Raw genomic sequence first — 72,089 nt, 5'->3', positions numbered from 1 at the left:
GTTTGTTCAGTAACAGTGTTAAATAGCTCTATATTGTGATAGTAATCATTGCTATAGAGTGTTTGTTCAGTAACAGTGTTAAATAGCTCTATATTGTGATAGTAATCATTGCTATAGAGTGTTTGTTCAGTAACAGTGTTAAATAGCTCTATATTGTGATAGTAATCATTGCTATAGGGAATGGGCGTAGGGAGGAGCCTAAGTCCCTGGAGCCCAGAAGCCCCTAGTTCCGGTGGCCATCTTGGGTGGGCTCCATAACAACCGCTGTATCGACAACATTGACAGTTACTCACGCGTGTCCTGTCCTGTGTCTGACTCCTGAACGCATACACTGCAACGGATTTATTGGTAAAGGACAGAAGATGGACTGCGCAGTGATAGAGAGATACCATACAGAGAGATGCTGAACGTGGAAACAAAGGCACGCTACCTGGAAAAAAGTCATTACATCTGTGACTGTGCCCTTGATCAGATGTAATGACAGTGCCCAGTCATCTTGAGTACTGAGTATTTATATATTTATACTATTAATAAAGCAAAGTATTATTATGAATTTTATATTGCTCATTGATCATTGAGAAAGTGCACAACGGACCTGTTGCGATTAGTGTTGCCATATTTTGCGAGAGAAATAAGCAACCAGGTCTATGAAAACAAGCCCAAAAGAAGTGGCTTAGTGACATCGGCTACTTGAAAATAGCCTATGTACAAGCTCACGTGAGCTTGTACATAGGCTATAAAAAAAAACCTCTTACAATAAAATAAAGAAAATTTGGAATATTTTTAAAAATATTCTAACACAAATGTTCCCTGGCCACCGGCTTCGAATGCTATCAATGCATTGAATGGGAGATTATCACGTTTTATCAGACCATTGAATGGGCGAGTAGGTGACGAGTAGGCGATACACGGACCTACCCGCGATTTGTCAGACCATTCATTGGCCGTAATCAGGAGCTACTGACCTACTTTGGAGGCGGAGCAGTCCCCACAACAATATTTAGGATTCTGTGCCTATCGGTACATAACTCCAACGGCGCTGTGTAGGCTCAGGCGAGCGTCGCACCGCTCAGGACGGCAACTCGGTCGCTTTAGCTCCCTCGGTGGTCCTTTGCGGGGCTCCAGCTCGCCTGAGACTGCGCGCCTCCGTCATGGTCCGAAACCAAAACCAAAACCAAAACCGAAACGGAACTATTTAAGTCATCTCCGTTGGTAGGTCAGTATGTCTTGATAACACCCAATGAATGGTCTGATAAATCGCGGGTAGGTAAGTAGGTCGCCTACTTCGCCCATTCAATGGTGTAATAAAAGGTGATAATGTCCCATTCAATGCATTGATAGCATCCGAATCAGGTGCCCTGGCACAAAACATTTTCATGAAAAGATTTGAGAACCACTGGTTTAAATTTATTTTTATTTTTAAAGCCTAAATAAGCAAGTACCTAAATAAGCCTAAATAAGCAAGTACACTTTATAAATAAGCCACACAAAAAACGCAAACCGCAACTACCAATTTTACAAGCAACTTTACAGAAAAAGAAGCCCAAAGTCGCTTATAATAAGCCGACATGGCAACGCTGATGCTCGCCTCGCCTCGCCTCCAACAGATGTTTATATTTTAGATTGTGTGCTGTCATGCTCGTTTGAACTTATATGTGTTTGGGAATGTTGTTGAAGGTTATGTTATTTTGTCAGCTGACACCCAAGCCATACTACATTTATTTGATATCTCCGACGTCTGAACACTTGCTGACAGACAGACAAGAGTCCCTGGCTGTTTACTCAGCCACCGTGACCGTGAGCCACCCACGTTAGACAACGTTTCTCAGACTGGACACATAGAGAAACACAATTTAGCTGTTAGCTCAATCTCATTGTATTTAAGATACCCAAGCCAAGCCATACAACGTTTCTTTGATATCTCCGACATCTGATCTCCATAGTGCAACAATCATAGGACTAGTACAGTGTTGTGGCAGCGCGTCAATTTACCCACCGAAAATGGCGGCTAAAGTGGGCCGGGTTACCACTGTGAAGTCACGGTGCCGTCACTACGCCCGGTCCCTATAGAGTGTTTGTTCAGTAACAGTGTTAAATAGCTCTATATTGTGATAGTAATCATTGCTATAGAGTGTTTGTTCATCAGTAACAGTGTTAAATAGCTCTATATTGTGATAGTAATCATTACTATAGAGTGTTGTTCAGTAACAGTGTTAAATAGCTCTATATTGTGATAGTAATCATGGCTATAGAGTGTTTGTTCAGTAACGGGTCTCCTCGTCTTTCCAGCTCTTTAGCAAACAGAAAAGACATTTTCAGTGGGGATATCAATTTCATCCAATCAAGAGAACTCAGGATATAGCCTAAACAATTGAAACTGGAATTCATGAAAAGAAAAGAAAAAAAAACAAGAACATAAAAAACAGACATATTTGAACTGGAACACTAATACATTTTAAACAGGTACATTATCTATGGGGTTCTCTCCCCTGATTGGAAGAAATTGATGTCCCCCCTGAACCTAATATTCTAGGTTTAGTAAAGAGAGCCCGGTTACTGAACATCAGAACATGGAGCTTACTTTAACCATAAAATATCACTTTCAGCACCTTTAAAATGTACACTTTCAGGAGGTCAACAGGTGACGATCAGCTCTTACCCCGCAGACCACAGTGAGTATTGTTATTATTATTATTATTATTATTATTATTATTATTAATAATAATATTAATATTTGTATTAATAATGTCATCACAATGTCTTACCTTGCAGACAGCAAGCAGAGACACACACAGAAGCAGAAGGGTGAAAACTCTGATCTTCTCCATGCTGATGTAGAAAGGCTGCTGGATGAATCCTCCAAGTCTCACTGGTGTAGAGATCTGCTGTTTGTCAGCGTTGATGAAGAGCTCCTCAGTGCTTTGTGTAAAACCAGCTCAGTGTCTCCTCTCTTATACAGCATTTCATCACACAGCGTCATTATCATACATCAACTTACATTTTAATATTACTGACTTTTTTCTGAACACTTGTATTGTCTGCATAAAGACACGTCCATTGTTCTCCTCCCTGCCCTGATGTAGCCAGTGGTTCTCAATTTTTGTTATGTCATGGACCCCCAAAATTATATGTATTTCGCCACGGACCCCCACCTGAAGATCTGTTGTGCCAGAGACCCCCAAAAGCAAAGATTTGTGTTCAAAATGTTCGCCTTTAAAAATAGATTTAAAGATTTGCACATATTTTCAAGATTTTTAAAGAGGTGGTGCCATAGTTTTGCACTTTTTCTGTTTTTCATGTGTCTATGAGGTTGATAGAACTTCATTAAGGCCCCTGGTGGTGTTTTTATAGTGTTTTATGTCTTCTCTGACTATTTTGAGTTTCTACCTGGAGGCTGAAACCTTGAGGGTCAAACGTGCCAATAGAAAAACAGCGCTTTAGTGACATAGTAAATACATACCCTCCCCCCCATTATCATAACACAACAGGTGTGGGCATGAGGAGGAGGAGGGACTAGGACAGGTGGGTGGTGCTAAGGTGGTGGAGGAGGTGCTAAGGTGAGAACCAGGTATACTTAATGAACTGGAGGCATGTCCACATAAAAACATAATTTTAACAATTTCTGTACACTTTTTTGAAAAAAATCTTCCTCATAGTATAACCATATATCTGATGGTCATGTTTTAGGGGGGGGGGGGAATCACTGAAAGTCACGGCAACCCGTCTTTAAAAAATAGCAGATCTACAAGCTACAAGTATTTCATTGTCTGTTCTGTTCTTCTGGTGTATTTGACTGAAAAAAAAAACAACTCAATGTTGACTTGACTTGAGCAGCAACAGAGGGACTAACCTGTACATTAAACTGGTATCAAACAGCAGTTATTTCTTATCAGTTCAGTCAAACAGGGACTTCATTTACATTTACAATGGAGTCCATTGTGTCACAGTGAAGCTACAGATCATTACAGCTCTTCTACATTCAGTGGGGGAGGGGTCCCCGGGAGGACAGTGGGGTGGGGGGGTCCCCAGATGACAGTGAAGTGACAATTCAAAGCATAGCCGCGGGAAGACCTTTTAGGTTGCGGCTGCAAATTTTTTTCGCTGATTCAAAGACCTTTTTAATACCCCAAAAAAATATAGAAGAAGGAAGAAGAAAAACTAACTGGTCAAACATTGGCCAAATTGTCAAATGTCTCTGTCGTTAGAAGGTTTTATCTAAAACAAACAGTGAGCCTATCTGAACACGTGTATCGTCTGCATAAAGACACGTCCATTGTTCTCCTCCCTGCCCTGATGTAGCCCAGTGGTTCCCAAACTTTTTCATGTCAAGGACCCCCAAAATGATATGTATTTGGCTGCAGACCCCCATCTGAAAATCTGCTGTTTCAGGGATCCCCAGAAGCAAAGATTTATAATAAAAAATGTTCGCCTTTAAAAAAAAAGACCCCTGGGGGTCCCTGGACCCCACTTTGAGAACCAAAAGGAGAGAAACGGTGGAGAGGAGAGGAGAGGAGAGGAGAGAGAGGAGAGGAGCATGTTGGCTGTGACACAACACTTAACCACTTAAACGCTACATACTTCATTGGCGGGGGTCCCCCGGGTCTCTATATAACAATAATTATACGCCCCTTACTTGATCTTACTACAGCGTCGCACAAAAGCACCAAAAGTAGCAGATCTACAAGCTCGAGTAAAAGTACAAAAGTATTGGTATAAAAAAAGTACCAAAAGTAAAAGTACTAAATATTTTTAAAAAGCAGATCTACAAGCTCAAAACGCGTCGCATCGCAACGCGTTGTGAGCTTGTAGATTGTAGTATTGTAGTATAAAATAGGGCTAAAGTGTTTAATGTATGTTTTATAAATAATGTGATATATTTATATCAGCAAAGTAACTAGTAACTAAAGTTTTCAAATAATTGTAGTGGAGTAAAAGTACAATATTTGCCTTTGAGATGTAATTCATCTAGAAGAATGAAGAAGTATTTCATTAACTATTCTGTTCATGTGTATTTGACACAAGAAAAAACCTTACTTGAGCAGCAACAGTCCTGTACAGTACATTAAACTGGTATCAAACAGCAGTTATTTCTTATCAGTTCAGTCAAACAGCTGGCCATCATTTACATGTCAAATGAAGTCCATTGTGTCACAATGAAGCTACAGATCATTACAGCTCTTCTATCTAGCAAGATATCATATTATATGACCAGTCTTCTAGTATATATCATATTATATAACCAGTCCAGCAGCGCACTGTTGGATGAGACATCACACACAGCCTCTGTATTCTACACACACCCAGCGTGATCTAGAGAGTGACGACACTAGCATGTAGACTCCCAAGTGATTACGGGGGGTGGACGTAATCACTTCCATAGAGTGGAGGGCATGGGTCTTCAACAGGGGGTCCGGGACGCCAAGGGGGTCCTCAGAGTTACTACCGGGGGGCTGCCAAATCTTTGTGTGATAGGAACTTTTTTTTTTTTACATTAACCACAGTTAATGTTGTTGATGATGTTGGGGGGTCCCTGCTTCATATATCTCTCTCAGCTAAGGTGTCCCTCATCTTGTCTTACTACTATAATCACTCCACTTGCCTCCAAACTTGCCACAGACTATTGATCAGAGCTCTGGCTATTATTTAGGCTTCTCTTACCCCACCTTGATCACTGATCAGACTCTCGGCTTGACTGATTCCCTGATACGCCAATCAGACCCTCAGCCTGACTTGGCAGGGCTTCGCATGACGTTTATGCCAGACTTCGCATGACATTTGTGCAGAGAAGGCTTCCCTGATAGGCCAATCAGACCCTCAGCTTGACTTATTGATTAGCAGGGCCTTGCATAACGTTTATGCCGGACGTCCCATGACGTGTGTGCAGAGCTATTGTACAGTTAATATAAAACTACATTTCTTACTACATTTTAGCCTCAGCACCAAAAAAAGGGGCAGGAGAGGAGAGGAGGAGAGGAGAGAAACTCAAACTACTGTAGATAGGGGGGGGGGGGGGCAGTTATCAGTCCAGTCAAACAGGGACAGTGTGTGACAGAGAGTGACAGCTGGACTTCATTTGCATTTACATTGAAGTCCATTGTGTCACAGTGAAGCTACAGATCATTACAGCTCTTCTACATTATGACTTACAGCGATCTAAAACTAAGGGAAACGTTGACTATGTACAGACTCAGTGGACACAGTCTTGCGGTGGAGAAAGGCCGCCACAGGCAGATTTGGCTCCCAAGAGAAGACAGACTGTGACCCACTGCACACAACATGAGGTAGAAACTGAGCTACACTTCCTAACCATCTTACCAAGACATCAGAGACACAGATTACAATCACCCAAGGAGAGTTTGAAAACATGACTAATGACAAAAAGAACTCCCATATCATTGTGTGTATCACTGCACTGTTTACACCTAATGACCTCTGTATTCACATTTAGTTATATTTACTTTGTTTTGTTCCACTTTTGCTTTGTCAATGTAAACATACGTTTTCTCATGATAATAAAGCCCCTTTTAGGTTGAATTCATGCATATACACACACACACACACACACACACACACACACACACACACACACACACACACACACACACACACACACACACACACACACACACACACACACACACACACACACACACACACACACACACACACACACACACACACACAGGCTCCGCTCCGGCACTCACACACACACAGGCTCCGGCACTCACCCAGGGGGAGACGGTCGGGGATCAAAACGAGAACCGTCAGAATCCTCCTGAACCAGTGCCGCACCTTATCACATGGTTCTCAACCTTGTTAGGCCGCGAGAACTGGGGACCCCTAAAATAACCATATTTGAACTGGGGCAACCCCCAAAATAATCATATTTGAACTGGGGACCCCCCCACTTTGACAAGCACTTGGAATTGTAGGAGTTGAGGCATTCAATTTTCGGTTCCACAGATACATATTGTGAAAATAGCAGATCTACAAGCTCACAACGCCTCGCTAAAAGCTAGACTTTGTGAGCTTGTAGATCTGCTATGTTAAATTGTTTTGCCTCTTTCTTATATCATTTGACAATTTGGCAAATTGGCCAGTTTTTATAGTATAGTATAGTTTGTTGATTACTTTTGATGCAGTAACAGTCTTTTTCTTTTCTTTCTTTTTGCGGTATTAAAAAAGGTCTTAAAAGTCCTTAAATTGTCACTTCACTGTCATCTGGGGACTGACCCCCCCACCAATTCACGTCACGTGGGGACCCCCCCCCCCCCCCCCCCCCACTGCCTTATCAGACAACAGTTATGTCTTATGTGTGTTCAGTCAAACAGGGACAGCGTGTGACAGAGAGCTGGAGAGCATCATTTGCATGTCAAATGAAGTCTGTCGTGTTACAATGAAGCTACCGATCATTACAGCTCTTCTAGTAGTAGATATCCTATCGTCTCTGTTAGAGTTATTTTGACCCATATGTTTCCAATCAGTTTTGGTCAAAGCTTTGTGATTTAATGTCAAATAGTGTGTTAACTGTCCTGATTAACTGTATCTCTGTATGATGACCTGTATCTGTATGACCGGGATATGTAATTATTTGTCACTAATCCCCGGTGTCAGCTGTCATCCAATCACAGATAAAACCAGGCACATGTCCTACCATATCGAAGGAATACTTGTTTATGGAACCAAGAATTGTACACAAGGACACCATAAGATGAACAACAACTTGTTATTGAGACAGCCAGACGCCTGTCCATCCTACGACTCCATTCTACGTCTGAGGGTCTTAAAGCCAATCAAAAGGATGCACCTATGTCTGATGTCATTGAAGTCCAACTGTGTATAAATACCATTGTATGTTATTACAATATCAGTGTGATTATTATTCTGGTCTGTAACTTGTACTGTCTTCGTGTACACACTCGGGCAATACAGATCTTGGACTTACATCCGTCTTTGTCTGAGTCTCATTTCTTTGGTGTCGGCTGGTCAACACTTGGGGTCTTAGAACGAAAACCATCTCTTCATCTTTCGTGGGCTCGTGCCCTATTCATAGGGTTCAAATTCAACTCTATTAATGGTCCTTCGATAAACGGTTAAACATCCACCCGAAATTATATATATTTTTATATAATTTTCTCTCGACCGGTGCGTTTAGAATCAGCTTACAAATCTTATTTATTTTTGAATTCCTTCTGGGTGACGACTCAGCGTGAATTTAGAAACAGTTTTTTTCTCCTTCCCATTTTTTGACCCCTGCATCTTCCTTGTTCCGGGCCAGTCGACACTGAGAGGGCTCTGGTTGCTCATCTTCGCGCGGTGAGACTCCCTTATCAGCTGCCCCGGACTCCGGCAATTTGGGTATGTGAAAGTTCTGTATTGCTCACACGGAAGCCTATAGTATAGTACTTGTTATATCTTGTTTTGTCTTGTAGTTTATGTGTGCTGTGCCTCACAGTTGTCTCGTTGTCAGAATGTACTGATATTTGACCTAAGATTAACCCCTGGCACCCCTTTACACACTGTCCGTCCGTCCGTCCGTCCGTCCGTCCGTGTATACAGTTGTATTTCTATGTTAGTACCACCCATCGGCCAGAGTCCGCGAGTACAAAACATTAATAGGCAGCTGCATACTGGAACACAATTTCCAACCCATACGGCATCGCCAGGTTGCCTTCCTTGTAATTCAGAAGCTTCTGCATCGGTCGTTGTGAATATTCCCAGTTGTTCATATATATATATATATATATATAGTTGTGCTATGTTTCGCCCTGCATGATTATGTATGTGTGTATATGGATTTATGGTGTGTACCTCTGAAATGCCACGTTAACACGTCATTTGGTTTTCGGTACATGTATAAATCATTATGACTGAGCAGCTGGATATTCTCGGCGAGTCTGTTTGAAGTTTGTGTTTCACTTACTTTGTCAGTACATTTTTTTTGTTTGTTTGTCTTGTACATTTTGTTTTAGTTTGTTTGTCTTGAATTATGAGTTACATCCATGCCATTACGATTGTTCTGTGCATATAAAAGCTGTATCTCTCTTTCTCTCTCCCTCTCCTTACCCCCCCCCCCCCAACCCTCCAAACGGCGGGTCCTTATCAGCTCGACCTTGTAGTAGACTGTGCAGCTAGCAAACTTATCTTTCACATTCCTAAAGTCAGCAGGGAACACACATAGGTCTAGGATTAGGGTTTCCCTCATTTTTGAACAGGTTAACTGTTGGCTCGCTCTGCTGTCCAAACAGTGCCATTATAATTGAGTTTCATTTCCACCCCCACCTATCCTCTCTGCTGCACTTCTACTATCTTTGGGTACCAGGGTTGGTTTACACATTCTGTCGAATTGTGTCAAACACGGAGAGACAGTATAGTATTTTACATTTTATTTTTAATTTTTATTTTATTTATATTCTTATTTTCCCTTTACCATCATGGGGAATCGCCCGTCCCCGGCTAAAGAGCCCCTAATGGGGAATTCTGCACACACTCCGAAGTACAAAAGCCTTTGTAAACGGACAGAGACAACAACTAAGACCTTTGAAACCAATCTCATAGCAGCCTTGACTTCAGACATGACCGATCCAGACATGAAAGTCATAGTCACCAAATGCCCGACCGTCGCTCCATTTCTGCCGATATGGAGAGCTGAGTTTGAATATGATGATTCTTTGCAATCTCAGGATTTGAATAAACTATCCATAGCCTTACACGACCATGTCGCCATGGTCTCTCAGCGCAAGGGCCCTAAGGCAGCACAAAAGGAGATAACCCGACTGGGAATATTTTCTTTAAAACAGTTTAGGCGTACTGCCTCAGACAGGGAGGAAGCAATCAGTAGGCAAAAGAAGCAGCTGGCTTTTTATTCATCGACCTCCTCAGGGGGGTCGAAAAATCCTCCCCTGTCTCCCACTCACACTGTTACAGGATCACGGGACAAATTTCCCCACTGTGACGACGTACCGCCACCATGCTCTGGACGGCCTCCATCTACACAGCCTCGCACCCAGGGTGGTAGACCACGCACTGCCGCAAGCATTCAAACATCAGCATCCATTGATATAAGTGATATAAGTGATGAGGAGGTCGAGGTGACTCACGAACCTGATAATTCTTTTTCTCCATCCCCACAGAATAGAGACCTGCCTGGACCTGCTGTCGGTGTGCCACCAGGACGTTCTACGCCCCAACCCGACGTGGCAGAATCAGAACAGGGCCCCAGTACGAAACCAAAATCTTTACCGCTACGTCGGGACCTATTACCCAGGGAGGTTAAAAAGGTGACTGCAAAAACACACCATACATCAGTCCCCACAGCACAACATGTAGTAGATCAGACACAGACACTGATTGCTCCCTTGGTAGCCTACCCACAGGGGGATGGCCAGTTGGCTTATGGGTACAGGAAATGGTACCCAGAAGACATTAAAAACACTGCAGAAACATTACCAGATATCCAAGCCGATCCATCCGGCTGGAAAGCCGCCCTCAGAGCAGAGATAATAGAACTTCGCCTTAACACCAGGGAAGCCAGGGACCTTATTTTAAGGTGTTGCCCGAAAACCATGACGCACCAAATTACAGAAGGGGCCAATCTCTTTGCTCCAAGTGGCGGTCCATTCCAATGTTTCCGCACTGAGCCACCCACAGAGGATGGAGGGAGGCCCACCTCAGTAAGACAGGAACACCACATTACAGCTATAGACATAATGATAACAAACGCATTAGCTCTCATGCGTGCTAATATTGACTTATCAATTCTTACCACCATCAAACAGAATGAGGGAGAACCAGTCGCTGAATTCGTATACAAATTCCAAACTCAGTTTGATCGCCACTCAGGCTTAACCCGGGCCCAGCCAGGCTACCAGAAATTGTTTAACCACCTCTTAATGGAGGCTCTGCGCCCCCACTTAAAACAGGCCATCACTATGAATGATCCATTATGGAAAACCAAAACCACAGAGGAAATCACTACTCTAGCCCAGTATTACAGCAGTTGCATAGCCGAACCGAAGCCTAGGGCTAAACTACAGGCAGTGATTACGGAGGAGGGACACATCACCCTAAAAACACCACAGAATCACCAAAACCACTACGGGGGATCCGGGGCAAACCGACAGCAGAACCAACCAGGACCAGGGAACCAAGGTAATATATCACACCAACAGAACACACCGCAAAAACGAGACTACTCTCGGATTACCTGCTGGTCGTGCGGAAAACTAGGACATACTACCACTAGATGTACCACTTATAACCCAGATCTTCCCTTTAAACCCCAAGGTTGGGATCTGAGAAGGCAGGGACGCCCGTCACAGGCTCCTAACAAAGTATCCAACGCGCCTAACGCATGACTAGCAGTGAGCCCAGGTATCTCACCCATGCCCGACAACCTGGCTGTATTAGATGAAGTTGACTCCGATCTAGAGGACCTTGATTTTCCTCCTCCTCCTACTCCTCTTCCCACCACTAGGGGGGACTTGATTGATTTCCACGCACCAGCTACCTCAGAAGTGTTTGACATTGAGTCTATCTTACATAACCATGCAGATTACACTCGCAGACCCCTAATTAATCTCTGGGTTAATAATGTCCAAACTACCTTCCTCTGTGACTCAGGTGCGTGCAGATCTGTTTTGAACTCTACAGCCGGGACGTTTCCCATGTCTCAGAGCACCATGGACATCAAAACGGCCTCCGGTCTGGCTGAAACTAAGTACCTCACACAGCCGCTTGTATTGTATGACTCTGAGACCACACTAAAAACCTCTCTCCAGTTTATAGTACACCCCTCTTGTCCATGTAACCTTTTGGGGCGTGATGGTCTAACTGCTCTTGCTATTGATTTGGTGTGTTCCCCAGGTGGCATGACTCCTTTTCGGAGGTCCACTAACGGCGCACCTGGTGTCCTGGTGATGGACAGTGACGGGGTCATGTCCAAACATTACTACTCTCTGGACCTGCAGAGTTCGCGGCCCCCGTTCACCCCTGGAGAGTTGGTAAAAACCCTTGACCAGTATCTCCCTCGTGAAGGTAGGAGGATTTATCACTCTCCTTCTGACCTGCATGTCACTCTGTGGTACCTTTACCATGACAATGTCGGGAACTTCACATACGAGGAAGATCTATTCCACTCATTGTCAACATCACAGACTGTCGCACTGTTGCACCTGTACTGGTCACCACATTGGAACGCCGCATTCGCTACTGTGCGACTGACGGCCACCCAGAAACGGTTCCACCTCATGGACCAGGTCCCACACATATCTATTGCTAGGGCGCCCCACTCCAAATGGCAGGACATCGGCGAGCTAGCTACTCGCGCTGTCAAAACCGGTAGGTTCACACCACACCCCACCAATCATGGAGTGGAGCAGGACCCGGGACTGCAGATGTATCGCATCCCTTTGACCGGCTGGTCGGGGGTGCCAACCCTAGTGCAGAGACACCTAGACAGCTGATCCACTCAGGCTCAGTCCCCAGAGGCAGACCTCATCCTAACTATTGAGCCAGACACCAGTACTTATCCCGAGCTATTGTCATTGCCCTCTTCACTATGGTCTCACGGCCCCGCGGATGTAGGCCTCATGACGGACATACTTCCTGTCCAAATACAGCCCATGCCCAACTTGTTATCATATCCAGTAGTCAGACAGTACAGAATGAAGCCAGAGGCCGAGCTTGGCATTAGGCCTGTTATCGAAGAGTTGCTGCAGTCTGGGGTTATTACTCCCTGTCCTGAGGCCTTTTGCAATAGCCCTGTTTTACCTGTTAGGAAAGCCTCGGGCGCCTATCGCCTGACCCTTGACCTTAGAAGAGTGAATATCTCTGTACAAAGGCGTGCTGTTTGTGTACCAGACCCCTCTACCTTGCTTAATGATCTTAAGCCGGCTGCCAATACATTTTCTGTGCTCGACTTAGCTAATGCCTTCTGGTCTGTACCCCTGCACCCCGATTCTCGGGGTTGGTTTGGGTTCACACATGCCGGTCACAAATATGCCTTTGATCGTGTTCCCCAGGGATTTTCATGATCTCCGACCATTTTTTCACAAGCCATTACATCATGCCTTCAGAAATTTTCTCCACCTTGTAGATCTCAAATTTTGGCTTATGTCGATGATATTTTAGTAGCATCAGATAGCATAGGCAGTTGTAAAACTGACACTCTGGCCCTGTTATGTCATCTTGCAGAGACTGGTAACAGAGTCAATGGGAAAAAATTACAGCTGTGGCAGCCCAGTGTTATCTATTTGGGACACACTATCTCTGCTGAAGGAAGGTCACTGAATACAGACAGGCAGGCTGCTATCCTCCAAACGCCTAAGCCCATCACTAAAAGACATTTAATGTCATTCTTAGGCTTAGCTAATTTCTGTAGGCAGTTTATCCCTCACTATGCCCTTAAGACTAGCCACTTGCTGAAGCTCATCTATGGCAGCCCTATGTCTCCACTAGACACACTCAATTGGACCCCTGAGGCAGAGCTCCAATTCACTGATCTAAAAACCGACCTAGCCTCCACTCCCTGTCTAGCACTCCCTGACTATAGCAAGGTGTTCATCCAAACTGTCGACTGCCGTGTGTGTGATAATGCAACATATATGTCATCTGTTGTCTTACAGAAATTGGGTTCTTCTCCCCGGCCTGTGGCCTATTACTCCACCCGTCTTGACGTAGTGGCCGCCGCCATGCCCGTCTGTGTCAGACACGTCGTGGCTGCTGCATTGGCGGTTCAGAGCTCTTCATCTCTGGTCCTATTTCACGACACCACTCTGCTCGTCACTCATGCGGTATCGTTACTATTGTTAGAGCAGAAACTTAGTTTTATGTCACCTGCACGACACCTGTCTTGCATGGCTATCTTACTCAGTTCACCTCACATTACCATAGAACGCTGCACTTCACTTAACCCTGCCACTTTATTACCACTTCCATGTGAGGGCAGTCCGCATGTTTGTGATTGTTTGACTGAAGTAGCACAGAATACTCTCCCTAGGCCAGACTTGAAAAGTGAACCGATTTCTGATTGTGAACTCACATATTTTGTTGATGGTTCGTGTTCCCTTGACTCTCTAGGCCATAGGTGCTCCGCATACTCTGTGGTCTCTGCGTGCCACATCATAGAGGCTGAGCGCCTGCCCCCCAGCTATTCATCTCAGATGGCAGAGCTGGTTGCTTTGACGCGGGCTTGCATCCTGGCCAAGGGCCGCAGTGCCACTATCTGGACAGATAGCCAATATGCATTCAACACACTGCATGTTTTTGCCGCCCAATGGAAGCTGCGGAATTTCACCACCTCAAGTGGGGGAAAAGTAGCACATTACGCTCTCATTTCATCTCTCTTAGACGCAGTCATGCTCCCATCAGCTCTAGCGGTATGTAAATGTGCTGCACACACCACCTTGAAGGACCCGGTCTCTCTGGGCAATGCTTTCGCTGATCTGGCCGCAAAAGCCGCCGCTAAACCTTCACCTGCTCTAACTTTGTCTCTTATCACCCCTCCTGATGTTGATTCTCTAGATAGAGACGTGCTCCTGCGGGCCCAGCAGAATGCACCCATGAAGGAACAGCTGCGCTGGGTCCGTCTGGGGTGCGCGTTTGACAAAGAGGGATATCGACGAGGCTCCTCTCCTCCTTGTCTTCCTTACCTTCCTAGATCCTTGTTTCACCCCGTGGCCCTTGTGACACACGGACCAGGTCATGTTTCAACAGAAGGTATGAGTAGTGTCATTAAACGTCATTTTCGGGCACCAGGCATCACACCCTTCCTTAAAACATTTTGCAAAGAATGTTTAATCTGTAGACAACACAACCCTCAGGGGGGAGTAAAGATCTCCCCGGGGAGATTCCCCTCTCCTACGAGGCCATTTCAGACTCTTGAATTAGATTTTGTGGGCCCTCTGCCGAAAGTTCAGAATTTTCTGTATCTCCTTAACTTCATTGATCCTTACAGTCGCTGGGTGGAAAGTGTCCCCTGTGTCAAGAACGACGCCCACACGGTGGCCCGGGTTCTAATCGATCGCATCCTACCTACTTTTGGGACTCCAGAGGTTCTGTATTCTGATCGTGGTCTCCATTTCTTGAACAGCACCATTAAACACTTGTGCACCACAATGCAGATCACCCAAAAACCACACTGTGCATATAACCCAGAAGGAAATGGCTTGATTGAAAACGCTAACCGAACGATCAAAGCTAGAATTACCAAGATCTCAGCATCTACAGGCATACCATGGCCTCAGTGTGTACCTTTAGCTAGGTTGATAATGCACGTGACACCCACTAGCAACGGTCTTTCACCATATGAGATTATTTTCGGCAGGCCTTACATAGTCCCCTCACTTAAACCTTTCACATTACCCCAGAAAGATCAGACTTTTCCTGATCCGATGAACTACATCGCTTATGAAATGAAAAGATTTCTGTCCTCAAAACCTGTTGCTCCTACCCTCAGACAACCTGCTGCTGTGTCTGCTGATCCGCCCCACAATATCTCCCCGGGAGACTGGGTCCTCCTTAAACCAACCGTGAGGACGAAGGGAGGCCACCAGCGGTGGGGGCTTCCACTGTGGGAGGGACCGTTCCAAGTGACTCTCACCGACTCCCACGTCATCAAAGTATTCGGGAGAGGAGGCTGGATCCCGATTCGACACGTGAAACGATCTCCCCCGCCTTTCAAAGACACTACACTCACTTCATAGAATTACATTATCTGACAAAACATGATCATTAATTCAATTTGATTATTTGACATTCATTAGTTCAGTTTCTGGTGGGCTGGTCTTAAGTTAAATCTGTTTAATGTTTCTTTCTCGTTAGCGGATAGTTTAGTTTTTATTTTATTTTGGTAGCTGAGGGGATTCTATTTATGACGACGGGGAAATCTTTTCTGGCATAAACGGAATCCCACCTTTTGTTTCTTTGATCAAACCCACCATTTTGAATTCATGTTAAAATTCCACCCTATAATCAATTAAGAAAAAAAAAAAAAAAAAAAAAAGAAAAAAAGGGGGAGCGTTTCGAAACTAGTGTCACTCATGGCTTACACACGCACATGGACCGTCATTTCTGTTCTTTTTCTTTTCTATTGTTTCTCCCCTTTTTCTATTGCTCTTGTTCTCCCTTGTCAGGCGGATCAGAAGAACATTCTGTGGTGCGAAGATGGCAAGGTGCTTCTCCCACTCGCTGACCTGGCTCGCTCCTCTGAGGATCTGGACCCGACATCTCCTGTCACCATAAACCCAGTAGACAACACTGTTTTTTCTGATGAAAATATAAACCTATCCACCTTATTTGGGTACACTCCTGCACACACCCGCACACACCGTGCTTTAGAACTTTGTGAGGATAACATTGCCTGTGCTCATTCAGTGTTACATCACCAAGCTCTATCGCCAGGTCATGATTGCTGGGTGTGCCGTCACATGAGACATCGTTTTACAGTAACACCCCTGTCCTCTAACTTATTAACGCACCTACATTATGAACGGGCCCTAGGTCCCAATTCCAATTGTTCACTGCCTCATGCCATGCTCATGTTATTGCAAATATCACTCACCCACTCCACCAATAACTTCTCTCTGTTTCCTCCGCATAACATCTCCTGTATGGACACTGGTGAAACTGTGACCCGCAATGAAACGTTCCTAGTTCCAGTTAAGAAAGCCGAAATTTGTGTCTGCAGTATCTACGGACACCATGTCGGGTACAGTCAGTGTGACATTAACATTATTATTAGAAATGGAACTTCTCCAAACTGTATGGTTACTTGGCAAAACACCACTATACACACATTTAACTGCCCTTTTAATCAGTTGACATCATCGCCCGGCCTGTTTTGGGTCTGTGGAAAACATGCCTTTGCCAATCTTCCCATCACAGGATGGTCAGGCTGCTGTTATCCAGCCATAGTGCAGCCCGCCATAAAGATGTATGAGGTCGACACAGAGGAGGGTCCTACAGTACACCACACCCACAGGTTAAAGAGATCTGCAGAGAATAAGTACTTAGGGTACATTTTGGCAGACCCGTTCACATCACAGGGACAGACAGTCGCGTGGGGAATGTTTCCATTTGGTGGTGTTGTAGCTGCTTTACAAAAGATCAATCAACTTGGTGTCGAGATTCTCACTCTGAACAGTGAAACTACTAACAGTCTAGCAGCCCTTAACTCAGAACAGCATCAAATTAGAGAGGCTGTACTTCAGAATAGAATTGTACTAGACATTGTTGAGGCAAGGCAAGGTGGCGTGTGTAGAGTGCTCAATAAGACAGATTGTTGCTTCTTTATTCAGGATAATTATGAGAATGTCTCTTCTGCCATAGACAGGATGCGTGATGCGGTACGTGAGCCCCTTCCTGCTGATGACTTTGCCGCCTATCTCAGGAACTTAGGCTGGGGCTGGATCAGCTGGGTGGGGGCGCTCGTACTACCAGTTTTGATACCTCTGGTATTGGGTCTATTGGTCCTGCAATGCTGTGTCATTCCCCTTGTCAAACGGTTTGTACACCATCTATTCTCCACTGAACGAGACATCTTCCTGGCGGAGCCTACCTCCGACCCAGACTGGCATGAACTCTACCCGTTGGGGCCTTCTGCCAGTGTCTAACTTACACCTTCCCTTCTTACTGTCATGAAAAAAAAAAAAAAAAAAAAAAAAAAAAAAAAAAAAAAACTATTCACATATTTGTCATACAATATTGTACTGACAAGAGAAGGGATTGTATAAAGGTTAATATTTATCCTAGCCCACAATAACTCTGATCTCCATTTCATCCTTTTACAGATTAAACAATTGTCCTGGTTAATGAGTGACAAAAGCTTCTCCTCTCGCCTGCTCAGGAGGAAAAAAGTGGGTCCTATATGTCTGTGTGAGTAAAAAGGGCACATCACGTGAGTTTTTCCCATTATAAAGTGTTTTTGTAAAAAAATTGTATGGACACATTTCTCAGATATGTGTCAGACAAAAAATACCTTTTTAGGTTACTGCTTCTGGAGAGCCGCTGGTAAGGTTGTCCAATCGTTAATTAACATATAACATATAACCCACAGTATTGCTTCAAGGCGAAGTAAGGCTAAAATATGACGGGGCCTTTACACACTTGAAGGCGGAACATGAAACAACACTTCTTGGGAACGAGACTATGTTGGGACTGTAAGTTCCTGGTGGTACATAAATTGTGGGGTTTTTAGGTAAACAACCCCCAGACGGCTGGAGTAAAAATTCGGATTCTGCCATCCTGCAAAGGGGTGGCCTGCAAAACAAAGAAAGGTTTGACCGATCTGTTGATGCTGTTCATAATTATAAATACCTGCCTGGGAACTTGTGAAGTGATGTATTCTTTTTCTCATTCAACATCCTAGAGCCCACTTACTATTAAAATTATTATGAAGTAATGAAAAAAAATCAATCAATCAAGAAGATTTCTATGTACTAACATATGTATTCCTCCTTCTTACATCCTCCTAACGCTTATTATTATTTACTCATTAGGAGACCAAGTCTGCCTATTTTGACTTGCCTTTGTTGTTAATTTTTGAAAAATGTCACAAGAGCAGAGATTTGATGACGCTGCTAGGTAAACCTGAAAAGAAGCCTTGTTAGTTGACTACACCCTTGTTGCCTTTTGACATTCGACAAAACCTTTACCACATGGGGGATTGTTAGAGTTATTTTGACCCATATGTTTCCAATCAGTTTTGGTCAAAGCTTTGTGATTTAATGTCAAATAGTGTGTTAACTGTCCTGATTAACTGTATCTCTGTATGATGACCTGTATCTGTATGACCGGGATATGTAATTATTTGTCACTAATCCCCGGTGTCAGCTGTCATCCAATCACAGATAAAACCAGGCACATGTCCTACCATATCGAAGGAATACTTGTTTATGGAACCAAGAATTGTACACAAGGACACCATAAGATGAACAACAACTTGTTATTGAGACAGCCAGACGCCTGTCCATCCTACGACTCCATTCTACGTCTGAGGGTCTTAAAGCCAATCAAAAGGATGCACCTATGTCTGATGTCATTGAAGTCCAACTGTGTATAAATACCATTGTATGTTATTACAATATCAGTGTGATTATTATTCTGGTCTGTAACTTGTACTGTCTTCGTGTACACACTCGGGCAATACAGATCTTGGACTTACATCCGTCTTTGTCTGAGTCTCATTTCTTTGGTGTCGGCTGGTCAACACTTGGGGTCTTAGAACGAAAACCATCTCTTCATCTTTCGTGGGCTCGTGCCCTATTCATAGGGTTCAAATTCAACTCTATTAGTCTCTGTCGGGTGGAAACCTCATATGTCCAAAACTGTTGCTTTTCAGGATTTTTCTAATTCAAAGTTAGCAATAGTAGCAGATCTACAAGCGTTTCGAGCTTGTAGATCTGCTACTTTTGATGCTTTTGTGTGACGCTGTATAGTATGATCAAGTAAGGGTGTTAATTTATGAAAAAACACAAAAAGTATGAATAGCCTATGGAGATAAGAGGTTTCTGTCCTGAGAGCAACGATATTTATGACCAGCAGGCAGCTCACTGTTAGATGAGGGAGAGACTGTATTCTACACACCCTGACTCAGCTATTTGTTTTAACACATTAAAACCGGGAAAGTACCTGTGTCATTTTAGATTTGAACCTCTCTCTCTCTCTCTCTCTCTCTCTCTCTCTCTCTCTCTCTCTCTCTCTCTCTCTCTCTCTCTCTCTCTCTCTCTCTCTCTCTCTCTCTCTCTCTCTCTCTCTCTCTCTCTCTCTCTCTCTCTCTCTCTCTCTCTCTCTCTCTCTCTCTCTCTCTCTCTCTCGATATAGATAGTGGTGGAAAAAGTACTCAAATGATTTACTTATGTAAAAGTATCAATACTGCAATGCAGAAATACTGTTACAAGTAAAAGTCCGGTAATCAAAATTTAATTTAGTAAAAGCACACGCGTTGTGAACTTGTAGATCTGCTATTTTCTAATAGCCAAAGTTTAAGGGCTGAAGTGGTAAATGTATGTTTTGTAATAATAATGAAAATCTACAAAGTAACTAGTAACTAAAGTTTTCAAATAATTGTAGTGGAGTAGAAGTAAGTATTGCAAATTGGAAATTCTCCAGTGAACAAAAAAATACTTCAAAATTATACTTAAGTAAATGTACTTAGTAACTTTACACCACTGGCTACATCAGGGCAGGGAGGAGAACAATGGACGTGTCTTTATGCAGACGATACACGTGTTCAGATAGGCTCACTGTTTGTCTTAGATAAAACCTTCTAACGGCAGAGACATGTGTCTCGTAAAAAGTCAGTAATATTAAAATGTAAATGCAAATGTATGATAATGACGCTGTGTGATGAAATGCTGTATAAGAGAAGAGACACTGAGCTGGTTTTACACAAAGCACTGAGGAGCTCTTCATCACCGCTGACAAACAGCAGATCTCTACACTAGTGAGACTTGGAGGATTCATCCAGCAGCCTTTCTACATCAGCATGGAGAAGATCAGAGTTTTCACCCTTCTGCTTCTGTGTGTGTCTCTGCTCACTGTCTGCAAGGTAAGACATGATGATGGTAATCAGTGGTGTAAAGTAACTAAGTGCATTTACTCAAGTACTGTACTTTTGTAAAAAAAAAAAAAATCTTTACTGGAGTATTTCCAATTTTCAGTACTTTTACTTCTACTCCACTACATCTCAGAAGCAAATATTGTACTTTTACTCCCCTACAATTTTTTAGTTTTTGCCTTTAATTAGAGAGGGATGGGGAAAGTAGGCTGACATGAAATGCATTAAAGCTGGCATCGCAGCCTAGGGTGCCTGGACCGTCACGCTAGGGCCCAGGCCCCCCTACATGTACTTGAAAACTTTACTTACTAGTTACTTTGTAGATTTTGATTATTATTGCAAAACACACGTAAACCACTTCAGCCCTACATATATTTCATCCTTTTGAAAATAGCCAATCTACAAGTCTACCTTTTATACATGTGAGAACTTGTGAAATTCTATATAATGAGTACTTTCTACTATTGGTACTATTGGTTTCTACTATTGGTACTTTAAGTACATTTTGAAACCAATACTTTTGTATCAATAGTTTTGAATTCCGGACTTTTACTTGTAACAGAGTATTTCTACATTGCAGTATTGATACTTTTGCTTGAGTAAATGTGAGTACTTTTTCCACCACTGATAATATTAATTATAATAATAATAACGCTCACTGTGGTCTGTGAGGTAAGAGCTGATCGTCACCTGTTGACCTCCTGAAACTGTACAATTTAAAGGTGCTGAAAGTGATATTTCATGGTTAAAGTTAAAGCTCCATATTCTGATGTTCAGTAACAGGGGTCTCTCCAGCTCTTTACTAAACCTAAAATATAGTTTCAGGTGGGACATCGATTTCTTCCAATCATAGGAGATACATTTACCTGTTCAAAATGTTTTGTGTTCCAGTTCAAACTGTTTATGCTCTATCCTGTATGAGTTATCTCTCCTGATTGGATAAAATTGGTATCCTCACTGAAAATGTATTTTCTGTTTACTAAAGAGCTGGAGAGATGGGTCGAATATCGCAATATAGAGCTATTTAACACTGTTACTGAACAAACACTCTATAGCAATGATTACTATCACAATATAGAGCTATTTCACACTGTTACTGAACAAACACTCTATAGCAATGATTACTATCACAATATAGAGCTATTTAACACTGTTACTGAACAAACACTCTATAGTAATGATTACTATCACAATATAGAGCTATTTAACACTGTTACTAAACAAACACTCTATAGTAATGATTACTATCACAATATAGAGCTATTTAACACTGTTACTGAACAAACACTCTATAGCAATGATTACTATCACAATATAGAGCTATTTAACACTGTTACTGAACAAACACTCTATAGTAATGATTACTATCACAATATAGAGCTATTTAATACTGTTACTGAACAAAAACTCTATAGTAATGATTATTTAACACTTATTTTAACAAACAAAAATAATCACTCACAGCACCTTTACCCATTTAAAGCCTGTATACGTCACTGACCGGGGTCTCCTCCTTTTTGTCCCTCTACACCAAATCACTAAAAATATCTGAAGACAGCAGATCAACAAGCTCACATAACATTATGTGGTAAACTGTCTGATAACTTAACATTCCTTTTATTATAGGCTGAAGAAGAGATGGAAGGACAAGACCACATGGCTTCTGTTAAGAAGAGAGCTCTTCCAGACGTAAGTCCTTCCAAATCAGCAGGACACAACCTCCCCCCCCCCACCCCAGGTGGAGCCGGGGATCGAACCGAGAGAACCGTCCAATGTTTCGAGCGAACCCCGCTCTACCTGCCTTATCAGACAGCAGTTATTTCTTACATGTTTCAGTCAAACAGGGACAATGTGTGACACAGTGACAGCTGGACCTCATTTGCATATTCAAATGAACTCCATTGTGTCACAGTGTACACTGTACGGAGCGAGATCATTACAGTTCTTCTACTGTAGTTAGTTATGTACACCAGTGGTTCTCAACCATCACAATATACTTTTACTCGACTATAATTATTAGAAAACTTTAGTTACTTTGTAGATTTTGATTATTATTACAAAACCACTTCAACCCTATATACATTTCGGCCATTTGAAAATAGCAGATCTACAAGCTCACAATGAGTCGCAGTGTGAGCTTGTAGATCTGCTATTTTCAAACGATTTTTATACATTTGAAAACTTGTGAAATGGGACATTCTGCATAATGAGTATACTCTTTTGGTACTTTAAGTACATTTTGTTTTTTACATTTTCTTATTCTGGACTTTTATTGTAACAGAGTATTTCTACATTGCAGTATTGATACTGATTTTACTTAAGTAAAACACGTGAATATCCTTTCCCACCACTGTATATGATATTGTAGTCATGCACATACGGTAGATTATAGCATAATTCTGTCGTATCTCTGTGTCTTTCTCAGTGTGGTCAGACCGCTCCCTGTGGCAAGCGCAAAAAATGCAAATGTCCTGAGGATCGTCCAGACTGTGCCAAAAACAAAGATGCCTGGTTTCAATCCGTCTGCCAAGTACTTCCATATGTACGTATGTGTACACGTACACACACGCACACACGCACACCACATACTGTGTATATTGCATAATATTGTAATCATGAGTTAGCCTGGGATCCAGCCTGATTCACTACGTTCAGCTGATTTTTTCTCTCTATTTTCTCTCTCTGCTTATCAGTCTGGCCAGCCTCCTATTTGACTCCCATTTCAATCATAGACTGTAAAAAGATTTCAATAGAGGCTCTGCCCGTGACATCATCGTACCCAGAAGTTATGCGGGAACACCTCCTGAGTGGCAAAAAAATACTTTCTGGCCTTGACAGCCCATACATCCAAACAGAAAAGTCCTACCTGATTGTATTAAACAATGTTAAACTCACCAACATGGCAGCTTTACAGAAAGCTTGAATTATCCTCTTTCTATCTGCAAAGTTTCACAAAAATCCACATAGACATGTTATGAGCTACTTTATGTCAATAATTTACGTGCAGGTGGTTATTCTTCCACCGGGACACAGATAGAAAGATGATAATTCAAGCTTTCCGTAAAGCTGCCATGTTGGTGAGTTTAACGTTGTTTAATACAATCAGATAGGACTTTTCTGTTTGGATGTATGAGACAGGAAGTCGTTTTTTGCCACTCAGTAGGCGTTCCCGCATAAGGCAAGTCAGGAAGTGACTCGAGATTTACATTGGACAACAAAATAAATCCGCCGAACGTAGCGGAGCAGTCTGGATCCCAGGCTAATCATGAGTGTGTGTTAAAGCAACATTTGTGTCTCCGTTTCATCCTCAGTGTGGGGCCACGCAGCCATGTGACCAGGAGACATGTAAATGCGAGGAGGGGAAGGACTGTGGGATAGACCCTCATGCAAAGTACAGGTTGTTTGCTAAGCATTTTTGCCAATAAGGTCTGCGTGTGATAATAGAGAACTGAAGTCCTGACCAGTGTTGATTTCATTGACTAAAACTATGACGAAAAATGTTCGTGGACTACCTTTTTTCACTGAAACTAAGCTATGATGACTAAAACTAAGACTAGATATACTGACAATTTCGTCAACAAATAAAAACTAGACTAAAATGTTCAGTGAGGGACTAGTGGAGAAGAGATCCAGTAGAACTAAAAGACAAGTCATTTTTTATGTTGGTTGCGCTCGGGTGTTGCGTTCTGAAAATAGCCGATCGATCTACAAGCTCACAACGCGTCGCAGCCAAGTGTAAAATCAGCCATTACGACGCCATCAAGGCACCGCCACAAAATACATTTTAGTCGACTAAATCAACTGTAGATTTAGTCGACTATAATCTGATGATGTTTAGTCGACTAAAACTAGACTAAAACTAAAACATTTCAGATGACTAAAATATGAGTAAAATTAAATAGAATTTTAATTCAAAAGACTATGACTAAAACTAAAATCTAAATTTGCTGTCAAAATCAACACTGGTCCTGACGTCACTCTGTCATAACCGCCACTAGAGGGCGCTATTATCCCGCTGGGTCACAGAAGTAAAATGCAAAATGCGAGGCGTCGTGAACTTGTAGTTCGACTATTTTCAAAATGTTTGCCTCTCTCTTCTTAGGTAATATTTGACAATTTGGCCAATGTTTGACAATTTCTTATAGTATAGTTTGTTGGTTACTTTGGCGTAGTAAAGGACCTATTATTTTTTTAATTTTATTTTAGAGGTATTAAAAAGTCCTTAAATTGTAACTTTATAAATGTGCAGATCCTCTATATACATGAATACTGTATGTTGGTTTGTCTCTAAAATAATTTGGGACCCCCCCCTGGCCCAGTTTGGGAACCAACTGTCGTATGGTATTTTCAATGGAGAAAAATAGCGTCCTCTAGTGGCTGTGATGTCACACTTCGGGTCTCTATGACACACAAAGGAAGCACCATATATGGAAACAAGCTCTCAGGCTTATAGTCAGTGTTTGATCGTTTTGTTTATCGTTGTTGTCGGGCAGAAACCTCTCTATCTACACATTCTAACTGCTTGAGTTTTTGTTAGTGGTGGAAAAAGTACTCAGATATTTGACTTAAGTAAAAGTATCAATTCTGCAATCAAAATGTACTTAAAGTACCAAAAGTAAAAGTACTAAAATGTTTGAAAATAGCAGATCTACAAGCTCACAACGCATCGCGAAGCTTTAGCCTCATGTATAAAATGAGGTAGTGGTTAATGTATGTTTTATAATGTAATAATTTATATCTGTAAAGTAACTAGTAACTAAAGTTTTCAAATAATTGTAGTGGAGTAAAAGTACAATATTTGCCTATGAGATGTAGTGGAGTAGAAGTAAAAGTATAGACAATTGGAAATACTCCAGTAAAGTAAAAGTACCTAAAATAAATTGTACTTAAGTACAGTACTTGAGTAAATGTACTTAGTTACTTTACACCACTGCAGTTTTGGATATATGAGGTTTCCACCCGACAGAGAGGACACACATTAAGCATGTTTGCCAATAAAGATGTCAAACAAATGAATCAATCAACATTGGAATAGTTTCCTCTTGAATAATAAAACATCATCAATATTGTTTGTGGCTCTGCTTCTTTTTTCTGTTTTTTTTTTTTTTTTCAAGTCATGTATCAACACATTGTTATTTATCACTGATCATCAGTGTTGGAACAAGTACTCACAAGTTTTATTTAAGTAAAAGTATCAATACATGTTTTACTTTGAGTAAAAGTATCAATGTAGAAATGCTCTGTTACAAGTACAGTAGAAGTGCGGTATTCCAAATTTTCTTCAGTAAAAATACAAAGATATTGGCATTGAAATATACTTAAAGTACCAAAAGTAGAAGTACTAATTAATGTATGTCTTGCAATAATAATCAAAATATGCAAAGTAACTAGGAACTAAAGTTTTCAAATAATTGAGTACAAATACAATATTTGGATACAAGTATTGAGAATTACTACAGTAAAGTACAAATAACTCAACATTGTACTTAAAGGGATATTTCACTTTAAAAAAAACTTGATCGTCTACTCATTTTATCGTGTACTCATGCTTTTGTGAGCCCCCCAGACCGTTTTTTAAGTTGCTTGATTCATTACTTGGATATTTGATATTCATTTTATCAGACACTTCCTATTCAAACCCATTATAACTTTAAACTCCATTTTAACATGTTAGATTAATCAAAAACACCGGTCCTCGGTTCTGGTGACTCACCCTGCCCTCCTAATACGCAAGGGGGCCGTGTTTTTTCGATGACTTTTTTCATTTATTTTATTGAATTTTTTTACTGTATTTATTTATTTTTATTTAAAAAAATATATATAAAAAATAAATGAAAAAGGTTATCGAAAAAACACGGCCCCCTCGCGTATTAGGAGGGCAGGGTGAGTCACCAGAACCAAGGTCGGGTGTTTTTGATTAATCTAACATGCTAAAAATGGAGTTTGAAGTTATGGGTTTGTGTAGGAAGGGGGCGTGTCTGATAAAATGAACATCAAATATCTAAATAATGAATCAAGAAACTTAAAAACGGTCTGGGGGGCTCACAAAAGCATGAGTAGACAATACAATGACCCAAAGTTTTTTTGAAAGTGAAATATCCCTTTAAGTACAGTACTTGAGTACATGTACTTAGTTACTTTCCACTACTAATCAGGCCTTTTTTTTTAACATCTGGAGAAACTATTGAAGTGCATTTACTCAAGTACTGTACTTTAGCAGAACGTTTAGGTACTTTTACTTTAATATTTTGACTTTTTCGATGTTGTCCTTTTGAGGTTACTTTTGTCACAATGATGAATGATCGTGGCATATAATTTTCATATCGTTCCATCCCTGGGCCTGGTGTAAAAAAAAGAAAAGAAAAAAAGAGTACAAAGCCATCTCAGGTCCAGTTTACTTCAGACTCATGGATTAAAGCAAAAATTGAATCTCACGGCTGAAAAATGTGTATGTAATAATAATAAGTCCTATTATGCCATTTGTGAAACAGTGTGAAAGGAGATTTAGGAGACATGTAGAATCGGCTTCAGGTCTCAATTGCTTAAGCCACTGAGGAGAACCAAGGAGAACAGACAGACTGACATTTCTAAAATGATATGTAGGATATGTTAGTAATGTTGTGGCTTCCGTTCTACATACTGCCAACCAGGTGAAGAAATCACTGATTGAGGCTTTAACGAGACTTTCATGAGACATATATTGTATATATACCGAGACCATCAGGGTTTTATGGAAAATGCGTCTAAAAATAATTGCTAGTTTGAACACTTGAAATACTGTCAAATAATCTTAACATATTGTGTGCCAAAAACGGTCCGGACCGTTTTTGAGAAGCTATGCGCTATGTGCCATAAACGGTCCCAATAAAAAAAACAAAAAACTTTTTCCCACGTGGGGGCGCTCTAAAGAAACTTTGGGATCATCCAAGGAGTCTCTGAGAAAGGAGAGGCCGGATGTGGATCCATGTAAAAAATGCTTCCGCTCGTCCGCTCCAATGCTAACTCCTTGACTAAAAGCTTAATATCTCCTATTTCTTTTTAACGTGGTGGAAGTGAGCCGTTTTCGATCAGCGTTCACTCTGCAATGGAGGATCGCGTTAGAAATATTATTGTTCCAGGCGTTAGTCGGGACCCTCCGCCGTCTCGCTTTGTTTACATGCACATCCGCGTCGGGGCTTCTACGGCACGAAACGTATCAGCGTAAGTGGATGGAAGATATGCTGGCACTGGATGTACCCTATTTTAATAAACCTCTGGCACACGATGTGTTAAAAACAAAAAACGAAAATAGACAATCTACAAGCTCTCAATGCGTCTGCGACACATTGAGAGCTCGTAGATATTTGTGCTGCTCAACAGGTTTCCATAGAAGACATGCTGGCTTCTACGACTGAAATCAAGAGTCATGGAGACTGAGAACGTTCCATTCCATTTTTATTGCTCCATTTTGTATTCATTCATCGCTCAATCTCTCACATGAAAGACAAATGAGAAGCACAATTATTATATCCTCTCTGTCGGGTGGAAACCTTGTATGTTCCAAACCGTTGCTTTTCAGGGGAGAAAAAAAGAAAAGAAAAAAGAAGCTGTGTTCCAATGGATCCATAATGTAGTTATTATTTAGTCACAGGTTCTGGTTAATATTTCATTGGTTTACAGATACTGTACCAGTGGTGGAAAAAGTACTAAAATGTTTTACTTAAGAAAAAAGAATCAATACTGCAATATAGAAATACTCTGCTACAAGTAAAAATCCGGAATTCAAAATGTGTTTGAGAGTAAGTACAAAAGTATTGGCATAAAAATGTACTTAAAGTACCAAAAGTAAAAATATAAATTATGAAGAATGTCCAATTTCAAGTTTTTCAAAATCATTTGAAAATAGCATGTGCAAAATCTCTACAAGCTCAGATGTAGATCTGCTATTTTGAAAAGGACGAAATGTATATAGGGCTGAAGTGGTTAATGTATGTTTTGTAATAATAATCAAAATCTTCAAAGTAACTAGTAACAAAAGTTTTCAAATAAATGTAGTGGAGTAAAAGTACAATATTTGCATCTGAGATGTTGACACAAAGGAGACTCTTTGTGTCTCCTACCAGAACCGCTGCCGGTCATCAAATTATTGGCTTAGGAATGCAACAAAAATAAAAGAAATATCCACCAAATCAAGTCTCTATGGGGTGACTAATCGATAGAGGAAAAAAAAGTAATTTTGGGGGTGAATTATCCCTTTAAATGAATTATCCCAGTACTTAAATATAGGGTAAGTGATTTTCTTTGGTTAAAATAAGTGTATAGCTCTATATTCTGATAGTACTCATTGCTATAGAGTGTTTGTTCAGTAAAAGGAGTCTCCTTGTCTCTCCAGCTCTTCATAAAACAGAAAATGCATTTTCGTTTCAGTTTCAGTTTAATTTCCAATTTTATCCAATCAGGATAGAGAACTCAATCAGGATATAGATTAAACAAGTGAAATTGGAAGTGATGACACTAAGAAATGAGCAGACAAAATTGGAACTGGATCACTATAAAAACTAGACGCGTCACAATTCAGGGCAATTGCAGAGTGTGGTTGCGCCGACGCGAGTCGCGGGTCGCTGCCGCCGGGACTTGAGGAATACGCTGGGAGGAATACCGTCGGAGGCTGCGCCAATTACATTGTCACGTAACTCCTGAGATCACTTGCGTTTAATTTTGAGAGGATTGATCCCCCCAACATAAGGTTTTTGCATCAAACGGTTACATTTTGAGCATTTGTGGCGCCCCCTATGGATCAAAGTGGAAATGCTTTTGGGGATTTGTTGAGTAAACCACCCTTGACATGTGATTCAAATTTGCGATTGACTGGACGTTTCGTTCGTGATTTGTGGCCTTTTCTGTAAAACGGGCCCCTTCCGCTAAATTTGGAAGCCATTTACGGACGAACGGTAATGACTATCAAAATTCCGCTTGGAGATGTTTATCGCATGTGTCCAAAGATCATGTGTACCAATTTTTGTGAAATATGGACAAAATATATGGGAGGAGGAGCTAAAAGTGTGTTTTGAAGAAAATTCAAAATGGCAGAAAATCTATCCTGACGCAAATGGGCGTGGCCTATATGGGCCAAAGATTAACCATTTCTAAAATAAATAAAATATTTAAGGTGTTTTATTTTGTTTTAGTTAAAGAGGGCAAGTATAATGTATTAAGGCATATATGGCTTATTAGCCAGAGATCCTTTAAAAAAAAAACTAAAACAATACAGCGACGTACCATGTTTTGAGTATAGTAGGGTATGAACTGAATAAGATTATGAAAGAAATGAATAAGAGATGAGATTAATTCATTAAGTAATGAATTTAATTGATAAGAGATGATCAGTTTGCTGCTTCCGGTCGTCAGAGCGGCCAACAAGAAAAGGTAGAATCCAGAGGGCAGAGAGTCCCTGCCTCTCGAGGAAAGGTTACCGGCTGCCCTGAAAAACACATCAATGACACACAATTAATAACAAGCTATTTGTACTTATTAGGTGCAGTAAGTGACATTTTTTTGTTGAAATGTGTGTGAAATAGCTCTATATTGTGATAGTAATCATTGCTATATACAGGGGTGCACATAACTTTTTAGGTCTAGTACTCAGAAGAGCACCTGGAGATGTGACTCGTTGTGTCAACGGGAGGGGGGGGGGGTTTAGCACGGAGCCCACCGGGACTGCTTTGTCAACGGGGGGGGGGGGGGGGGGGGGGGGGGGGGGGGCGACGATGACGATATTCGGCGTTTCTTTTCACGCACGCCGTTTGGTCAAGCCCCCAAGGTTGGTGCCCTGTGCTGCACTGCTTTTATCCGCCAGATTGGGACGTTCACGGCATATTTTGCTCCATTACGGTGCGTTCATCATTGGTGACGAGTGCCTCTAACAGCTGCTGCGTGCAGCGAGCTGCGAGTCGCAGCCTGTCTGTGTGTCAGGATGCGAGGCTCACACAATCACAGCATGCGTCCCCTCGCCCTGCGTCTAATGGCTGTACATGGGGCCGACGCGTGCTTTAGCGTGACTGTGTGAGTGTGGCTTCAGGAAGTAAATTCCTTGCCTCGATCTCCAGGCTTTTATTTTTTAGTTTTGCTAAAAAATAAAAGCTTGGAAATTCCTGTCCCAGCTGTTGGTACGCAAAAGCGCCTCGCGTCGTCTGATGTGGTGCGCATTATTTATTTTGGGTGCGCATGCGCACCTGCGCACCAGTTATGTGCAGCCCTGGCTATATAGCAGGGGTCTTCAACGTTTTCAGGCCAGGGACCCCCAAACTGATGGGGAGATGGAGCAGGGACCCCCTACCTTGTGTAAATTCAACAGCTGAAGGAACCCTGTATTCTGCCTGAGTCACCTAGAGAGTTTGAGTATATTTTCTTATAATAGCAGGTTGCTTTAAGTAGCTGTACTTTGTTCTAAAGTGTCAGTGTTGTGTAGTTTGTATAGTTGTAGTGTTGTGTAGTTGTATAGTTGCTTTAGCTTCTAACTAGTTGTTATTTAGCTTGCTCTATTGCTCAGCTGACAGCCTATTAAAGGCACTTTGAACTGAAGACTTGTATAATTAGGGGAGGTGCATTCACAGTGTCAAGGTGTTATAAGCCAGTGTGGGGCCAGTGTGACTTCAGTGTGTAAATTCAACAGCTGAAGGAACCCTGTATTCTGCCTGAGTCACCTAGAGAGTTTGAGTATATTTTCTTATAATAGCAGGTTGCTTTAAGTAGCTGTACTTTGTTCTAAAGTGTCAGTGTTGTGTAGTTTGTATAGTTGTAGTGTTGTGTAGTTGTATAGTTGCTTTAGCTTCTAACTAGTTGTTATTTAGCTTGCTCTATTGCTCAGCTGACAGCCTATTAAAGGCACTTTGAACTGAAGACTTGTATAATTAGGGGAGGTGCATTCACACTGTCAAGGTGTTATAAGCCAGTGTGGGGCCAGTGTGACTTCAGTGTGTAAATTCAACAGCTGAAGGAACCCTGTATTCTGCCTGAGTCACCTAGAGAGTTTGAGTATATTTTCTTATAATAGCAGGTTGCTTTAAGTAGCTGTACTTTGTTCTAAAGTGTCAGTGTTGTGTAGTTTGTATAGTTGTAGTGTTGTGTAGTTGTATAGTTGCTTTAGCTTCTAACTAGTTGTTATTTAGCTTGCTCTATTGCTCAGCTGACAGCCTATTAAAGGCACTTTGAACTGAAGACTTCGATAATTAGGGGAGGGGCATTCACTCCTGGCAGGTGATTAGCAATCAGTTGAAGTGGCTTTAAATACTAGCTTTGAAAGCGGCAGCTTTCAAGTGGCCAGTCGAACTAAGGCTAGACGAACAAAGGCAGCAGCAGGCAAAGGCAGCAGCAGGCGACTTTGTCAAAGCGCGACTTAGTCAAAGAACGATAGGCAGTATCATTGACTAGTGACATAGATAGTAGTGTGATAGATATAGCAGTGTATAGTGTGTATAGGTTTAGTGGTCTACAATGTGTTTTCTTCCTATTCCTGTCCTCTCCTCTTCCTGGTGGTCGCACAAACACTGGGTTACACCCAGATGTCGCGATACCACTAATCTAATATATCCTACTCTGTCAACTCACGTCGAGCAAGTGGTAACGGGAGGGCTTTGGAATTGCCACTCGGCTGTGGTGGAAGGCAAAGCTGCTTTCATCTCAGCCTACGCATCCTTGCTCTCCCTCAACTTCCTTGCTCTGACTGAGACCTGGATCCCACCAGAAAACACTGCTACGCCCGCGGCTCTGTCAGATGTGTACTCTTTCTCTCACACTCCCAGAGCCGTGCGGATAGGTGGTGGTGCTGGTCTACTAATTTCCAGAAAATGGAAATACTCTCCTGTCTCACTGTCACAATTCTCTCCTACCTCCTTCGAATTTCATGTGGTCACTGTCTCTCATCCAGTCAAGCTCACCATTGCAGTTGTTTATCGCCCACCGGGCCCTGCTGGTGGCTTCCTGGAAGAGCTGGACACTCTAGTCTCTCACTTCCCTGTCGATGGCTCTGGATTCATCCTTCTGGGTGACTTCAACCTCCCGACTGAGAAGCAGCGAGACCCACTCCTTTCGTTTCTCGCCGCCTTCGACCTAGTTCTCTCCCCATCTCCCCCTACCCACGAGGCTGGCAACCAACTGGACCTGATCTTCACCAGATGCTGCTCTACAGCTAACCTGTCCGTCACTCCTCTTTCCAGTGAAAAGGTTAGAAAAGGTAAGAAATTATCTGATCACTACTTCATGTCCTACTCTCTCTCTCTCTCCTCTCCCCCCTCACAGCCCCTCCCTACCCACATGATTTCCTCACGTCGCAACCTTCGCACACTATCCTCCACTGATCTCTCCTCCTCTGTTCTCTCTGCTCTCCCTGCCCCTGAATCCTTTGCTCTTCTATCCCCTGACACCGCCACTGATCTTCTTTTCTCTACCCTATCCTCTTCTCTAGACCATCTCTGTCCCCTCACCACCAGGCCTGCACGCCAAACTCCACCTGCCCCCTGGTTGTCGGACTCAGTGCGTACTGAGAGACGGAGCCTGAGAGCGGCTGAGCGCAAATGGAGAAATGGCAACCTCCCGGAGGACCTTCTTACCTTCCAAACTCTCCTTTCTACCTTTTCCTCCTCTCTATCAGCTGCTAAAGCTGCTTTCTTCTGCACTAAAATTCAGGCTTCTGCTTCCAACCCTAAAAAACTATTTGAAACTTTCTCCTCTCTCCTGCAACCACCTCCCCCTCCTCCCTCCTCCTCCCTCCTCCCTGACGACTTACGCCAACTTCTTTGACAAGAAGGTGAACGATATCCGATCCTCCTTCACTCCTCCCCCGGCTGATGCCCTGCGCACTACCCACACCTGTCTGCCTTCCACCCCTCCCTCCCTATCTTCATCTACTCCTCCTCCCTCTCCCCCACCCTCTCAATCCCACTTCTCTCCCCTCTCCTCTAACGAGGTCCTTCTCCTTATTACCTCTAGTCGCCCCACCTCATGCTCCCTGGACCCGGTCCCATCCCCTCTGCTGCAGTCCTCTGCACCTGAACTCCTTCCCTTCTTAACCCACCTTATTAACACCTCTCTGACGTCTGGCTACTTTCCCTCTGCTTTCAAGACTGCCAGAGTCACCCCCCTCCTGAAGAAACCGACACTTGACCCCTCTGAGATCAAGAACTACAGACCGGTTTCCCTTCTATCCTTCCTATCTAAAACTCTCGAACGTGCTGTCTTTAAACAACTGTCTTCCTACCTCCACCAGAACAACCTCCTGGACTCCAACCAGTCGGGGTTCAAAGTGGGTCACTCGACAGAGACTGCCCTCCTGGCAGTGACGGAGTCGCTCCATGCCGCTAGAGCGAACTCTCTCTCCTCCGTCCTGATACTCCTGGACCTGTCTGCAGCGTTCGACACAGTGAACCACCAGATCCTCCTCTCCACCCTCGAGGGGATGGGTGTCTCAGGCTCTGCACTCTCCCTGTTTGCATCCTACCTGACGGGTCGCTCCTACCAGGTGATGCTGAGAGGGTCTGTGTCAGAACCACACAGGCTCACTACTGGGGTTCCCCAAGGCTCGGTTCTGGGTCCTCTTCTTTTCTCTCTCTACACTACATCTCTTGGTGCTGTCATCCACTCCCATGGCTTTTCCTACCACTGCTATGCCGATGACACCCAGCTGATCCTCTCATTCCCCCCCTCTGACACACAAGTGGAGGCACGCATTGCTGCTTGTCTGGCTGACATCTCGGAGTGGATGTCGACGAACCACCTGAAGCTCAACCTGGACAAGACCGAGCTGATGTTCATCCCGGGGAAGGGCTGTCCTCACCGAGACATGGCCATCACCATTGAGAATGCTGTGGTGACGTCAACTCGGACTGCGAAGAATCTGGGTGTGACCCTGGACGATCAACTGTCGTTCTCGGCTAACATCGCATCAGTGACACGGTCCTGCAGATTCCTCCTCTACAACATCAGGAGGATTCGCCCCTTCCTCACGGAGAAAACAGCCCAGGTGCTCATCCAGGCTCTTGTCATCTCCCGCCTGGACTACTGCAACTCCCTCCTTGCTGGTGCTCCGGCATCAGCCATCAGACCTCTGGAGCTTGTTCAGAAAGCTGCGGCTCGTCTGGTGTTCAACCGCCCCAAGTTCTCCCACACAACTATCCTTCTCCGTTCTCTGCACTGGCTCCCCGTAGCAGCTCGCATTCAGTTTAAAACCCTGGTGCTAGCCTATAGAGCAGTGAAAGGAACAGCTCCTTCTTACCTCCGGGTTTTGGTCAATGCCCACACCCCTGCCCGACCACTCCGGTCTGCCACCTCGGGGCGACTGACTCCCTCGCCACTCAACGGTCCTTCTGGTCGATCGACACGGTCACGACTTTTTTCTGTTCTGGCCCCACAGTGGTGGAATGAACTTCCCACTGATGTCAGGACAGCAGAGTCACTGCCCATCTTTCGCCGCAGGCTGAAAACCCACCTCTTCAGGAAACACTATCCTTCCTCTTTGCCTGGCCTACTTGTTGTTAACTAGTTGTACGAACTCTTGTTTTATTTTTGTATTGTTTTATTGGATCTTGTTTAGTCGATACACTTATTTGTTTTAGCTCGTGCTCATTTGATTTTGCCATTTTTTGTCTCATCTGTTTAAGAAAGTAGGTAGCTGATATATTGCACTTTTACCTTAGCGCTAGGTATACTCTTGGTTGCTTGTTTTTGCAGGAAATGTACTTAAAACTTCTGGTGATTAGTAGTTTTCGTTCCCTACCTATGTTGAATACACTTATTGTAAGTCGCTTTGGATAAAAGCGTCTGCTAAATGACCGTAATGTAATGTAATGTAATGTAGGTTGGGGAGGCTACAACATATATTGTATAATTAAAAAATATAAAATAAATAAAAATAAAGTTGTGTTTCATATTTAAACATGCCATGTTAGTGTGCATTCAGACAGATAAATATATTATATTACACTCTCACTGTAATATTATTACAGTGAGAGTGGCCGTACTGGCCACTCTCACTGTAACTAAACTACTGTCTGTAGTTTAGTTACCTGTTATGAGAGGGATTCTGGTGTCTGTAGTTTAGTTACCTGCTATGAGAGGGATTCTGGTGTCTGTAGTTTAGTGACCTGCTATGAGAGGGATTCTGGTGTCTGTAGTTTAGTTACCTGCCATGAGAGGGATTCTGGTGTCTGTAGTTTAGTGACCTGCTATGAGAGGGATTCTGGTGTCTGTAGTTTAGTGACCTGTTATGAGAGGGATTCTGGTGTCTGTAGTTTAGTGACCTGTTATGAGAGGGATTCTGGTGTCTGTAGTTTAGTTACCTGCTATGAGAGGGATTCTGGTGTCTGTAGTTTAGTGACCTGTTATGAGAGGGATTCTGGTGTCTGTAGTTTAGTTACCTGCTATGAGAGGGATTCTGGTGTCTGTAGTTTAGTTACCTGCTATGAGAGGGATTCTGGTGTCTGTAGTTTAGTTACCTGCCATGAGAGGGATTCTGGTGTCTGTAGTTTAGTTACCTGCTATGAGAGGGATTCTGGTGTCTGTAGTTTAGTGACCTGTTATGAGAGGGATTCTGGTGTCTGTAGTTTAGTTACCTGCTATGAGAGGGATTCTGGTGCCTGTAGTTTTCAGGACAACCTCCAGGGGGCAGTGTTTGGCCGTCGGTTCCCTGAGGATGATGCAGACCTCGTCTCTCCTTAGCAACCAGTCCATCTTGTTGCCCAGGTAACTGACGCCGCGGATGAGGAGCTCGGACAGGTCGTTAGGGAGGACGGGAGAGAACGCCAGGCAATGCTTCTGGACCCTGGAAGACAACCGTTACAAAGTGCTTTAGACAATTGTACTTAACCCATTGAGACCTGAAGCCGATTCTACATGTCTCCTAAATCCCAACACTTTTCTGAAAAACGTATGTTTCTATATCAGTGGTGCTCAATCTTTTTCATGTCAATGACCCCCAAAATTATATGTATTTGGCCGCGGACCCCCATGAAAATATTTTGTTCCAGGGACCCCCCAGAAGCAAAGATTTGAGTTAACAATGTTCGCTTTGAAAATATATATGTTCAAAGATTTGCAAACATTTTCATGATTTTTCAAAAATAGCAGATCTACAAGCTCGTAGCGCGGTACTCGGTGCCGCGCTATGAGCTTGTATATCTGCTATTTTTGAATAGCCCAAAGGGTAAAATAATGCTTTTTTAGCTCAAATCTAAAAATGACAAAGTTCCAGGTCTTAATGGGTTAAAAGCTGCACTATACACAGGGGTGCACATAACTGGTGCGCAGGTGCGCATGCGCACCCAAAATAAAAAATGCGCACCACATCAGGCGACGCGAGGCGCTTTTGCGCACCAACAGCTGGGACAGGAATTTCCAAGCTTTTATTTTTTAGCAAAACTAAAAAATAAAAGCGTGGAGATCGAGGCTAGGAATTTACTTCCTGAAGCCACTCACACAATCACTCTAAAGCACCCGTCGGCCCCATGTACAGCCATTAGGCACAGGGGTAGAGATATGACTAGCGTCGCCTCGCATCGCCTCGCATTGCCTCGCTGCGTGCACGCAGCCAGCAGCGGCTGTTAGAGGCACTCGTCACCGATGATGAACGCACCGTAATGGTGCAAAATATGCCGTGAACGTCCCAATCTGGCGGATAAAATCAGCGCAGCAGCACAGGGCACCAACCTTGAGGGCTTTATCTAACAGCGTGAGAAAAAAAAACGGCGAAAATCGGCGGAATTTAGAAGCAGAGCGTCCTTTTTTTCTCGCCCCAACCCCCCCCCCCCCGTTGACAAAACTGTCCGGTGGGCACCGTGCTGAAACCCCCGCCCCCCCCCCCCCCCCCGTTGACAAAACGGGACGGGCGCCATGCGCACCAAGTCACATGTCCAGGTGCTCTTCTGCGTACCAGACCTAAGAAGTTATGTGCACCCCTGACTATACAACGTTTCTCTTCTACCCGGATTTGAACCCGGTGTCCTGCGCAAGTGATGACATTTATACCATTGAGCTATTAGAGCCTGCCTGCTTGCTCAGGTGGGGGGGGGGATTTCATCTTGACCATGAGGTCAAAATTCGAGTCAGATCCTATGTCTAGGAGAGACGTAGTCTCGCCAGGGCCGCTGGATTGAAGGGGGTCAACAGTACATAAGAACTGACCTGAAGCCTGTAAAACCAGACTATAAGGGGGTCAACAGTACATAAGAACTGACCTGAAGCCTGTAAAACCAGACTATAAGGGGGTCAACAGTACATAAGAACTGACCTGAAGCCTGTGAAGCCAAAGAGCACGGCCTGCAGAAAGCCTCCCATGCCGGTCAAAAAGTTCACCGCTCCAGTACCGTCTGCAGATTCACTCCATACCTGTGTGTGTGTGTGTGGAGAGATTATTTTCACTCCATACCTGTGTGTGTGTGTGTGTGTGTGTGTGTGTGTGTGTGTGTGTGTGTGTGTGTGCGCGCGCGCGTGCATGAAAAATGTTGACAATTTCGTCAACAAATAAAAACCAGACTAAAATGTTAGTGAGGGACTAGTGGAGAGGAGATCCAGTAGAACTAAAAGACAAGTCACTTTATGTTTGGTTGCGCTCGGGTGTTGCGCTCAGAAAATAGCAGATCTACAAGCTCACAAGCTTGTAGATCGGCTATTTTCAGCATGCAACCAAGTGTAAAATCAGCCATTACGACGCCAACAAGGCACCGCCAAAATACATTTTAATCGACTAAATCAACTGTAGATTTAGTCGACTACATTTTAGTATTACTAAAATATGACTAAAACTAGAACAAACTGTCAAAATGAACACTGGGTTTGAGAACCACTGTCGTACCTGGAATGGTTCTTGGATGTTATCGAAGCACTTCTGCAGCAGACCTAGAGCCTTCTCAGCCTCGCCCAGCTCCAACCAGCCAACAGCAAACATCGACTGCAGAGACAGACGCCACACACACAAGATCCGTGGTGGACAGTAACGGAGTAAATGTACTTGAGCATTGTACTCAAGTACAGATTCTGAGGATCTGTACTTTACTGGAGTATTAGACTTTTTTGATACTTATAGTTATTACATTTCCAAGACAAATATTTTACTTTTACTCGAGTACATTTCTAGGAAGGCTGTAAAGTACTGAGTATTTTCAGGTTGGCAGTTTTTTTTCCTTTTCTTCCCTAAAATGCAATTGGCCACACTTCTGCTCTCACACCAGCCGTGTTTCTCTCGGTCTGTGTCTCATTGGAGGACTGTGTGCACAATTCAGAAACCTGCCTACCAGTGACATCATCGATGGTGATTCCAAGCTAATAGAAACTACAGTACAGCCCTTCTCTCTTCCTGGGAAGTTAGCATTGACCTTACCCATGTTTTAATGGATCTTACCCATGCCGTACTGTAGCTTTGACTGGATCTTACCCATGTGGTGGAAAAAAACACTAAAATTGTTTACTTAAGTAAAAGTATCAATACCGCAATGTAGAAATACTGTTACAAGTAAAACTCCGGAGATCAGATTTAACTTGTAAAAGTACAAAAGTATTGGTATCAAAATGTACTTAAAGTATCAAAAGTAGAAAATACTCATTGTGCAGAATGTCCCATTTCACAAGTTTTCAAATATTTTTCTTTTGAAAATAGGCAAAACGTATATAGGGCTGAAGTGGTTAATGTATGTTTTGTAATAATAATCAAAATCTACAAAGTAACTAGTAACTAAGTAAGTTTGCATATACTTTGAGTAGAAGTAAAAGTACAGAAAATGGGATATAGGCTACTCCAGTAAAGTAAAAAACACCTAAAAAAAAAAAGTACAGTACTTGAGTACATACTTAGTTATTTTACACCGCTGGTCATAAGTGTGTGACTGGATCTCACCCATGTCATGGCCGGTCCATTAGGGTCTGTGACGGCCTCATAGATCTCCAGGTCATTCCTTCTGATCTCAGAGGTCATGGGTAAGCCCAGAGGATAGGCCAGCATCACCGTGTCAGCCTGCTTCACCGGGTGACCTGGAGAGAGACACACATACTGTAAGTCCACTGGGTTTCAGCGTACACAAACAGTAGTTAACTACGGTACTTGAGTATATTTAGTACTTAGTTCCCCGCCACTAGCGCTGTGTTTCATAAACAACTTTGCCTTCATAAAATATCTGAGATCAATTAGGGTTTTCTGAAAGATTGAATATATGTATTCTAATGCTAGTTCTATTGCTAGTTCTATTGCTAGTTCTATTGCTAGTTTGACCACTTCAAAATTCTCTTTCATCTTAAACTCTAATAACCAAAAATAGGTAACTCAAAAATGATCTACAAGCTTCCAATGCGTTGTAAGCATGTAGACGGCCTATTTTCAGTGCGTGACACGCTTCCATAGAATACATGCTATGCTGACTTCAATTGATTGATGTACTTTATTTAGTAAGACATGAGAACAGTACATGACAGTACATAACAGTACATGGAAGTAAAAATTCGCAATACAAGGTCTACTAAACTGGATAGCTCAGTTAAGCACATAGCTTGTTTAAGATGAGATGGAATCCAAATGACTGATGAAAATCACTGAGTATGCTGCTGCTCCCAGGCCCACCCATAGCTACGTCCTTGGTACAGTATGCTCCCAGGCCCACCCATAGCTACGTCCCTGGTACAGTATGCTCCCAGGCCCACCCATAGCTACGTCCCTGGTACAGTATGCTCCCACGCCCACCCATAGCTACGTCCCTGGTACAGTATACCTCTGTACCAGGCCCACCCATAGCTACGTCCCTGGTACAGTATACCTCTGTACCAGGCCCACTCATAGCTACGTCCCTGGTACAGTATACCTCTGACATATCCATCGTATTCAGGATGGAACTTGTTCTCCTCGTCAAAGGGGATTTTCATCTTGTCCGCCACCTCCTGCCACTCCTTGGGTGCCGGGAACTGAATCAGCTCTGCCAACTCCACCGCAAACTGCAGACTGACGCAGGCAGGCAGGCAGACAGACAGACAGACAGACAGACAGACAGACAGACAGATACAGATACAGACACAGACACAGACAGACAGACAGACAGACAGACAGACAGACAGACAGACAGACAGACACACAAATGTATTATGAATGTATTTAGAGAATATAGACTCTGTCAGGTGGAAACCTCATATGTCCAAAATTGTTACTTTTCAGGATTCAAATAAATAAAATGGAAAAAGTAGTCGATCGACGAGCTCCAAACGCGCCGCACTGGCTTCGGCCTTGTGGATCTGCTACTTTGCTTTTGTGTGACGCTGTCGTATGATGAAGTAAGGCGTTCATTTGCGGAAAAATAAAATAAAATACATCCTGAACAATATGGAGATAAGAGGTTTCTACCCGACAGCAACGTACAGGGCATCCATCATACCTCTGCATGGCAACACCTCCCGTTGACAGCCCCCCCCCCCCCGTTCTTGAGACAGAAAAGTCCATTCTGATAAACTCACCGATAAACTGCACCCCTACGGACGGCTTTGATCCACAAACATCCTGTCGTGTTGTGAGCAGTGTTGATTTTGACAATTTTTTATCTAGTTTTAGTCATAGTCTTTTGAATAAAATTCCATTTAGTTTTAGTCATATTTTAGTCATCTGAAATATTTTAGTTTTACTACTTTTAGTTGACTAAATATCATAAGATTATAGTCGACTAAATCTACAGCTGATTTAGTCGACTAAAATTTATTTTGGCGGTGCCTTGATGGCGTCGTAATGGCTGATTTTACCTTTGGTTACATGCTGAAAATAGACGATCTACAAGCTTGTGTGAGCTTGTAGATCTACCATTTTCAAAGCACAACACCCGAGAGCAACCAAACATAAAACGACTCGTCTTTTAGTTCTACTGGATCTCTTCTCCACTAGATCCCTCACTAACATTTTTGTCTAGTTTGTATTTGTTGACGAAATTGGCAATATATTTAGTCTCAGTTTTAGTCATCGTTGCTCAGTTTTTATTTAGTCTTCGTCAGTGAAAAAAGGTAGTCGACCAACATTTTTCATCATAGCTTTAGTCGACAAAATCAACACTGGTTATGAGCAAAATTATGTCAATAAACTCTGTGAGGTTTAAGAGACAGAACCCGCACACTGAGCTATGGTAAAGACATGGCAAAAGATGTAAAATCAGACTGGACTTTTCTGTTCCATGAATGAGGCTGTCAATTGAGGGAATTGCAAAGGTAGAGTTTATGGATATACCCTCTAAGTTGCGTGCGGCGGCTGGGTTTAATGAATGAATGTTAATGGTGTTAATGTTATGAATACTCCTAGTAGTACCTGAGCTTGGCTACTGTGTTGGTGTACACAGAGTTGTTGACATTGTAGTAATACTCATCAGGTGGCATGACACCTGAATGGATAAATACATAAATAACAACCATCTATGCAGTACGGTTTCTTAAAAAAACGGGGTCCACTTAGGGGTCCAAATTGACCCTTGTGGGTCCTGTAACTCTGAGAGTGTACAAATGGAACCAAGTGGATCTGTATGCTCTCAGAGTGGAAAGAGGAGAAAAGACAGAAAAACAGGGAAACATATCGATAGGAAAAACAAAACATATCTTCATGTAGACACATAGCATAACCCATTAAGACCGGGAACGCATCTGTGTGTCATTTTTAGATTTCTTTGGCTATTCAAGAATAGCAGATATTCAATTATGTTATATTCATAACATAATTGCATAACATAATTGCAGTGGAGTAAAAGTACAATATTTGCCTCTGAGATGTAGTGGAGTAGAAGTAAAAGTATTGGAAATTGGACAAACTCAAGTAAAGTACAAATACCTCAAAATTGTACTTAAGTATAGTACTTAAGTAAATGTGCTTAGTTACTTTCCACCACTGCTTGTACCTGTGTTTAGGCCAGGTGCTGACATCAAGGAAAGAGTCAAGGAGAAGGTAAAAACATCCGCACACTGGTTTAAAGTTCCCAAGACGTATTAATTGCCTGATCAAAACGTTGCGGCATTAATAAAATACGTTTGGAATTCCATCCAGAGCGTTTTTTTCTCCATTTGTTCAATAATGCTGAAACATTACGTCATAAGTCATAAAGACTTAATATCTGTGACATTCTGTAGTACTGATTATCGTTATCGCAAGTGCTTGTCCTCTCGATAAGAACTCTTTTCCTCCTAACGTATTGAAACATCAATGGACGTACAGTATTCTGTGTTGCAGTGTTGATTGACAGAAATGTTTGATTCAGTTTTAGTCAATAGTCTTTTGAATAAAATTCCATTTAGTTTTAGTCATATTTTAGTCATCTGAAATGGTTTAGTTTTAGTCTAGTTTTAGTCAACTAAATATCATAAGATTATAGTCGACTAAAATGTATTTTGCCGGTGCCTTGATGGTGTCGTAATGGCTGATTTTACACTTGGTTGCATGCTGTAAATAATACAAGCAAATAATACAACGTGACGCGTTGTAAGCTGGTAGATCGGCTATTTTCAGAGCACAACACGCGAGCGCAACCAAACATAAAAGGACTTGTCTTTTAGTTCTACTGGATCTCTTCTCCACTAGTCCCTCACTAACATTTTAGTCTAGTTTGTATTTGTTGACGAAATTGTCAATATATTTAGTCTTAGTTTTAGTTGTCGTCAGTTTTCGTCAGTGAAAAAAGGGTCGTCGACGAACATTTTTCGTCGTAGTTTTAGTCAACGAAATCAACACTGCTGTGTTGGTACCTAGGATGTGGTTGTATTGAAACGTACAGTATTCTGTGGTAACGTTGTAGTATGATCTGTTGCTGGAGCTCATGACTGACTAAATAAAACAAGAAATCCTAAAGTGATCAAAGTGAGTGCTGGTGATCTTTTCTAAGAAATGCTGTAGCTAAACATTGATAATACAGTGTTCTGTCGGTACCGAGGATGTGGTAGCGTTGTAGCTAAACATTGATAATACAGTGATACTGTCGGTACCGAGGATGCGGTAGCGTTGTAGCTAAACATTGATAATACAGTAATACTGTCGGTACCGAGGATGTGGTAACGTTGGTCCTCCGGGCTCCAGGTTGCCTTGGAAACCCAGAAGTCTGCCACGCCCCAGATGACCTCGCTGCCCCGTCGATCCGTGAACATGGTCACATCCTGAGTGACCGCACACGCACACGCACACGCACACGCACACACACACACACACACACACACACACAGTTAAGAGTTAAAACACTTCAAAGGGGTGTATGCAAGAGAGACTGTACAAATGGACCCTTACGGGTCCATTTGTACAGTCTCAGAGTTACACACCGGTAGGGGGCCATTTAAGGAACCCCCTCAAGGAACCATGAGGGTCCCTGGACCACACTTTGAGACCCACTGGTGTAGCAGAGTGTTTCCAGTGAGTCAACACCCTGACTCTGTTTGACCAGAATGGAACAGAGCCTTCATTAGTATCATTGTAACAACCAGAATGGAACAGAGCCTTCATTAGTATCATTGTAACAACCAGAATGGAACAGAGCCTTCATTAGTATCATTGTAACAACCAGAATGGAACAGAGCCTTCATTAGTATCATTGTAACAACCAGAATGGAACGGAGCCTTCATTAGTATCATTGTAACAACCAGAATGGAACAGAGCCTTCATTAGTAGTATCATTGGTAACACCTGCGAAGGAAGTAAGGAAGAGGCCCAGTTTCTTCACAATATTTCTGCTGTGCATAGAGCCTATTGCGGAATTGAATCAGATAAATAAATCTGACGTATTATTATTATTAATAATAAACATACTCGTGTCAGGTACAGGTAATGTTGGACGGTATTACTATTATTATTAATAATAATAAACACACTTGTGTCAGGTATAGGTAATGTTGGAAGGTATTGTTATTATTATTATTAATAAACATACTTGTGTCAGGTACAGGTAATGTTGGAAGGTATTGTTATCATTATTAATAAACGTACTCGGGTCAGGTACAGGTAATGTTGGAAGGCCAGTGCCACGTCTCCGTTGATGTGAACTTCCTGTTGCCCATATATGTCCTCAGGACACACCTCTCTTCCTGACACAGCGCTCTCCCATGGAAACTTCAGTCCCTGCACACACACACACACACACACACACACACACACACACACACACACACACACACACACACACACACACACACACACACACACACACACACACACACACACACACACACACACACACACACACACACACACACACACACACACACCTTTTTTTTTATTGATAAGTAATGCTGTGCATAGAGCTATTGAGACTTGAATTCATGAAAAAAAAAGTTTTTGTTGCATTCCTAAGCCAATAATTTGATGACCGGCAGCGGTTCCGGTAGGAGACACAAAGATACTCCTTTGTGTCTCCTACCGGAACCGGAACCGCTGACATAATCAACACTTGTAGCATTGTAGGACTATACAATGACAATGTAGCAATGAACATATGTTATTCGTTTTTGTCAGTGGAAAAAAGATCGTCGACGAACATTCTTTTGTCGTAGTTTCAGTGACTAAATGAACAGTGAGGTGGAGGTGGAGGTGTACCTTGTGTCCTTGCCTCTGGGCGTTGTCTCTGGCTCCATCGATGGTGCTCACCCTGTAGTCCAGCACAGCCTGGGCCAGCTGGGGGTAGAAGAGGGCGATGCCAGGGTACATCCATATGTCCTGGAACACAGTCATTACAGTTAACTAAACAGCTGGGGGTAGAAGAGGGCGATGCCAGGGTACATAGTTATTATAGTTAACTAAACAGCTGGGGGTAGAAGAGGGCGATGCCAGGGTACATAGTTATTATAGTTAACTAAACAGCTGGGGGTAGAAGAGGGCGATGCCAGGGTACATAGTAGGGATGGGACGATAATCATTATCGTGATAAAAAAACGCTCACAATAATCGCATCGCAGAGATTTTGAGTTATCGTGAAATCGTTCTCCATCATACACTAGGATGAATTAGCTTTTGTTGAGCTGCAAATTCAGTACAACTTCCAATAATAGCAGATCTACAAGCTCACACCGTGTTGCGTTGCAGCGCGTTGTAGGCTTGTAAATCTGCTACTTTTGGCGAACGTTCCCCACAGAATAGGGATGCTGTGGGTTCAAGTGGTTAACAAAAGTGGCCCCCTATACATAGTAACATAGTCAGGCCCCTAGCAGGGACCCCCTATACATAGTAATATAGTCAGGCCCCTAGCAGGGACCCCCTATACATAGTAATATAGTCAGGCCCCTAGCAGGGACCCCCTATACATAGTATTATAGTCAGGCCCCTAGCAGGGACCCCCTATACATAGTAATATAGTCAGGCCCCTAGCAGGGACCCCCTATACATAGTAATATAGTCAGGCCCCTAGCAGGGACCCCTATACATAGTAATAAAGTCAAGCCCCTAGCAAGGACCCCCTGAGTCTATACATTTATGGAATTGATGATTGTTATACGATACGATACGATACGATACAACTTTATTGTCAGCTTTCACCGAAATTTGCTTTGTGTCCATGACGTCACCGCTCAAGATACCGGCAGGACATACACAATACATTACACAAAGTACATTACAGGACATACATCACAGAAGCAGACAGAAACAAGAACAGTAGAACAAATCCTTTTGGTTTACCGACTTTGGTTTAAAAGCCGAACAGACTGATGTACAAAAGAGTTCTTTAGCCTGTTTTTCTCATATTTAGGGACTCTAAACCGCCTCCCGGAGGGCAACAGTTGATATTCATCATTTAAAACATGTAAGGGGTCAGAGGAGATGCTCTTTGCCAGTCTAAGCATACTATTGATCTGGGCCTCTTTAAAGGAACGTAACACAGCCTCGACTGGCCTACCAACTATTTTAGCGCAGATCTTAATTTGGCTATACAGTTTGTTCTTATATACCATTGATAGGCTGTTAAACCAGGCCGTGCTACAGTACAACATCACAGTTTGAACAACAGACGTATAGAAAAGAGACAAGATCTGACTACTAGCACCAAACGATCTGAGTCGGCGTAGGGAGTACATACGCTGCTGTATCCTCTTACAAATATAATCAATATGAGATGACCATGATAAGGTGGCATCTATCATCACCCCCAGATATTTGTAAGATGGGACTTGTTCAATAGCTGAACCATGGATTGTCACCGGTGGTGTCTTATCACCGGGAGCAGGGCCAAATATAATTTCCTCAGTTTTCTTAGTGTTGATAATCAGATTATTTTTGTCACACCACTCCACAAGCCGGTCAACGCTACACTGGTACTGTTTCGGGTCATCACTGTCAGTCATCAGAGCTATTAGCGTAGAGTCATCTGAATATTATTGCTTAAATATGTAACTTTATAAATGTATGGGACATAATAGAGTTGTTAAAAAGTTACATAGTGCTGCTTTAACTAAAACCTTTTATACATTTAAAAGATGTTAGAAATATTTTTCGATGAAACACAAAATATGTGGGTTGCCAATTTTTAGCAAAATAGGAAACCTGTGTTGTGACCATTAAGTTGTTCACTTGTTTATCCTGCATCCTGTATGAGTTCTCTCTCCTGATTGGATAAAAGTTGTCAGACAGACAGACAGACAGACAGACAGACCTGGTCCCAGAACACGTGTCCCCAGTAGTCCTGTCCGTCCCCGCCGTTGGACAGACCCCCAGGACTGACCCCTCCGAACGCCCCCGAGGCCTGGTGCAGCGAGGGGAACGCACTCAGCAGGTAGAACATACAGCCAATCAGAGCTCTGTTGAAGGTAGCCGAGCCCTTCACCTCCACCTAGACAGACAGACAGACAGACAGACAGACAGACAGACAATCAGCGCTCAGTTGAAGCTGCTGGAGCCAGACGGAGTGACAGCTCCACCTAGTGGAGAGGCGAGGAGAAACATCCAAGCCTGACATAATATGGTGATTGTTCTCCAGAGGTTACTGCTCTGTCATCTGGCTGATCGGCTACTTGGAACTCCAAAATGCCGCCGAACTGGCCTATTTACTGGCCGATATTAATAAATTTCACAGAAATTGTGTGCAGTTAAAAAGCTTTCATATCTGTGCAAATAGGTCAAAATATGTCAATCTATTTTAGGTATACAGTAATCAGTGTTGATTTCGTCGACTAAAACTAAGACGAAAAATGTTCGTCAACTACCTTTTTTTACTGACAAATAAATAAATAAATAAAAACTAAATAAAAACTAAGCTATGATGACTAAAACTGAGACTAAATATATTGACAATTTCATCAACACCCACTCCATGAATTTCACCCCCGAAAGCCTTTTATAAACATATTTTCTATTGAAACGGTGGCGGGCTGCCCTTCCCACGAAAATGACGTCATCTGGCCGGAAAACGGAAATCCACCGGTTTCCTTTTTGGCCAGGAACTACCGCGCTAATAACAAAAAGGAATCTCACGCTGTTTTTAAGACATTATAGGATTTGAAGATGGAAAAACAACAGCAAAAGAAAACACAGCACACGGTAACTAATGCTCCACTGGGCTGGCTAAGAGAAACGATGCGTAGATAGTATAAAACAATTAAAAGAACGCTTTTTGAAACGCTTCCGTCTTCCAGTGAAAACAAATGGAATTCTGGGTAATGCAGGAATAAGCAAAAGACCTGCAGTGACGGCAATGACCAGCATAGGTTGCTAAAAGTCATTATTTGTGGACCTTCCTTGTATTACTTTAAAGTACATGTACTTAGTTACTTTCAACCACCGCCACTCACCTGGCTGTCCAGCCACATCTCGCTCCAGGCCTGCTGGTGGGAGGGCCGCAGGCTCCCGACGGCCATCAGCTCCAGACCCTCGTCGTAGCTGCTCTGCGTGGCCTCGGCGCTGTCGCCCACCGCCAGGATGAAGCCCCAGCGGGACTGGCTCTGGTCGGGGAGCAACGCCACGCTGTCCGGCACCGGCGTCCAGATGAGATGGACCGAGCTGAGCGAGCCCCCCGCCACCTCGGGGGCCTTGGTCTGTCCGTGGAGGTGTCTATGTGTGGGAGCAAGGTGATTTTGACAGCAAATTTAGATTTAGTTTTAGTCATATTTTAGTCATCTGAAATGTTTTGGTTTGTCGTCTGGTTTTAGTCGACTAAATATCATAAGATTAGAGTCGACTAAATCTAAAATGTATTTTGCCGGTGCCTTGATGGAGTCGTAATGGCAGATTTTACACTCGGTTGCATGCTGAAAATATGCGATCTGCACGCTCACAACGCGTCACAGCGCGACGCGTTGATCTGCTTATAGATCTGCTATTTTCAGAGCGCAACACCCGAGCGCAACCAAACATAAAATGACTTGTCTTCTAGTTCTACTGGATCTCTTCTCCACTAGACCCTCACTAACATTTTAGACTAGTTATTATTTGCTGTTGACGAAATTGTCAATATATTTAGTCTTAGTTTTAGTGATCATAGCTTTAGTTTTTATTTACTTTTCATCAGTGAAAAAAGGTAGTTGATGAACATTTTTCGTCAGTTTTGGTCGACGAAATCAACACTGGTGAACAAACAGTACAAGACTTGTATTGCATGTCACTTGACGACCATGCGGTCACTTATGCAAAAGGTTAAAACGTAATTTAGATACGGTAGCATGTTTTGTAGACAGATGCCAGGTGCATTTTGTTGACCTGGCATCTTATTTGTTTGTATAGTTTCAATGTACAGATAATACACGTTTTAATAGTATATTGTTTAGACTGATGCAATAGGTTCTTGGTATGATCCTAGACTACTGAGGCTACAGTACACTGTCTCTCTGCATGTGATGTATAACCTTGTGTTTGCCTTGCTTACTGTAAATCGCTCTGGAAAAAGAGCATCTGCTAAATGCCTTCTGGCTCCCAGACTGTGGAACAAACTCCCCATTGCAGTTAGAACTGCAGACTCAGTCCCAATCTTCCGCCGTAATCTGAAGACTCACCTCTTCAGACTCCATCTCAGCCTGTAGCACTAGACCTAGCCTTGACGACCTTGCAGGCTTATGCAAAGGCTTAAATGTAACTTAGATAGCATGTTATGTAGACAGATGCTAAGTCAGTTGTAGACCTGGCATCATATAGTGTGTATAGTTTCAATGTAGAGATTATAGATTTTTTGATATACTGTTTAGACCAGTGGTTTTCAACCAGTGGTCCGGGGACCACCAGTGGTCCTTGAGGGAGTACAAGGGGGTCCCCAGCAAAATGAGTTAATAGCGTCACAATCATTTTTAACCACTTAGCTTTGGCTATTCAAAAATAGCAGATATACAAGCTCATTGCGCGGCACTCGGTGCCGCGCAATGAGCTTGTAGGTCTGCTATTTTTGAAAAACCTTGAAAAAGTGTGCATATCTTTGAATATTTATATTTTTTAAAGCGAAAATTAACTCATATCTTTGCTTATGGGGGTCCCTGGCACAAAACATTTTCAATTGGGGGTCCGCGGCCAAATGTATATCAATGTAGGGGTCCTTGGCAGGAAAAAGGTTGAAAACCACTGGTTTAGACTGATGATAGGTTCTTTGTTTGATCCTAGATTACCATTTCTATGCATTTGATGTATTACCTCTATTTCCCTTGCTTACTGTGAATCGCTCTGGGTTAATGCCTACATTTTAAATTGTAACAAACGTGTTAATAAAGTATTCAATCAATCAATCAATGTAAACAACAACACCACAGAATTGTACCTGTGTTATGGGATGTAACAATACAAATCTTGAATCTTGGATCTTGACAAATCAAACTAAATTGAGAACGAACAGAAACATTCAGCATCTGTAGTTGTAAACAATGCATTATGCAAACATTGTATTAGACAATGCATTATGCAAACATTATATTAAACAATGCATTACGCAAACATTATATTAAACAATGCATTATGCAAACATTATATTGAACCAGACATTATTCAGTGATGTGTTTAGAGCATAATATGGTCACTGTTGGGCAGAAACCTTGTCTACGTGATGACATATGTAATGCATGTTTATGTTCCTTCATACATGTATTTCCTATTTTTTTTATTTTGAACTTTGACGTATGACGCTGCCACACAGAATGAGCGAAAATAGCTGATCTGCTATCAGAAGTCCTGACGTCACTCGTCCATCCCCTGGTTCGTAAAGTAATTTCTCTAGGGAGAATAACATTGGGTCATTCTCCATAGAGAGGTCTCATACAAGAATTGTGGTCCTTTATTATTAAAGGACCACAATTAGCTTTTTCTCAACGTCTGTTGATGCTTCATATCCATAAGAGTAAAACCGCAGGGGTCATTTGTTTATTTTTGGAACACAGTTCTTATTTGATGCGATATTAAACACGTCTATGGGAATTCAGAATGGGGGGAAAAAACACGACCCAGGTAGGATGTGTACATGACATCAGACTTCGGTGCTCTATTTGATCTATTTTAGCCAGCTTGAAAGTGGTTAAGTGGCTATAGTGGCTGATGGAGACCCCCCCGATTAATGGATCAGCCAGCAGGCTATGACTGGGAGATAGAAACCTGTATGACGCGCTGATGATGATGTGAATATGCCAATTATCTATTTCAGTGCACAAATACAATAAAAACCCTTTTAGCTCCTACAGTGTGGGTTTAAATATTGAACAAATGAAAAGTGTCAACAAAAACTTGTGACGAAATAATAACTAAAGGTTTTGGACGTACAAGGTTTCCCCCCCGACAGTGAACGTTCACGATAAAGTTCATAATAACGTTCACAATAACGTTCACAGTAACGTTCACAGTAACGTTCACAGTTACGTCGTTCACAGTAACGTTCACAGTAACGTCAACCTTTACCTTCCGCCTTTGTAATCCGGAGCCTTGTGGAAGTGGATGTCTCTGCTGTGAGGGTTGAAGGAGCTGACCAGGTTGACGGTCACGGCGTCCTCTGGTGGCGAGGCGGCGTGGCGCACCAGCAACACCTCCATCACCAGCAGGTGGGAGTAGTGCCGGTGAGCGTAGAAGGACTGCGTGGCCGTGAGGCTGGCCGTGCGGAGAGTGTGAGTGAAGATACCTGTGTGTGTGTGTGTGTGTGTGTGTGGGAACAAGGAGAGAGTGAGTGAACATACCTGTGTGTGTGTGTGTGTGTGTGTGTGTGTGTGTGTGTGTGTGTGTGTGTGTGTGTGTGTGTGTGTGTGTGTGTGGGAATAAGGAGAGAGTGAGTGAAGATACCTGTGTGTGGGAACAAGTGTGATCGGTGTAGATATGTGTACAGATGTAGATCGGCTACTTGAACTGTTTTAAAATACAAGAACGCTCGCCCCAAAACACACTCGCCCCGGGTCAAATCCGGCGACCTCGGAACCGTCGCCACCAGGTATTCCTAAACGTAACCTCAGTAAAACTATGCCTAAACCTAACCTTATTCCTATACGTAACCTCAGTAAAACTAGGCCTAAACCTCACCTTATTCCTAAACGTAACCTCAGTAAAACTAGGCCTAAACCTCACCTTATTCCTAAACGTAACCTCAGTAAAACTAGGCCTAAACCTCACCTTATTCCTAAACGTTCCTTTATGGAACATGCTTCTGAACATACCTGCTAGTTTAACCACTTAAAATGCTCTAATCTTAAAATAATAACAGAAAATAGCCAATCTACAGGCTCTCAATGCGAGCTTGTAGATTTGTCCATTTTCGCTGCGCAACATGCCGACTTCTATGGAATCCAAAGAACTGAAATCAGTCGTGGCGACTGAACTTTAATCCATGCAAGAGGTGTGATAACTACCTGTGCGAGTGTCCAGGCTGTAGGCGTGTTCGGCCTCTCCCTCCGTCTCGAGGGCCACGGCGAGGGGGCAGGGCACGTCCGCTCGGTGGCAGTGCCCGCCCTGGCCGTTGTAGAGCCCCCCCGTGTGCATGATGGGGTGGTACACCCTCCAGCCCAGCAGGCCGTTGGCCAGCGGGGGCAAGAAGCGCGGGTCGGGGGGCAGCGAGTCAGAGGTGAAGACGTAGGGGTCTTCTTCTGCCTGGGTCTCCATGGGGGGTGGAGGAGGTGGGAGACGGTGTCCACTTAGTGAGAGATGATGACAGGTGTGTAAAGATGAGATATCTGCAAACACAGGAGGTGAATGTGTTTGGAGGTTCCGTCCCCGCACGGCTATTGTTTAATAGCACTGCGTACCACCTTTGAAATGTCACATGTCACAATGCAGGAGGCAACAGGATGTTGCAATATTGGAAACGAGCGCTTCCAAACTCCAACACTTTAGAAAAATCACACCCTGTGTGAAGAGAGTGGTGCCTTTGATGAGCCCCGTATTGACCCCCGTATTGATGTTGTCATCAATGTTTGTTTATTGGACAGACATACATACATACATGCGGACACACGGACAAAGCCAGTTATAGGAGTGGTTGGCACCACTCAAAAATACCTGCACGGAGAGTATTGACAGAAAGTAGCTCATAACATGTCTATGGTGGATTCTTATTAAACAAAAACTTGACAGATACAAAGAGGATAATCCAAGCTTTCCGTACAGCTGCAATGTTGGTGAGTTTAACGTTACTTAATACAATCAGATAGGACTTTTCTGTTTGGATGTATGGGCTGTCAATGGTTGGTACTGCAACTCTAGATGCCATATATTAAAAGGAGTAGTTCACCCAATAAATGTCTTACTTTCTATCAATTACACACCCAATGAAGCATTGAATTCATGGAGATTTGTTTTGTCTTTGTCGCATTCCTAAGCCAACAATTTGATACCGCCTGTCTCTCCGGTAGGACTCTTCGTAATGTTTTGGGTGAACTACTCCTATAAAAATAGCATATACAAGTTGCTTTCTGGCTGCGTGAGTTATAGACCCCTTAACAGACGACGTCACACTGATAAGAACCAGTATGCGCGCAACCAGTATGAAACCCCTTCTGTCAGGTCTCGCCTCACTAGCCAACACACAAGAGGGGGTTGGGGTGTGCTGAAACCAGCGCACCCCAAAACAACAGGTTGAGAATTGATTGCGTGAAACAATCACCTGTGCGTCCAGTCTCAATGTTAGTAAACAAATAATTGGTATATATCTCCTGATTGGATGAAATTGATGTCTGTTTATTATAAGAGGTGGAGAAGATGGGGAGACCCAGAAGATGGGGAGACCCAGAAGATGGGGAGACCCAGCTGTTACTGAACAAACACTTATCTGTCAAGGCTATAGCAATCCTTACTATATCACAATACAGACCTTTAAACGTTTTAAAAAACGACACAAAATTCACAATAGCAACTTTTACTTTGAATAACATTACTGTAAATATGTACTGTGTTTACTGTACATATATATTATTATTTTTTATTTCTAACTGTTTATATGATGTTTTGCATAGTATTGAATATGTGTCTGTCATTAAATGTTTCGATGAATTGAGTACAAACTAAAGAACCCAATGGAAACAAGCCATAGGCTTGCTTTCTTAGATTTAAAATCCGCTTAGCTGACCTGGTATTGAAATGTACTTTCCTGTGCTATTTGTAATAAAGTATTCAATCAATAAATCTAAAATAAAGCCATGTTAAGAGTTTCTGGGGTCATTTGTACACCGTGTACTTTGATCATCTCTGTTGTCACAAGACATTCAGCACATGATCATCATGCAGACTTTGAAGATACCAAGATTATAAAATAATGATAATAAAAAAAAGAGGATCCGCTCAAACTCACCCAGTGGTGTAAAGTAACTAAGTACATTTACTCAAGTACTCTACAGGTGCAATTTTGAGGTATTTTCACTTTACTGGAGTATTTCCAACTTTCAGTACTTCTCCACTACAGTACATCTCAGAGGCAAATATTGTACTTTTACTCCACTACAAGTATTTGAAAACTTTAGTTACTAGTTGCTTTGTAGATTTTGATTATTTTTACACAACATACATTAACCACTTCAGCCCTATATACATTCCAGCCATTTGACAACAGCAGATACACAAGCTCACAATGCATCGCAGTGCTTTGCATTGTGAGCTTGTAGATCTGCTATTTTCAAAAGATTTTAATGCATTTTTTTTTTTTACATTTGAAAACTTTGTGAGATGGGACATTCTGCATAGCGTATTGAGTACTTTCTACTTTTGGCACTTTAACTACATTTAGATACCAATACTTTTACTCAAGTACATTTTGAATTCCGGACTTTTACTTGTAACAGAGTATTTATGCATCATTTATGCAGTATTGATACTTTTAATCAAGTAAACAAATTGAGCACTTTTTTTCCATGCACTCACCACGACACAGAGATCTGCAGAACGAGGAGAAAATATCTCATCTCTGAAACAAAAAACAAACAAACAGTCAAACAACAAACACATAAAACCATGAGATTAATGATGCAGATGAGCTTTGTTTTAAAACTTCTTCTTTTTTTTTACCGTAATTGCGGCGCAGCTCAAATCTCTTATAGCGACCCTTAATAAAAAGTCCTTTGACCACAAAACCACAGAAAAGTGCAGGAATCCAAATATTAAGATCAAATGAGATACTAAATGTTGTTGTGAATTAAACACATCAGACCTACAGCCCATTGCTATCCGATCTGCTGTGGTTTAGATCTCAAATCAAAAGCAAAAATACACTTTTTTAAAAAGTTTAAAAGTCTCGAAACTCCGATCTGAAGCCTCTCTCTCTCTCTCTCCCTTCCTTCTTCGCTCGTTGTGCTTGATCTGAAACGGGTCGCTTCTTTCCAAAAAGAAAAAGAAACAGATCTATAAGCTATTGACGCGTCGCAATGCGACGCGTCGATAGCTTGTAGATCTGTTTCTTTTTTTTTGGCTCCGCTCTCTAGCCTGAGAGAAGAAGAGGCGTTACCGAACATCCTATAGTCTGAGATCAGGTTACTTTGCGTTTGCATGCTCATCCGGTCTGGATCTGTACCGGATACGGAAACGTTTCTTTAATGTGTGTGTACGTGTCAATGACCGGATACAGTAGGCGGGCTCTAGACCGGATCACACTGGTCGATTATCAATAGAAACCAGGCTTCCCACAGGTGCTGCGGAAAGCCTGGTCAAAGATTGTTAACCAAGAGGAAAATAGCAAGAGTCGCATTCTCCAGTGTACTTCCTGTTTCTGCGTGACGTAGGTGGACGCCTTTTTAGGAGACAGGAAGCAGGTTGGAGTCTATTGATTCCAATGGGAGAGTGAACGTGAACACAGCTTCTGAACCATTCTTTAGCTCCATGGTTACTGAACTAAATATTGGACCCGATCATCACAAGACACACAATATGTACAAGATTTTCATACTAAAATGGCTTTTTTTTAGAGACACAAATTAGGAGAAAATCTACTTTGTTATCGACCTTTCTCTATCCCAGCAGCACACTCCCGCGAGATTTGGGAAGATATCTGAAGAGTCCATCTGCAGTCTGACACACGAGACATAGAGGGCTCTGTCTGTCCCTTATAGTACATTTTATTATTATATTAGATTTTAACTCTATGCTCTGTACGCATAAGATATGTTCTAGAAACGAATAAACTGAGATTCCATATGTGAATATAGTACGTGAAATATGGACATATTAAAAATTAAATAAAATGTGTGTTCCAATGCTCTATAATGTTCCATTATTACGCTAACTGTCTTGGTTGATGGTGTATGATTTGGGAATCATCATGCTAAACACACTAGTGGTAAAATATATACCTTATACATAAAAGGCCCTGTTACAATATTGAGCAGAAACAGGAGCACATCTAGCATAAGACTGAATAATACATGTGTGTTTGTGGGGGTCGTTATGGCTGTCTTAAAAAGCATCTTTGCCAATAACAGTGCACTTTCAAACATGTAAAGCATTTATTTCCTTTAATGAAGAAAATACACAAATGCACATCCACATGACGTTGTCAGCCAGGGAGAGGGGATTGATTGATTGATTGATTGATTGATGTACTTTATTTAGTAAGACATGAGAACATCAGTACATGGAAGTACAAATTCACAATACGAGGTCTACTAAACTGGGAGACTCATTAAGCACTAAGCTTGTTTAAGATGAGATCCCCATGCAAACAAATCATGATGACATAAGAGACAGACAGATATACACACTACTATACAGAATGTCATACAATCAGCTTACAGGTTACTGGTATGAAGAGTGAGTGGGAGGGGGGAGGGTGGTGGGATGGTCGGGGGAGAAGAAAACCACGCCTACTTAGGAGACCATTGGATTTGTGTACTACTTTGCCTCTAGTGGCTCCAATGGAGAATGTGTATCTTGCTAAATGAACAATCTTTGGCCTGGTGAAGCGAGGTTACCAAACACCTCGCCTGGGGACGTGTACCAGTTTCGGGGTTTCTGATCCGGTCTGCAGCGGAAATGACTTTACGTCATCAGGCAGGCCGGAACCACTAACCGGAACGCGTAATATTGTTGTACAGCGACATTCGACCAAACCCCGCCCTGCCGCCCTGCGATTGGCTGAATACAAAAACAAGGACTCCGCCCCCAGAGGGAACGGTGGGGGCATTTACAGTCTACAGACCAAAACCCTATTCAATCTGGTCTGCCTCACAGCAGACCAGATGGAATACACGTTGAGATCCAACAAAAGACATTGTTGGAGCTCAACGTGATCACTGGTTGAGTTCTTAAAGAAATCACAGGGACAGTTCCTAGTCATCCCGTTTCAAGTAGTGCTTATATTCCCAACAGTTCATACTTTCACTTATATTCTCTGTGTATAAATGGCGTTTGCCAGCGTTCTCCATTCTGAAGAGCAGTTCCTGTGTTCTGTCTGTCTGGATGTTCACTGATCCAATCAGTACTCCATGTGGACACACCTACAGCAGAATCTGTATCACACATTACTGGGACACTAGGGATGTGTGTCAGTGTCCAATATGTAACAGAACCTTCGAAGAGACCAGAAGTATCTGTCAATATTTTTTATTTATGAGATGGTTCAACATTTCAGGAGTCAGAAATTGAAAGACAAATATGACAGAAAGACAGAGGCTAAGATCCAGCAGATGATCCAGGACAGACATGTGAAGATTCAGGAGGTCAAACACTCAGTAGAGCTCAGCAAGAAGAATGTAGACACAGAGATAGAGGACAGTGTGCAGGTCTTCACTGCTCTGATCAGCTGTATTCAGAAGCAGCTCTCACACACTGAAGACTACCTCCACCTCCTCCAGAACTCCACATCCATCAACACCCTCCACCCATCAAGGACTGGATGAAGGTCAATGTCCATCTGTCTTCATGTGTGGGGACTGAGGACAGCTGTGGCTCAGCTGGAGAAGACACTCAGTCAAGAGATGGAGAAGAAAGTGGGAGTGTTTGTGGATTATGAGGAGGGTCTGGTCTCCTTTTATGATGTGGAGGCCAGAGTTCATCTGTACTCTTTCACTGGCTGCACCTTCACTGAGAAACTCTGTCCATTCTTCAGTCCATGTTTAAACCACAATAATTGCGCAGCGTGCCAGTCACGTAGTTCTACGCAAAGTGGTCTTTTTTTTTTTTTTTTCTCGCAGGTTCACATTTCATTGTAGGACACCCGGATATGGAAATATCCGTATCCGGAGATTTTCGTTCCCACATGCCGCCGCTCTAAATCTCTAATCCGCCATTATCTCTGAGTTTTTTTTCTCCTCGCTGAACGAACGCTGTTTAACATAAACCGCGACAACTGCAAAATGGAATGTCGCCGATTGAAACGGTCTTCTCTTAAGGTCTTTATCGAGGTCTGTGGCGACGTGAAAAAAACAAAAAAACAACAATAAATCGCTGGCACTGGTGAGTACATTATGATATTAAACTCTGGCATGGAATGTGTTAATAATAATAATAATAATAATAATAATACATCACACTTATATAGCGCTTTTTTTTCCAAAGTCGCTTTACAAAACAAATACAAATAAATAAACAACTTTTAGTATTTTAGTGAGGCTTTGTACACAGCGGGGGTGGGGGCGGCTTTGATGTGAGGTGGGAGTGGGTTCTAAAGGGAGGGGGCTGCAACTGAAAAAAAGCCCTGCTGTCACCCCAGGTGCGTTTGTTAGTTTTTTGGGGTAAGTCCAGGAGGTTGGCATCACCAGACCTGACGGGCGTTGGAAAAGACCCGTGACCGTCTGGATCCGTGTTTTTTTTTTTACCATAATCGCTCGGACCCTGTCGGATCTGTATGTATTGTCTCGGACCTCTGGTCTGTTTATCAGTAGGCCTATGTATAAATACCCGAGTGGATCGGAGAAGACCCGTGCTCTGTGCTGATCGGTAGAGAAAAGTGCTATGAACTATGAAGTGCTACGGTGATCACACTGACCTGGGATCAGTTTACTGCGGCGCAATCGGCGCAACATACAGGGCAACAAAGTTGAGCTGTGCGTGTTGCCAGTGAGACTCAGAGCACATGAAACTATACCTCCATGGAACCAAAATGCACGTGTGGTTTGTGCAGTCATGGATTCCGTATTCATCAAGGTGAAAACATGCAATTAATGTCTCTTATTGTAGGCTGCTACGTAGATGCTGTGTTTCATTATGGAGTATAACTGACATCTAGCCTGAAAGGAATTTTAGGTATGTCGGGTCCATAAAATAACTCTGTTATAACTCGGAACAAATCGGATCTCGGAACAAACCTCCGGGTCCGTCATTTAAGAAAGATTGTCGGGTCCACTCGGATCTCCGAACCAATTTTATACAATTTAGGCATTCATCAGACGCTCTTAATCCAGAGCGATTTACAGTAAGCAAGGTAAACACAAGGTAATGCATAGTAATAGTAATCTAGGATCATAGTAATCTGTACATTGAAACTATTCACACTATAGGATGCCAGGTCTACAAATTAACCTGGCATTGGTCTACATAACATGCTGTCTAAGGTCCCATTCACACCCAAAGTTCGCTTAAAAGGTCCGGATCAGGGACCAAATGTTTACATTGCTGCATTTTGCATTTGGTCTGGTTAGCGTTCACACCTTATTTTTAACTCTATGGTTCACACAGGACTTTGTTAAGCGAACCAAATGACACGTGGTTATACAAGCCGCTAATCTATTGACGGAAAATGACTTCACTGCCAAGCTACAATATAGCAACAGAAGCATGTTATGATCATTTTAATTTTGTAATTTTTGTATTTAATCAAAGCACATTTTTATCATGGCCGCTTATTAAAAAATGCACTAATATTTTGTAGGGCCTAATACAATTGTATGAACTATACATATTAATTATTGATAGGCCTACATCTACACAAGTAGTCTTTTGTTATATTTTCCATATTGTTCTTCAGTGAACACACAATGCAGAATGCACTGTATTTAGGTTTTCTAGAGTATCTGGTCCTCTATAAAGTCCGACTGCATTCACACCCGCAGCGGACGGACCGTGGTTCGCTTGGAAACAGATCGAGTTCAGCATTTTCATTTGATTCGCACCAGGGTTTGCATGCGCGTTCACACCACTCCAAACGAACTGGACCAAAGGAGTAAGCGGACCATGGTCTGAAAAAAAACCCTGTATCTTATAGACGTTTCTCCTCTTGTTCTTAACTGTCCATCTGATGTCTTAGAACAGTTGTTCTGATCCATTTAACCTTTCCAGGCCGCGACCCCAAAATAATCATATTTTAACTGGGGACCGCCCAAAATAATCGTATTTGAACTGGGAACCCCCCAAAATAATCATATTTGAACTGGGGACCGCCCAAAATAATCAAATTTGAACTGGGGACCCCCACCCTGACAAGCACTTGGAATGCAGGAGTTGAGGCATCACTTAGTTTGACTCGGTTTCCACAGATAAATATTGTGAGGTGTGTGCTTGCATGCGTGCGTGCAAGATTGTTTGTGTGTTAGTCTTTTCAAACAAACTACATAGTGGTGTATTAGAAACAGTTATTATTCTCGAGTATCCATTGAGTACTAATGCTCTTATATAGAAACAGTTATTATGCAGGGAGTATCTTTTGAGTACTAATACTCTTATATGTATAGAAACAGTTATTAAACAGGGAGTAACCATTGAGTACTAATACTCCATGTATGACAAAAATAAACCTGTATTTCTGCCTGGAAGCCACAGTACAACCAGTCATCTACAAGAAATGAACTTTGATTCATTGTCTTATGATAATAACATACAGTATAGGTGTGTGTGCATGTGTGTGCGTCATTCCTGTTATCAGAAGAAAATGAATCAAAGTCCATTTTCGTGTTCAGCCTTTTTCTCAGGCTGATATTCACTTGTCAGTCAGAGACTTCGACTGCGACACGAAAAACAAACCGAGAGGCAAATATAGATCAATCAATAAATAGATCAATTAATAGACGGACGGATCATTTGAACAACCTGGCCGACTGATATCTGCTACAATCTCCACTGAGGTAAGAACAGGCAGATTATAAAAAAGAGCTAAAACTATTACTGTTATGAATACTGCAACTACTAGTACTACTACTATAACTACTATAACTATAACTACTAATTCTACTATTGATACTCATAACGTTATTGTTGTTGTTTTGTTCCTCCTTTGTTTCCTCTGGTGTAACAGCCTAAGAAAACATTCCAGATCAGGTGTGTGACCGGCAGACAAAATGGCTTCCCGTTTGACTGGTCAGGAAGAGGAGCTGAACTGCCCCGTGTGTCATGACATCTTTAAACATCCCGTTGTGCTGTCCTGTGGCCACAGCTTCTGCAAAGACTGTCTGCAGGAATGGTGGACGGAAAGACCAACAAAAGAATGTCCTGTTTGTCAGAGAAGATCCTCCAAGGACAATCCTCTTACAAACTTTGTGCTAAAGAACCTGTGTGAGAAACTCTTGGAGGAGAAAGGCCGGAGCTCCTCGTCGGTGAGCTCTGAGGTCCTCTGCACTGCACACGGTGAGAAGCTTAAGCTCTTCTGTTTAAACGACCAACAGCCGGTGTGTCTCGTGTGTCTCGATTCAAAAAAACACACTGGACACAAGTTCTTAACCGTGGACGAAGCATCTGGACGTTGCAAAAAGAAGGTCCGGAAATCACTGAAGCCTTTAAAGAAAAAACTGAAAGTGTTTGATGAAGTTAAAACAGATTACGACATAACAAAAAATCACATCAAGGTTCAAGCCAGGAACACAGAGACGCAGATTAAGGAACAGTTTCAGAATCTTCGTCGGTTCCTACAGGAGGAAGAGAAGGCCAGGATCGCCACTCTGCAGGAGGAAGAGGCTCAGAAGAGTCAGGAGATGAAGGAGAGGATTGAGGGTCTGAGCAGAGAAATGGAAACCCTCTCCAATGCAATCCAAGCTGCTGAGGACCAGCTGAGAGCCGACGACCACGTCTCATTCCTGCAGAACTACAAGACCACGATGGAGGGAGTCCAGCTCACCCTGCTGGACCCACCGCCGGTCTCAGGAGCGCTGATAGACGAGGCCAAACACCTGAAGAACCTGACCTTCAGAGTCTGGGACAAGATGAAGGACATTGTCTCCTACACTCCTGTCATCCTGGACCCCAACACTGCTCATCCTGGACTCATACTGTCTGATGATCTGACCAGTGTGAGACGTGTAGAAGAAGGAGAGGAACAGCTGCTTCCTGACAACCCAGAGAGGTTTAACTTCGGGCCTTGTTCAGGCTATGTCCTGGGTTCTGAGGGCTTTAACTCGGGGTCTCACAGCTGGGATGTTGATGTTGGAGACCTTTTACACTGGGAAGTACGTGTAGGTGTGTGTGTGGAGTCTCACCAGAGGAAGGGGCTTCATGGACGCATAGGGAGTGGATGGTATATACACTTAATGGATGATGAATACAGAACATTCTCCTCATACCCTGATGGTGAGGAGACTACTGTTCTCTCAGAGAACAAAAAACTCCAGAAGATCAGAGTCCAGCTGGACTGGGACAGAGGACAGCTATCCTTCTCTGATCCTGATACTAACACACACCTACACACCTTCACACACACTTTCACTGACACACTGTTTCCATTCATTTATAATGCTGATTATGATGGTCCGCCTCTGAAGATCTTACCAGGGAAGATCTGTGTCACTGTGGAAAACCACAGTTAGAACGTCTAGCGTCCAATAACAGCCTATATTGAATATATTGATCTTATATCGATTATGGGATCTCCATGGTAATCAGAAGGGATTGGTTTATGGCAGGTTATTCATTATTATTTTGAATTACATGTGATTATTTAATTAATATTATCATTCAGTTTTAAATTGCTTTGGTATTATGGACAGACAGACAGACAGACAGACAGACAGACAGACAGACAGACAGACAGACAGATCATGCTTTACAAACACAGTTGTGGTGGACAGATAGTTAAACAGATAAAATGATTCCTGATAACATATTTTTATTTTGTAGAGTATAAACAATCCGTTTGTAATTATATTGGTATAATGGTGACATGTTTGATATGATTATAACTGATAACATGTTTTATATTGTAGTGTTTGTCATTTATGGATCAGGTTTGAATTATATAGTTTCTATGTGACAGTGATGATGTCTGTTGATGTATTTGATCTGATTAAAGATGATGAGAGTAAAGTGAGTCAGACGTGTGTTTGTAACAGTCAGCATTCAGAAGATCATACACTAGATAGAAGGTTTATAAAACATGTACTTGAGTACTGTACTTCAGTACATTTTTGGAGCATTTTTTTTGCAAGCTCATGACTTTCACATTTCAAATAGAAATATTGTTTTATTTTTGAGACTATTGGGACCCAAACTTAACAAAAACAGATTATGAATTAACCACTTGCCCTGTTTCAAATTTAGTGAAAATAGCAGATCTACAAGCTCAAGCCTTTTTCAGGCCAAGGACCCCTTAGCTGAGAGATATGAAGCAGGGACCCCCCACTACATACTGTATAAAGGTGTTGCAGTTTAAACATACATACGGTACATTTTATTCATTAAATAAAGTTACGTAGTGCCACTTTAACCACTTGAGCCGTCAGTATGGTAAACTTGACCTTTGGCTCTGTACTTGGTCCACTCTTTTTTCCCCTCCAAACTTCTTAGCCTAACGTAGCCAAACTACAAGCTCACACAACACGTTGAGCGTTTGTAGATCTGCTATATTTTCTGTGAATGTCCCCCCCACCAGAATACAGATGCTAGGGTTCAAGTAGTTAATGCACTGTATCTTTAGCTAAATCTATGTCTGGTAGAAACCTCATATGTCCAAAACTAATACTTTTCAGGATTCAAATACAACAATATCAAAAATAGCAGATCTGCAAGCTCAAAACGGGCCGCGCCGTGTTTCCAGCTTGTGGATCTGCTACTGTATTTGTGATGCTTTTGTGTGACGCTGTAGTGTGATCAAGTAGGGCGTTAATTTACCAAAAAAAACACAAACAGTTAAAATATGGAGATAAGAGGTTTCTGCCTGATATAGATAAGGATAAGGATAATTCCTTTTAACAGGTCGTTCATGAAAGTCCTTGCGGTCTTGTTTCCAATGAGAACCTGTGAGCAATTAGGGGTTAAGAGTCTTGCTCAGGGACACATTTCATTTCATCGACACATATGCTGGCCTGGAATCGAACTTGGGGCAACCAGGGCCTCTGGCTCCCTAGGCGGGCTCACTAACCACTCAGCTATGGCCGCCCCTCAAATAAAGGAAAAATGTTCTGCTTTTCAAAACGCTTGTATAAACTCTCAATCCTTTTTTTCTGATGAGATCTGTCCATATAGATTGAATTGTGACTGTAGTTTTCTGAGTGTTTCCACTGCATTGGGAAGTGGTACAGTCTGCTGGCACTGAGTGAACCTGTCAATCACTGAGTGAACCTGTCAATCACTGAGTCAACTTGTCAATCACTGAGTGAACCTGTCAATCACTGCTGTGAACTTCTTAACAACACTTATTGGCACATATTTGTTCTTGTTAAAACCAACCTTTGATTAACCCTGCAAGGCCCAGTGTGATCGCACGATCACATGTATGTTTTATAAAGAAATGAGTTTAAATAATTTATCTTTTCTGTTTTTTTTTTTTTTTTTTCACCTCTAAATCCTCATTGGGTCCTATTGTTTAGTCTTACAATGCCATTGGCCAGGATATTTGCATATAAATACCCCCCACAGAGCCAGGAATCATCACAACTTGAAAATAATCTGGGCCTTGCAGGGTTAAAGCTATGACAGTCATTTGTCAGCAACATAGAAATGTGTAAAATACAATGTAAATGTATCAATGAAGAAAATGATCTGTACAGTATTTTAATTAATAGTTTAAACGACTTGGGCAGTACCTCCGTGGCCCACTTGGTGGTGCTCTGAGGCCCACCAGTTGAGAATGGCTGGTCTAATCCCCAAACAGCCACAGTCTCTGGCTGTCGCCTCCTTACAGTGAAATGGCTTTTTTATTCCTAAAAATGAAAATAGTGGATCTACGGTACAAGCTCATATTGTGATCAGCTATGGGACCCCCCAAAATAATAATATTTGAACTGGGGGACCCCCCAAAATAATCATATTTGAACTGGGAGACCCCCCAAAATAATCATTATTTGAACTGGGGAATCCCCAAAATAATTGGAATTATAGGAGTTGAGGCTTTGCATTCGCCTTTCGTGTATGAATGTTCATTTTGTAGTTATATTGGTATAGTGGTGACATGTTTGCTATGATTATTCTGATAACATGTTTTTTTTTGTCATATGGTTCAGGTTTGAATCATATTGGTATGATACGTGACAGTGATGATGTGTTGATGTGTTTTTAATTAAAGGAGGAGTTCACACAAAAAATGACTTATTTTCTATCACTTGCACACCACATGAAGCCTTCAATTCAGGGATTTATTTTTGTTTTTGTGGCATTCCTAAGCCAATAATTTGATGACCGGGTGTATTTCCGGTAGGCGACACAAAGAATCTACTTTGTGTCTCCAACCAGATACATTAGCCGGTAGGAGACGGGAATCTAATTATTAGCTTAGGAATGCCACAAAAATAAAAATAAATCCATGGATTCAAGGCTTCATGGGGTGTGCAATTGATAGAAAATAAGTCCTTTTTTTGGGTGAACTCCTCCTTTAAATGTGTTTTTTTGTTAATGCCAAAATCAGGAGAAGGGGAGGTACATGTAAATTCTCATGTTATTTTTTTATGCTATATTGATGCAATGAATACATAGGGCCACAATGGACTTCTTTTGTGTTATCCTTTTAGCCTTAATTTCTGACTGTACCCGTTTACATTTCTGACTAATAAAGTATTCAATCAATCAATCAATTTAAAATAAGATGATGAGAGGAAAGTGAGTCAGACGTGTGTTTGTAACAGTCAGTATTCAGCTATCATAAACTAGAAGATTTATTAAAAGTCCAGTAGTTGAGTCAAACTATAAATACTGCTGGTCAAATATCAATAGTGAAAGTTACTCTGTCAAAAGTACAGGAGTACTTGATTTAAAAAAAAATACTTAAGTATTCAAATTACAAAGTGCATTTTTTCCTCTTCAACTCATTGCTGTATTGAAATGTAGAAATGTTTTCCAAACAAATCCAAAGATTTTCCAGAAACTTTCAAAAAAAGATATATCATTAACAGTGAAAATATCATTTCAATGGTCCCTTTTAAACGAACCAAACAGTCCTGGTATGAACACGCCCTAAATGACATTTTAGCCATACAGTTTCATTTTTGTGTAAACCTCATTTTATAAAAAAATAAAAAATAAAAAAATAAATATATATATATATATATATATATATATATATATATATATATATATATATATATATAACCCATCTCTTTTATTTTGGGTTATTTTGTTAGTTTTAGTGGAGTATAGTAACACTAACGTTGTCCAACAAACACAACCAGGGCACGAATTTCAGGGAGGCCATGAAGGCCATGGCTGTCGTTGCCCCTCAGTTTGGCCTTGTGCCCCTCAAAAAATGTCATGGTCTGTGGCCACAGTGGCCTTAATGCCCCAGCTGACTGTACCACTTTCTCCTCTATCTCTTTCTTGTCCTGTAGACACCAGTGTCTCTTTCTTGTCCTGTAGACACCAGTGTCTCTTTCTTGTCCTGTAGACACCAGTGTCTCTTTCTTGTCCTGTAGACACCAGTGTCTCTTTCTTGTCAATATGTAGACACCAGTGTCTCTTTCTTGTCCTGTAGACACCAGTGTCTCTTTCTTGTCATGTAGACACCAGTGTCTCTTTCTTGTCATGTAGACACCAGTGTCTCTTTCTTGTCAATATGTAGACACCAGTGTCTCTTTCTTGTCAATATGTAGACACCAGTGTCTCTTTCTTGTCAATATGTAGACACCAGTGTCTCTTTCTTGTCATGTAGACACCAGTGTCTCTTTCTTGTCATGTAGACACCGGTGTCTCTTTCTTGTCATGTAGACACCAGTGTCTCTTTCTTGTCATGTAGACACCAGTGTCTCTTTCTTGTCATGTAGACACCGGTGTCTCTTTCTTGTCATGTAGACACCAGTGTCTCTTTCTTGTCATGTAGACACCAGTGTCTCTTTCTTCTTGTCATGTAGACACCAGTGTCTCTTTCTTGTCATGTAGACACCAGTGTCTCATTCTTGTCATGTAGACACCAGTGTATCTTTCTGTCATGTAGACACCAGTGTCTCTTTCTTGTCATGTAGACACCAGTGTCTCTTTCTTGTCATGTAGACACCAGTGTCTCTTTCTTGTCATGTAGACACCAGTGTCTCTTTCTTGTCATGTAGACACCAGTGTCTCTTTCTTGTCATGTAGACACCAGTGTCTCTTTCTTGTCAATATGTAGACACCAGTGTCTCTTTCTTGTCAATATGTAGACACCAGTGTCTCTTTCTTGTCATGTAGACACCAGTGTCTCTTTCTTGTCATGTAGACACCAGTGTCTCTTTCTTGTCAATATGTAGACACCAGTGTCTCTTTCTTGTCATGTAGACACCAGTGTCTCTTTCTTGTCAATATGTAGACACCAGTGTCTCTTTCTTGTCAATATGTAGACACCAGTGTCTCTTTCTTGTCATGTAGACACCAGTGTCTCTTTCTTGTCATGTAGACACCAGTGTCTCTTTCTTGTCATGTAGACACCAGTGTCTCTTTCTTGTCATGTAGACACCAGTGTCTCTTTCTTGTCATGTAGACACCAGTGTCTCTTTCTTGTCAATATGTAGACACCAGTGTCTCTTTCTTGTCAATATGTAGACACCAGTGTCTCTTTCTTGTCAATATGTAGACACCAGTGTCTCTTTATTGTCATGTAGACACCAGTGTCTCTTTCTTGTCAATATGTAGACACCAGTGTCTCTTTCTTGTCAATATGTAGACACCAGTGTCTCTTTCTTGTCATGTAGACACCAGTGTCTCTTTCTTGTCAATATGTAGACACCAGTGTCTCTTTCTTGTCATGTAGACACCGGTGTCTCTTTCTTGTCATGTAGACACCAGTGTCTCTTTCTTGTCATGTAGACACCAGTGTCTCTTTCTTGTCATGTAGACACCAGTGTCTCTTTCTTGTCATGTAGACACCAGTGTCTCTTTCTTGTCATGTAGACACCAGTGTCTCTTTCTTGTCATGTAGACACCAGTGTCTTTTGTTGAGATTCTGAATTCTTAACTCCCATGAGTCCCCATCTTTAAACCAATCCAGTGACTTTAATGGGTGAAGGGCTGAGCATGGATCAGATTGCAAATACCATAGTTTATTTATTTCACTGCAGATAGTCTACATATTACATTTAAAATCATCCTTAACCCTTAAATTCAATTAATTCTTTCAATGGACTGAAATCTTGTTTTATTTGATGGCCTCCCTGCCCTGGCATTTGGCCTTTGTGCCCTAAAAAATGGAAAAAACACCAAAGGCCAAGTGGCCTTGCCCCTATAAAATGACGAAAGTCCAAGCCTGAACACAACAGAACGTAAACAACAGGTCCTCACAGTGTCATGCACTGTGGTGCCTCTGGCACTGGGTGGCGCCCAGGAGCCAGCCGGTCAGCCTTCATCCTGGCACAGTGCCAACAGCTCAGCTCCACAAAGCCTGGGAAAAGCACTGCTATGCCCATATAAGGCTGCAATCCATCCGCCTCTCTCTCTCTCCCCTCTTCCACTACCACTCTCTCCCTCTTTCTCTCCTCTTCCACCACCGCCAAACTCTTTTTCTCTCTCTCTCTCTCTCTCACTAAGTACATGTACTGAAGTACTGTACTTAAGTACAATTTTTAGTTACTTTGAGATGTAGTGCTGAACTCCACTTACTTTTGCTGATTTTTATCATCATTACAAAACATTACATTAAGTACTTAATGATAAGCTTTACTTTGGGCTATTCTAAAGTAACCAGATCTACAACCTCACGGCCTGTCACATCATCAGGTCGCATTGTGAGCTTGTAGATCTGCTATTTAAAAAAGAAATAAAATACAAAACATTTGAGTACGTTTACTGTTTCTGTAAGTACATATTGATGCCAATACTTTCGTACTGTCAGTCAAGTACAAATTGGAATACAGGACTTTTACTTGTAAGCAGTGGTGTAACATTTCTAAGTACATTTACTCAAGTACTGTGCTTCAGTAAATTATTCTGGTATTAATTTTATTGAAGTATTTCCAATACTTTTATTTCTATTCCATTACAACTCAGAGAAAAATATTGTACTTTTTACTCCACTAGAATGACTTGGAAACTTTAGTTAGTTACTTTGTAGATTTGGATTAGTATGACAAAACATACATTAACCACTTCAGCCCTATATACATTTCAGCCATTTGAAAATAGCCGATCTACAAGCTCACAGCGCGTCGCAATGCGACGCGCTGTGAGCTTGTAGATCGTCTATTTTCAAAATATTTTGTATACATCTTATACCTTTGAAAACGCGTGAAATGGGACATTCTGCATGATGAGCACTTTCTACTTCTGGTACTTCTAAGTACATTTTGATGCCGATACTTTTACTCAAGTACATTTTGAATTCCAGACTGTTACTTTGTAACGGTTACTTTGTAACAGAGTATATTTCTACATCATTGCGGTATTGATACGTCTACTTACCTAAAACTAACCGTGGGTACATTTTCCCACCACTGCTTGTAAGAGAGTATTCTTATATAGTGGTATTGCTATAGAGTTTACTTCTTTCACTACTGCTCTCTCTCTACCCCCCCCCCCCTCTCTCTCTCTCTGGGTTATATTTACAGAGTAGCTTCTTGGCTCAGCGACCTTATTAGGAGCTCAGCCCTGGTTGTCAGGAGACCATCTCCCCCTGCAAGACAGTGGTCCACACACACACACACACACACACACACACACACACACACACACACACACACACACACACACACACACACACACACACACACACACACACACACACACACACACACACACACACTTCCCACTGTAGTGAAACCAAGAGATTTTTTTGCTCAAATCCTGGCTATACTATAGTGTCCCCTATTCTGGGGGGAGCGGGGTGGGCGACCGTTAATAGCGTTGATCTACAAGCTCACAAGCTTTTGTAGATCGGCTATCTTTCCTCAAGAAGAGACTTGGTGTAGAGGGGGAGGAAAGAGGACAGGGACCCATGGACAGGAAATGTGCTCTCTCTCTACCTCTCTCTCCCTCTCTCTCTCTCTAGCAGGGACAGAAACAGACAGAATAATAACTGCTAAGTGCTAATAAGTAAATAAATAAATAGCAGGACAGTCGCTGTACAGTAAACACTTCATTCTGTGGCGGTGATGTCATCGGCATGGCGGTGATGTCATGAACAACATGAACGCTTAGACCAGATGATGATGATGATGATGATGGTGATGATGCAGGACATCTGGTTTAACAGTAATATGAATCTTATCCACTAGCCTAAAGGGGAATTCCCCCTCTTCGGCCGGGGCGGAGATATGAGGGTTTTTGGTCATCAGGCAGAGGCTCTGAGCTAGCCTTGGCGAAGCCCCGGGGCCGATTGATCTACAAGCCCACAACGCCTCGCAGCGCGAGGTGTTTTGGGCTTGTAGATCTGCTATTTTTGGGTAAAGTTCTCCTCAGAAAAGGGATGCTAGGTTTCGAGTGGTTATGGTAAAAAGAAAAATCATATCACATAAAGATTTTTCAAAAGGGCACTTCTGGTCAAGAGGGCAAAGGGCAGGAGTCTATCTGTGCACGTCCCTGGTCTTAGACGTGCATTAGGTCATGATATTTTGTTTTTCCCCTGCCCATATACCTTGCCATACCCAATTGACGCCCCTGAATGAATGAATGAATACTTTATTTCGGTCATTTGGCCATGTACAGAGTTTGACATTTCCAAAAATAAAAATAAAATTCATGGACCGAAAAGGTGTAGGCTGAAGCCGTAGCTTATAATGCCTACCCTTATAATGTTATAAAACAAACAATAACAAAACATCAATCAATACTCAAAACAAAACAAAAACAAAACAAAGACAAAGACAAAATTTGTCTTTTCATCTACAAAAAATAACATGTAATGGTTTATAATATTTTTTTATATGTATCTATTATATTATCTTTAAACATTTTCTTGAATTTATAGATTGAACTGCATTTCTTTAGGTCATTTTCACAACTATTCCATATTTCTCTTGCCATAACAGATGTACATCTCTTTTTAATATTTGTTCTAGCTATAGTAATTCCAAACATAAGTATACCCCTCAGCTCATACTGATTTTCTTTAATTTGGAACAGATTCTGAATGCATCTTGGAAGCAGTTTCTGTTGTGCTTTGAAAGCTAATAAAACCGTTTTCTGTGCTACTATATCATAGAATTTTAAGGTATTATACTTAATAAAGAGTTTATTAGTTGGTTCATAATAACCTGATCTATTTACTATCCTTATAGCTTTCTTCTGTAATATAAAAATAGGGTTGGTATTCGTTTTGTATGCATTTCCCCATATCTCCACACAATAATTAATGTATGGAACTATGAGTGAACAATATATTAAATACAGTGCTTTCTGGCAGAGGATATATTTAGTTTTATATAATATTGCAATAGTTTTTGACATTTTTATTTTTACATTATTTATATGTGATTTCCAACATAGTTTATCATCTATTATTACTCCCAAAAACTTATTTTCATATACTCTTTCTATTTCCATACCACTGATTTTAATTGTAGCTTGATTTTTTATTTTCCTGGTGCCAAATATTATATAGTTTGTTTTAGTTAGATTCAATGATAGCTTGTTAATGTCAAACCACGTCTTTATTTTCTTCAATTCCCCTTCCACTGCATTCAGAAGCTGCTCCAAATTCTTCCCAGAACAATAAAGGTTTGTATCATCAGCAAACAAGACATACCTCAATGTTGGTGACACTCTACAAATCTCATTTATATATAGTATAAATAATTTCGGACCTAGAACCGAACCTTGCGGGACGCCGAAGGTTACTTTTTCTAAACCAGATTTTTCATTATTTATTTGCACATATTGGTATCTATCCTCTAGGTAACTTTTTATCCATGAATTAGCTATCCCTCTTACCCCGTATCTATCAAGTTTATTTAATAATTTGCTGTGGTCTATTGTGTCAAATGCTTTTT

At 42.0% G+C, this 72,089-nt stretch overlaps 3 protein-coding genes across 4 annotated transcripts; 2 read left to right on the top strand and 1 right to left on the bottom strand.

Annotated features, from left to right (window-relative positions):
• The first annotated feature begins 20,387 nt into the window (after nucleotides 1–20,387).
• Nucleotides 20,388–25,576, top strand: LOC311047557 (uncharacterized protein). Its single transcript, XM_084060298.1, has 4 exons — nucleotides 20,388–20,548; nucleotides 22,184–22,246; nucleotides 22,983–23,099; nucleotides 23,869–25,576. The coding sequence occupies exons 1-4, from the start codon at nucleotides 20,486–20,488 to the stop codon at nucleotides 23,980–23,982; spliced, it is 357 nt and encodes a 118-aa protein (XP_083916424.1). The 5' UTR covers nucleotides 20,388–20,485; the 3' UTR covers nucleotides 23,983–25,576.
• Nucleotides 25,577–27,980: 2,404 nt separating this feature from the next.
• pgghg (protein-glucosylgalactosylhydroxylysine glucosidase) lies at nucleotides 27,981–55,225 on the bottom strand. Of its 2 annotated transcripts, none has more exons than XM_084060297.1 (16): nucleotides 54,931–55,225; nucleotides 54,787–54,829; nucleotides 52,287–52,607; nucleotides 51,352–51,568; nucleotides 48,282–48,540; nucleotides 47,147–47,323; nucleotides 45,100–45,219; nucleotides 44,494–44,625; nucleotides 43,561–43,672; nucleotides 41,847–41,919; nucleotides 40,372–40,508; nucleotides 39,417–39,550; nucleotides 38,379–38,474; nucleotides 37,815–37,912; nucleotides 36,142–36,350; nucleotides 27,981–30,017 (listed from the first exon to the last, which is right to left on the bottom strand). In XM_084060297.1, exons 3-16 carry the CDS (start codon nucleotides 52,534–52,536, stop codon nucleotides 29,941–29,943), a joined length of 2,091 nt encoding a protein of 696 aa, XP_083916423.1. In that variant the 5' UTR covers nucleotides 52,537–52,607; nucleotides 54,787–54,829; nucleotides 54,931–55,225; the 3' UTR covers nucleotides 27,981–29,940. The 2 variants fall into 2 exon arrangements, with proteins under 2 accessions (XP_083916423.1, XP_083916422.1); XM_084060296.1 differs by having other exon boundaries at nucleotides 52,287–52,567.
• Nucleotides 55,226–57,467: 2,242 nt separating this feature from the next.
• Nucleotides 57,468–68,577, top strand: LOC311047966 (E3 ubiquitin-protein ligase TRIM35-like; the record flags this gene model as incomplete). The annotated part of the gene is made up of 3 exons (XM_084060917.1): nucleotides 57,468–57,635; nucleotides 61,332–62,157; nucleotides 68,492–68,577. The coding sequence occupies 3 exons, from the start codon at nucleotides 57,468–57,470 to the stop codon at nucleotides 68,575–68,577; spliced, it is 1,080 nt and encodes a 359-aa protein (XP_083917043.1).
• Between the last annotated feature and the right edge of the window lie 3,512 nt (nucleotides 68,578–72,089).

The sequence above is a fragment of the Gymnoscopelus microlampas genome, assembly GCF_963454915.1.
Source record: "Gymnoscopelus microlampas genome assembly, chromosome: 6".
In the NCBI taxonomy this organism is placed as follows: Eukaryota; Metazoa; Chordata; class Actinopteri; order Myctophiformes; family Myctophidae; genus Gymnoscopelus; species Gymnoscopelus microlampas.
The sequence above is the reverse complement of the archived record's forward strand: the minus strand, read 5'-3'. Positions and strand labels throughout refer to the sequence as shown.

Excerpts from the sequence above, each read along its gene's own strand:
- LOC311047557 (XM_084060298.1), top strand. The coding sequence starts at position 20,486 with ATGGAGAAGATCAGAGTTTTCACCCTTCTGCTTCTGTGTGTGTCTCTG. Across the intron at positions 22,247-22,982 it reads AGAAGAGAGCTCTTCCAGAC|TGTGGTCAGACCGCTCCCTG; the intron begins GTAAGTCCTTCC and ends TGTCTTTCTCAG. Across the intron at positions 23,100-23,868 it reads TCTGCCAAGTACTTCCATAT|TGTGGGGCCACGCAGCCATG; the intron begins GTACGTATGTGT and ends TTTCATCCTCAG.
- pgghg (XM_084060296.1), bottom strand. The coding sequence starts at position 54,827 with ATGAGATATTTTCTCCTCGTTCTGCAGATCTCTGTGTCGTG. Across the intron at positions 41,920-43,560 it reads CCAACGTTACCACATCCTCG|GTGTCATGCCACCTGATGAG; the intron begins GTACCGACAGTA and ends TTATCCATTCAG. Across the intron at positions 30,018-36,141 it reads CAGAATCCCTCTCATAGCAG|GGCAGCCGGTAACCTTTCCT; the intron begins GTAACTAAACTA and ends TGTGTTTTTCAG.